Raw genomic sequence first — 60,948 nt, forward strand, 5'->3', positions numbered from 1 at the left:
ATTATTATTAATATTATAAAATGCATTTTATTTTTTCTATCACTATCTGCACAGTATATTTTTAGAACTGGTTGACACAGTCTTTGTGATCCTGAATCCAATAATGGAAACACAAATCGAGACTTCTAAAAGGAGTTTGGCAATGTACCACACGAAAGACTCCTTCACAAACAGGGCAATGAGTATTAATTGGCTGCCACGTTTCGTCCACAAAATATACAGTCAACTTCACTTTACAGTATATTCTGTAAAACGCTTTGAGACATCTCAAAGACATGATAAGGCGCTATATCAAATGCAAATATTACCACTGTTATTATTATTCAGCCTTGAGAAAGAAGAATCCTTGACCCACTTAAAGCACTCTGAGATGCTGCCCCACATAAAGGATGCTATATAAATGCAAGTTATTGTTGTCATCCTATTATTGCTCCGGACATCTGGCTCCTAAAGGCAGAGTGAACAAAGAGGCTCCAATAAAAGGATGTAAAACTTTGATGAGGTCTAGAGAATTGTAATGAGGCTAACTTTCGGTAACAAGGTTTCTATCGGAGATAAGAAACCATCGTGAACTGGTTTGTGTGTGGGAAAGTAGAAACTGATGTAAGGTATTTCACAGAATTGTATAAATAAGACATCATTACAGAAGGAGAAGAAGGGATCAGAGTAAGAAGATGGAGACTCCAAGTAATAAGACCCTCTGAGTTGCTGGAGTGACTGCTCCCGGAGAGAAGGACAGATCTCCCAAAACCGGAAAGGCACTCAACAATTCTAAGCATTTTTTATGACTATTTGTTAACCATATTAATCAAGTAATAAAGTAAATAGTTGATTAACCTGAGTCGGTCTGGTACACACTCAATGGGTTAAATGTACTGCAATAATCCTGGGCTAAACTCAGGAAGTGTTTCTTTATGCAGAGGGTAGTCAGCCTATGCAACAATTTGCTAGGAAGGGTAGAGAAGGCCAGGCACTAGATTCATTTAAAAAGCAGCTTGATGCAGGGGAACAGTAGGGTGGGTATTCTGGAGGGATGAGATTGGATGGGCCGAAGGGCTATCTTCATTCAGACCAATCTTGTGATATTGTGATCTTCTGATTTCACATCACAAGGTTTGGGAAGAAGGTCCTTATTGTCTATGATTAGACAACCATCATAAACCGGTCAGACTATTGTGAAATATATTGATCAAAGGCTTCCCACTGAATTACCTTGATGCAGAGAAGCGTGTTTCAGAAAATAATGGTTACTGTGGTGCTGCTCAGAATACTAATTTAGAGATCATTTAGGACAGAAACAGTTTGCTTGTGGTATGTTAAATGCTGGCAACCAAAAAGTACTTCTCTACAAAGGGCAATTGACGTCTGGAAAAGGTTACCAGTAAAGTGACAAAAGCTAAGCTCATTTCAGAAAAAGCTTGGTGATGTAATGGGAAAATGGTAGGGTGGGTACTCTGAGATTACTCTCAGTAATCTGAGATCAAATAGAATGAAGGACATTGTCCTGCTGGGATCATCTGGTTTCACCAAGGATTTTCCTCCAATGATCAATTAGTAAATCTCTAAACCATAGTTCAACTTAATTGATTCTATGTGAATCCTTGCATTTGATATAGTGTCTTATCGTGTTGTTGAGACACCTCAAAGTGCTTCATAGGATTTTACTGAAAAGTGTGATGAACATGTATTTGTGGGCATCCACAGCAGCCAGTTTGTGCACATCAATATCCCACAAACAGCCATCAAGCGAGTGACCAATTTTATTTGCTTATATCCCTTTCCTGCTAACATCCTACTGTATCTGGTTATGGTCATATTTCCAGAGTTGGCTCCTGGGTTACTTCCTTTCATCTCTTGGTGCAGCACTTGGCCACATCGCAAAAAATGGTCATTCATGGTTGTTTGTAGGACATTGTTATGAGCAATTGTGCTGCCACATTTGCCTACAAGTATACAGTCACTTCATTTTGCAGTAAATCCTGTGAAGTGCTTTGCGACGTCCTTCCAACGTGATAAGATGCTATACCAAATGCAAGGATTATTATTGTCTACAGTCTCTGTAGGGAAAAGCTGGGTAGTCCGGCAAGTAGAGTGTTAGCATAGGTAAGCCTGGACATCATGAAAGCATGAATGAGGTTCTTGGTGACCTGGGGGGAGAGGTAGTGATGCAGGTGAGCAATGTTATGGAGGTAAATTTTGCTTCCAAATCCGTAGCCTCTGGCATAATCTTAAAATGAACCAACAGATTCAGAAAGTCTGTTAAATAAGACCAGCTTGAACAGTTTCTATTTCGCTGTCTTTCACCTATACAATATATTATTTTTAAAAGTCTTTTTATTGCTAAAGGTGTTAGAATTATCATGTACCTTGATGAGAAAATATGTCCTTAAGGCATATTTTGCTCCCATGATCAAGGACCCATTAGTATCTTTGGGTCTGTGTCTTCTTCACCAAAAAGCATGGAGACAGTCCCGCAACCCAGTGATCTCTACCAGTGGGTTCCCCAATAAGATACCATCTCAATTTTGAACCTGTTCATAGTGAGCCATAGATGGATTTGAAATCACAGTTTTGATGACATGTTTAGCTCCTTTGGTGGCACAGGCAATGTTGCCAATGCTTCCAAAATACAGTCTCACAGAAATTTTTGGGGTCAGTTGGGTATTTGATACATGGTGAAACCCATACAGTGATTCAAAGGTTTTTAAAGTCTCAACTTCCTTTCCTTGATGTATTGTTCCTATGACCTTGAAATACCCCAACATCTTCTGGGTGATCAAGATGTCGCAATTGGAAATTATACCTATCCCCATTAGCAGCATTTAAAATGCAAACAATATCCCACAAACAGCCATGGAGTGAGAGACCAATTTTATTTGGGGGATTCTTGGCCAGGACACTCAGAGAAAATCACTTCTCTTTTCAATAAGTATCACGAGATATTTAGTGTCCACCTAGTCAGGTAGACGGGACCTTGGTTTAATGTCTCATCCAAAGGACGGCACCTCCAACAATGCAGGACACTTGCAGCACTGCATTGAAGTGTCAGCCTACACTATGTGGATTCCAGATGTGTTGCTTGACCTCACAACCTTTTGACTCAAAAGCGAGAGTGCTACCATCTGTGTTATCCTCAGTGATGGCTTGAAAATATTATCACACATCCATGGAGATAAAAGTACCTGAAGTGACCTCCCTGTTCTATGTATTTTATTTCCCTTTCCCTGAACTAATAAAGAACTTCACAGGTCACTTTTATAATACACTGCATCCTAGACTGCATCCCTGAAATGGACAAAAGCCCTCAATCCCTGCAGTAATGCCATACCCATAGATCTAGCACCTGTGACATTTGTCATTTGTTTATTCTAATAACAGAGCAATAACCTTCCTCCTTGTATCATCTTTCTCTTTAGTCATGTCTTTGGTACATCGTGTTGTCAAACTATGGCAGAAGGTATGTGTTTTGACAAAGAAATGTGAACAGGGTTTTGCACTTTAACAAAAAGTCTCTTTTGTTATTGCCCAATTAAGTATTATTACCTTTAATTGTTTATTGCCATATGTGTATTTTACATGCTCTATACTAATGCTACATGAGGTTAAGTAATCAGGCAATATATAATGGTTTACTTGTCATCACTGTAATTGTGCTGTGTGTTGGGAGCATTTGTCGTGTCTCTATCTAAGTAATAAAGCCAGTAATTGCTCCACGTAACTCTCTTTAAAGTGTCCTTTTTGGGCAGAGTGTAACATGGGTGGAAGGAGTTTGGTAACTCAGGATGCAGCCTAAGGGGGTATAGCCTCAGAGTGAGAGCAGCAGGACATACCGCATGTCCGTTCTCTAATAAAAACATAGTTCTCAGGTTACATCAATAAAATCTGGGTTCCAGCCATGCAAACCCATCCCTTGTGTGATTGCTAAGCCCTGCTCTACTCCCTAACAACCTGGTCAGAAAGCCTTTTGCATGTCAGGTAATGATAGCTTGTGACTCTAACTTGGCTGGATGGTGCTATGAGCACTTTGCCGTATCAAATGGAATATTTGTATGATACTGAACTGTGTAAAAAATAAGTTTTGCTCTAACTGTTTGGTTGCTAAATTTCTCCACTAATGTTCCTCAATCTCGCTGTTAGTTATTCTTGTCTCTCTCTTTGGCTATATTTATAATTTATAGATCCTTTGTTCACAGGGTGCTGGTCCCCATTGTTTTAAATTTGATATGTTTAATTGCTACCATTTACACACCCATAACCCAAGGGCACTCTCCTTCTGTATTACCTCCTCTTTCATTAGTTACCCATTCTAAACGTGTTCTGTATATTGCACAATTGGGATACTGTTGCCAGAAATAATCAGACACTCCTTGAAATGACGTTGAAATGTCCATGCATATTCTGAAATATGTAATAATAATAATCCTTGTATTTGATGCAAAACCTCATCAAAACATCTCAAAGCACTAAACAGGATTTGCTGTAGTGTTTTGTAGGTGAAAGCAGCAGGCAACTTGTGCACAGTAAGGTTCTTACAAACAGCTATGAAGTGATTGATCAATTTTACCTGGGTGATTGTTGGCCAGGACACTGGGAGAAACGTCCTTCTCTTTATATGTGGGATCTTTAACATCCATCTGAACAGATTGGTTTAGTATCTCATCTGAGAGATGGCACCGCTGACAAGGAAATGTGTACACTGAATTCATATTAGTAACCGAAAAGATCCCTTCTGGGATAGCTCTCATAGATTTTGAATGACAAAACAATCTAAAAAAACATTTCTAAAAACAATTACATTGGGATTAAAATTGTAAGATTTGCAAGAGGATTTCTTGCCAATGGAACTTGCAAGCCAATGCCCAAACTTGCCCTAGCTGGACAAGCAGTGGGAGAACAGTGTTCTTGATAGCAATCAATGCAGTTTTAACTGGTTAAACTCCAGCAGTACCCCAACACAATTTCTGGGATCTCCAAGCCTTGTCAATCGCCAACATGTGCCTAATACTTTCTGGAAGCAGGTAAGCAGGACATGGGACATCCTTCAGAGAGAGTGAGCATTCCTTTCTAGACATAGCAAAATTTTCATGCATAATTTCGTGCAAACTTTCATAAGTGCCATACATTTTTGGAATGCTCAGTTCAGTTTTAGATATTCTAAGATGAGGTCCATGATGAATCTATGCACACGACAAACCCAGCTGATGAAAACAAATGACATGAAAGTATTGTATCTCTTTCAACTTCTTGTTTGACAAGTACTGTCAAGTGCCTCGTATTCAAACTTCGTAAATCCACACTTTTTATGCAAATGTACTAAAAGTCATTTGTTGTGCAATAAAAATAATCCTATAATCCTATGAAATGCCTTCATGTCACAAGACTATCTTAAAGCAGTATTTGCTGTAAAGTGTAGTGACTGTATATTTTGTAGATGAATGCAGCAGACAATTTGTGCACAGCAATAGCCACAAACAAACATGAAATGAATGAGCAGTTTTATTCAGGGAATTGTTAACCAGGACAGCAAGAAAAACTCCCTCCTCATTTCGAATAGTGCCGTGGGATTTTTAACAGCTCATGAACAGGCAGGTGAGACTTTGGTTCAACATCCCATCTAAAGACACCATCCCCAACTATGCAGATCCCCCCTTGCGTATTTCCAGTTCATGTTGGGCTGATTGAACTCCCCATTCAGTGGTACGTTCTTTTCTCATATGCTTCTAATATTTTTATGAAGTGGCAAGTTCTTTCTTTCTACCTTGGCCTAGCCATCTGTAACACACCACAAATGTTAGTCTGGATCTTTCCTTGTTGAGTACATCTAACTAGAGAATTTTGTACACGATTGATCTTGAGATACTTACTCAACTGCTTAATCTTCCTAGTGTCCTTTATACATGTAGAAACCCTTTCACCTTTCTGATCCCTCTTCATTTTACTGAATAACTTGTACCATTGTACAATATAATAAAATGCCAACTGTGAGGCAATGCTGGACTTCCTTGAATCCAAGGTCGAGGGAATCCACTCAGCTGCCTTTGCCACTGCAACGACTAATCCCTTCCCATCTCCTCCTCCCACCTCAGCCCCTACACACCTCTCCCTCCACACCTTTGAAACCATTTCCCCCTCCTCAGTCAACACCACCGTAACCCATATGAAACTCACCACCTGCTCCCTGGTCCCCATCCCAATCCCCCTCCTTATATCCCAGCTCCACCTTCTTGCCCCTCTACTCACTGACATCGTTAACCTCTCCCTATCCTCTGGTACTGTTCCCACCCCTTTAAAAACCGCTGTCATCATTCCTATCCTTAAAAAACCCTCTCTGGACCCTTCTCTACTCCCAAACTACCGCCCCATCTCCAACCTCCCTTTCCTCTCCAAGGTCCTGAAATGAGTTGTTGCTTCTCAGCTTCGCTCCTTCTTCTCCCGCCATTCCCTTCTCGAGCCCCCTCCAATCGGGCTTCCATGCCACCCACATCACAGAAACACTGTATGTGCAATACATTTCTGGTTCCCAACACATTGCGTGGGACCTCACAAGACCTTTCAATCTAAAATATTGACCAGTGGCCACACCATTTAATTGGGGTCTGATTTTAAGGCCCCAAGCTACCATGTTGGAATCTAGGGGGTGGGTGGGGGGGGGGGCAGTCTGTATATAAGTGCAAGTGTGTGAGAACGAGTGAGAGAGTGAGTGAGATAATGCAAGGTAAGGTTGGGCTGTTAAGATTAAGCGCAGCTATGAATCCCCCATTCGGGGAGAGGAGTCAGGACAGAGTGGAGGAGAAGCCTAGGCCTAGCGAGCAGCATAAAAGGAGCGGCTGAGATAAGCTGTCTGAACTGTCGGAGCGATGAAAAAAAGAAAAAGTGACTTTGGTGTGACGTCATTTTCAACAGCAAAACCAGGGAGACATCGACAAACAAGGAACTGTCAGAAATTACAACACTGATGACAAATAAAAACAAAAAAAATATTGAAAACACTGTGTGAGAAGATGATGTGGCAAGTGAAATGCGAGTACTGTGACATGTGGGAGTTAATGGAGGACTCTCTGAGCCCGGGCAACTTCATCTGCAGCAAGTGTCTGCAACTGAGGAAGGTCCAGCTGAGAGTAGCTGAGCTCTGAGGCTCGGGAGATGCTTGCTTCTGGTTAGTGGTCAGGGACAGGATAGTTTTATCAGTCCTGCAGATAATGTGGAGTCTTGTAGCTCAGTGTTTAGAGCACTCGCTTTGCAAGTGAGAGACCTGAGTTCAATTCCAGGCAGGGCGAAACCTTGGGCAAGTTTCCTTACTCCACACGTCTAATAATAATCCCTCCAAAAACCAAAAACAATAATTAAATTGGTCATTTTCAATCTACGACTGTTTGTGGGACATTGTTGTGCGCAATTGGTTGCCGCGTTCGCCCACAAATATACAGTCAATCACTTTACAGTGTGTTCTGTGAAGTGCTTTGGGACGTCCTCCCGACGTGAAAAGCGCTATATCAAATGCAAGGATTATTATTATTATTAATGGGATCCCTCAGAGAGGGGTGATGGAGCCTTGGGCCTCAAACTTGTACAACGGATGTGAGGATTTGATGGAGCAGACACATCAAGAGGTGGTCACCCTACAGCCACCGAGGATCCAGACGGAAAATGACTGGGTGACTGTCTGGCACAGTAGGAAGAGGGGACGGGCAGGGCAGAATGCCCCCAATAGTGTAGCACTCTCAAACCGGTACTCTGTACTGAATATTGTGAATGTTGATATCTCCAGGGAGGATAGTAAAAACCGATTGGTTGAACAGGGGGACATAAGTAACAGGAGCAATGCAGTTGTCATAGGGGATACAACAGTGAGAGGGATAAAAGGAACGGCTGAGGTAAGCTATCCAAACTGTAACAGAAGACGGGAGTCAAGGAAGGTATGTTGCCTCCCTGGTGCAACAGTCTTAGACATCAGGGAACAGGTGGATAAAATTCTTCAGGGGGAAGGGGAACATCCAGAAGGGCTGATCCAGGTTGGAATCCATGATATAGGTAAAAAAAAAGGGCTAAGACGCTACAGAGTGAATATCAAAAGCTGGGGAACAAACTTAAGAAGAGAATATTCAAGGTGGTGATCTCTGGATTACTCCCTGTGCCTCAGGCAAATAAGTACCATAATGGCAGGATCAAGCATATAAATGCTTGGCTGGAGAAATGTTCCAGAAAAGAGGGTTTCAGATTTCTGGATCATTGGAACCAGTTCTGGGGCAGGTGGGACCTGTATTATATGGATGGGTTACACCTAAACAGGGCTGGGGTGAATGTCCTTGCAGACAGGCCAACTAATGCTATTGGGGAGGGTTTAAACTAGTTTTGAGGGAGAAAGAGAATGCAAAAAATGAAGAGCTAGAAAATGGAGAAATAAAACAGTGGGGGGTGGAGTGCAGAACAGGTCAAGTCGGTCTTGAAGTGCTTATGCCTAAATGCACGGAGTTTAGCAAACAAAATTGGTGAACTGCAGGCTCAAGTGGTTATAGGGGGATACAATGTAGTAGCAGTAACAGAGACTTGGCTCAAACAGGGACAGGAATGGGAGCTGAATATTCCTGACTATAATGTATTCAGGAGGGATAGGGAAGGAAAAAAAGGAGGGGGTGTGGCAATGTTAATCAAGGATACGGTTATAGCCATGGAAAGGGTCGAGGTGCTGGAGAGCCCCAAAACGGAATCTATCTGGTTAGAGTTAAGGAACAAAAAAGGAGCTGTTATGCTGGTAGGGGTATACTCTAGACCACCAAATAGTGGGAAGGAAATAGATGAGCAGATTTACAAGCAGATCTCAGACACGTGCAAGGCCAATAGAGTCGTGATAATGGGAGACTTTAATTATCCCAACATAGACTGGCAAAACAACAGCGCAAAGGGCAAGGAGGGGGTAAGGGCAACTAAAGAGCAGTGGGAAGTCTTCAAGGATGAGATAGCTTGGGGACAGAACAAATACATTCCCACAAAAGGGAAAAGTAGGGCATTCAAACCTCCCTGGAGGACGAAGGTAATTGTATCTAGAGTGAAGCAGAAAAAGGAGGCGTACGATAAATGTCAAACCCAAGATACAGAAGACAACCAAATAGAATATAGGAAGTGCAGAAGAGAACTGAAAAAGGAAATAAGAGGGGCAAAAAGATTATACGAAAAAAAGTTAGTGGGTAACATTAAAGTGCATTCTAAAATATTTTAGAAACATATCAAGAAAAAAAGTTTAGTCAAAGGTAGAGTGGGGCCAATTAAGGACCAAAGCGGAAAACTTATTGTGGAGGCAGAGGGCATGGCTGATGTACTGAATGAATAGTTTGCATCTGTCTTCACAAAAGAAGTGGATGCCCCAATTGCCGCAGTATCGGAGGAGAGGGTAGAGGAAATGGATAGGGTAAGTATAAACAGAGAGGAAGTACTGAAAAGGTTGACTGGGCTGAAGGTTGATAAGTCACCCGGTCCAGAAGGGATGCAGCCAAGGGTACTATGGGAGGCAAGGGTACAAATAGCGGAGGCTTTGGCTACAATTTTTCAATCTTCATTGGACATAGGGGTGGTGCCAGAGAACTGGAGAGTGGCCAATGTTACTACCCTGTACAAAAAGGGACAGAAGGATAAACCTGGGAACTACAGGCCAGTCAACCTAACATCAGTAGTGGGGAAACTCCTGGAGACTATAATCCGGGACAGAACATCTTCACTTAGAAGAATATGGGTTAATTAGGGACAGCCAAGGTGGATTTGTTAAAGGCAAATCTTGTCTAATTAATCTAATAGAATATAGAATCTAAAATATTAATAAATCACATTTAATCCCACTGCCCCACTTTTCCCCCAATAATTTGTCTATAACCAGACAAAAGATCCAAATATGTCATGTCCTTTCAGGTTTCATGTTGTAAAACAACAAAAACAAAATTTACATTTGTATAGCACCTTTCACGTCGGGAGGATGTCCCAAGGCTCTGGACAATCAGTATTTTGGACCTGAGCTGGGGGTCGGGATTGGGGAGGGTGGAGGGCAGGGATGAAGGAGGGTGACCGAAGGCATGGTCAAAGAGGAGGGACTTGAGATGGGTCTTGAAGGAGGCAAGGGAGGGGCAAGGCAGAGGAACTGCGGGATGGAGTTCCAGAGGGTGGGGGCAGAGTGGCTGAAGGCCCGCCCGCCAATGGTGGGGTGAGCGAGCCGGGGGACACGAAGCAGGCTGGAGCCTGCTGAGTGGAGGGAGCAGAGACAGGTTGGTAGGGAGTTAGGGGGTCAGAGAGGTAGGGGGAAGCAAAGCCATTGAGGGCTTTGAACAGGTTAAAACAAAAATGCTCTAACCTGTTCTCTTGAACTATTGTATTGGGTAACTGAATATATTGGGTTTGAATTTTAATTCCAGGGACAAGGCCAGGATATAATTTAAATTCTTATATAATTCTGTAAGATCCTAAGAGATACAACCTTTTTCAATACCTCATTTAATCACTGCTCAGGACTCATTCCTTGAACAATGGGTATCAGCCCCTTTCTTTGTTCTGATTGTTTCTGGGGTTGGCAATCAGAACATTATCTAGTACTTTGGGTGTCAACTGACCAGAGCACAACATAATTTAGGTATAACCTTTGAGGAACTGAAACCGACTGATTTGACAATATAGCCCAGAATCCTTTTTGCCTTGTTTATTGCTGCATCACACTGTTTTAACATGACGAACAATGAATCAACTAAGATTGCTGGATTTCTTTCAACTTTCCTCTTTGGCAAGTTCTATCCCATCCCAAGGAATAGTATTTTCAAGAGCTTTGAGATGTCTTCCTGAAGTGAAAGACACTGCATAAATGTAAATTCCATTGTATTGCAAGTTTGTTTCTTATTCTTACTTCCTATATGTAGTAACTTGCATTTATCTGTATTAAACTTAATTTCCCAGCTATCGGCCTATGTGCATATTCCTCAAGCTGTCTGTGCCTCTTCTGATTCCACAGTTTCCTCCAAACTTGGTGTCATCTGCAAATTTAACTGCTGTGAATCCAGAACATTAACGTATGACAGGAGCAGAAAGGGTCCCTGTATGGAGCCCTGAGGCACCCTTTTTAATCCCTCCCCATCTTTTGACCTAGCTCTTCTGGATTGCCCACTGCTTCCTTTCATCATCCAACTTTGAAGTCTAGTCAATGTCAATCCTTTGATATAATAATTATAAAAATAATTTTTATATTTACTATAGGACCTCACCATGTTGAGACTTTTCAAATGCTTCACATGATTTTACTGTGAATTGTAGTGACTGTGTGTTTGTAAGTAATCCCCAGTGATTTCAGTTTGTGAAGCAGTCTTTATGTGGTACTTTGTCAAAACGCCTACTGGATGTCTAGTTACATTACAAGGTCATATGGCTTCCTACAACCAACTTGGAATGTCACTTCCTCAAAGTATTTGATTATCCTTTATTTCCACCATTTCTAGCTGTCTAATAGCAGTTGCGTCACCAGTTGTGGAAAGATCACCATCAACTATCCAATAGTTTTAGAAAAACTCATGGAATTCACCCTGTCTCGTTGAGTGAATTCATTTCCCAGCGCTTGAGCACTTTGGACTCAATTTCTTTTCATACTTTGATTTTACACTGGGAATGTGACGGAACTTGCTTGAATTGAGTGTGTTACTTAATACACCATTAACCAAGAAAATCTTTTGGCTTCGCTGCCAATTTTGTCACAGGCATTAGTTGGAAAATTTGATTGCCACATATTAAGAATGGAATTTTATTTCTTTTTTTTAATTATTCTAATTTGGAGGTTCTTAGGAATACGGTAGTCAGTAAAATTTGCATACAACTCTTAGAATAATGATTGGTATTGAATTGTCAAAATGCGTCTTTTCCCCGGGCCAGTTATCTGATGGGTGTAACTTTGTAAATTGCAAGGCTGCACCTACAAAGACAAAGCCGGCATTCAATATATATATATGAATACACTTGTTGCAAAGATATTCCACTAACTTTTGAAAAGTAACCAGAGGTATGGATCAAGAGAGCATTGAATTCAAAAGACTGCGACGGAACAGGTAGACCATTTTATTTTAATTGAGAGTTTCTGTATTATATTAGTTTATTTAAATAAATTTATAGAGAAAGATTGATATCTGTAAATAATATCCCCGAATCTGTTATTCGTTTGAGCCTATCCTGCCTTTTTATGAAAAATTTGTAGATTAATTTTGGAGTACTGTAGTATTAAAGGTGAACTTGAATAAAAGACTGGCTGATTAAATCTACAGTTCAGTCACTTAAAAAATTGATAGAGGAGTACAAACTATTTGTCCTTTCATTAAAAATATAATTCTGGAAACGTAAAAATAGTTTGAATTTTAGTATTCAGCATTACATATTATACTTCTTTATTTAACTCCTTAACTCCTTTAGTAATAATGCATCTCCATAATTTTGTAGCAAGTTAAATAAAAGATGGATTATAGATGTTGAACTTCTTTAATGGTTACCTTGAACAGAATGAGAAGAATAAGCACTAGTGCTTCTGTTAGCAGGGTATTAAAGACATAAATATGGTTATGGAGCTGAGTGTTTATAATAATAATAATTTTTGCACTTCTTATAGTGCAAAACATCTCAAAGTGAAAATTTTCTGTAATGTGTAGTAACTGTATTTGTAGGCATGTTACAGATTGACTATAATAATATAATAATAATAATCCTTGCATTTGATATAGTGCTTTTCACGTCTTCTCGATGTCTCAAAGTGCTTCACAGAATAGACTATAAAGTCAATTGACCGTATATTTGTGGGCAAAACGCGGAAGCCAATTGCGCACAGCAGTGTCCCACAAACAGTCGTGGATTGAAAATGACCAATTTATTATTGTTTTGTTTTGGAGAGATTATTAAACAGGGTTGGGGAAGGAGTGAGCCTGGTGGCTGGAAAGGCCTTTTCTCATTCTACCTGTCTTACTTTTATGATAGAGTTAGCTTGATTTATTTATAAATTTATAAATGTTATGCAGTTTGTTAAACTGGATATATTACTAAATAATATTATATAATATATATCAGTATAACATTTATGATTAATAATGTTCAGCTTATTGCTACAGTTCAGCTGATCTGTATCTCAATGTATGTAATCTGTTAAAATAAAAATACAGTGTTAGAACATTTTGTAACCTAAGCGATTTGTTGGTTTTTTTAAATGTTCTTGATCTGTTCTGTCCTTACCTTTACAATCTCCTCCAGCGCAATTCTGCTGTCTGTGGTGTCTGGCTTTCTAACTCTGATTGAATTTAATTTGTCTTATTCCCTCCTTTCCATCATCAGTGACTGAGCCTTCAGCTGTTCGGGGTAAGAAATCTGGGTCTATTTATTCTTTTCATCTAGCATTTCTGATTGTTCATAATTTGGCAAATTTTTAAATGCAGTCTTAATTTTGAAGCTGTTTTTCTGTAAGTTATTTTAAGTTATTGAGCAATTTGCCAAATTCTGGTCACTGAAATGTTACAAATATTGTATAATGTAAACCCAGATGAAATTTCTCCACCTATGTCCCACTCTCTGAAATGCTCCCTTTGCCTTAAACCTTCTCTCCCTATCTCTCTATTTGACTGTTTTCCATCTTACTTGGTGATTCCTCATCATCCTTGCAAAGTATTTAGGAGGTCCATTCTACAAACAATGTGAGTTGCTGTGTACAAATGCAAGTTGTTGTTAAACTTTAAACTCAAAAAAGGAAAATATCATTTTCATTGTCAGCCTGGTTCACTCGGTAACATTCTCATCTTTAAGTCAGAAGGTTCAAAAAACGAGACTTTGAACTACAGTTTAGGCTGACACTCCAATGCAATATTGTTGTAGGCACTGTCCTTCAGATGAGACATTAAACCAAGGTTCTGTCTGCCTGATTAAGATGATGTTAAAGATCCCATGACACTATTTGGAAAGAAAAGAGTTTCTTCTGTCCTGGCCAATAATTCCCCAAACTTTTAAAAAACAATGGTCTTTCATTTCATGGCTATTTGTGGGACATTGCTGCTTGCATATTGGCTACTGTATTTGCCTACAAAATACACTGTCATTATGCTTTACAACATATCCTGTGAATGGCTTTCCAGAGGTGAAAGGCACAATTTCTAATGCAAGGGTTATCATTATTGTAAATAATGTTAAACAGAACATGAATAATCCTTCACATTTTTGTGAAAAGTTATGCAAAACCGTATATTTTGATTCAGTTTCAGGAAAACGTGGGATGCTTTTCTATTAAAAACAATAGATGATGAAGAAGAAACCACAAAAAAGTTTGTGGTGTTCCTGCAATACCTCATCTGTTTTCTCTTTGGAATTTTCCTGTTTGGGTTTGCGTTTCTCAGCAAGGTCAGTAACATTTTTAAGAAATAAAGTCAATGGTTTATATATACTAGACATGTATAAGAAATGTAGTGGCTTGAAGAGTATGAGGATAAGGCAGATCAGTGGAATTGAACAAACACCTTGCTCTGGGAGCTGGTGCAAAGTCGATGAGCCTCATTTTATATGAATAATATAAATGTTTTAAAAATCAGGAAAGAGAGGATAGTTAATGTAACAATTCTTCCCCAAGTACCTATTTATACAAACCTAAGGCACAGATTTTTTCATTAGTACCTCCAAAATCAGTGAGCACATTTGAATTGATTGTGCCTTAGAACTGCAATCAAATCTCTTGCCCCCTCTCGTCCCAATCTGTCTAAAATCTCCCTGTGCTTTAGAATTCAAATAACTATAATAAATGGCATGTAGATAATTTCCAAGGCAAGTTATCCAACACCTTGAATCAAAATGGCCTTTCAGCCTATTTGCTCTGATCCTTCCAGAGTACTCACCCTCTTTGCATTATTTTTATACAGTATATGTCATTTACAGTACATACTGTGAAGTGCTTCAATATGTTTCTTTTGACATAAAAGGTATATATAAACAAATTAAGGATTATTGTTGTTATTATTACATCTTCAAACTATTAATCTTCAAAATCTACAATTAGAAACGTATCAGAAGAGTTTAACTCAGACAAATGGCAAATCCAATTATTCCTGCCCTTAGACAATAACTCAAGACCCACCTATCCCCCACTTCTTGTTACGAAGGGAAGATTATCACTGTTTTGTCTGTTTCCACAGTACCCCAGTGCTCTTCTGGGAAGAATATGTCCCTGAAGGCTTCCCTTTTGCACACTCGCACTGTCAAGGAAAGGATGGCTGGTCAAACCTGTGTTCACGTATTTTAGTGAAATAGCATACAATACAATAAAAAATTACATTTGTAAAGCTCCTTTCATGTTGGGAGGATGTCCCAAGGTGCTGAACAGTCAGGGATTTGGACCCGAGCTGGGAGTCAGGATCGGGGAGGGTGGAGGGTAAGGGAGAGTAGCTGGAGGCTTGGTCAAAGAGGAGAGTTTTGGGACCCGCCTTGAAGGAGGCAAGGGAGGGAACGAGGTGAAGGGAATGTGGGATGGTGTTCCATAGGGTGGGGGCAGAAAGGTAGAAGGCCCAACCACTGGTGGTGAAGCGGGAAGAGAAGGGGACATGGAGCAGGCCAAAGCCTGCTGAGCGGAGGGAGCGGACAGGTTGATATGGGGTCAGCAGTTCGCAGAGTCAGGGAGATCAAGGCTGTGGAGAACCTTGAAGGCGAGGACAGGGATTCTGAACTCTATCATCTGGGGAATACGGAGCCAGTGGAGCTGGGCGAGGGTGGGAGGTGATGGAGTCGTGGAGCCTGGTGCGGGAGAGGACACGAGCTGCAGTGTTCTGAATGATCTACAGCTTGGGGAGGGAAGTGTTGGGAAAGTTGACAAGCAGGGAGTTGGTGTAGTCGAGCCTAGATGTGATGAATACGTGGATGAGAGTTTCGGTGGCCTGTGAGGTGAGGCAGTGACGGAGCCAGATGATGTTGCAGAGGTGGGGGAAGGCAGATTGGGTTGTGGCACGGATGTAGGGTAGAAAGGACAATTGAGCATCAAACAAGACTCTAAGGTTCCGGACTGGGTTGGTGAGGTGGAGTGTGCATTCCTGGATGGTGATGCTGTCGGTGCCTAAGGTGTGGAGGTGCTGACGGGCGCCAATCAGGAGAGCTTTGATCTTGTTGAAGTTCAGCTGTAGAAAGTTAACTCTCATCCAGGACTTGATATTTGATAGTGTGTACTTGAGTGTCTCAAGTGGTACTTGAGTGGAGAGTGGAGGCAGGGAGATACAATCCGGTATCATCCGCACACATGTGGAAGTTGACCCCATGTCTGCGGATGATGTCACCAAGAGGGAGCATGTAGATATTGAAGAGGAGGGGAGCAAGGACAGAGCCTGAGGAATGCTGCACGAGACTGTGTGGAGGTTGAGGAGAAACCATTTGTGGAGATGAAGTGGAGACGGTGTGCAAGGTAGGATCTGAACCACTGAAGGACAGAACAATGAAGTGAGAGGAGAGGGGGTGGAGAAGGATGGAGTGGTCAATGGTATTGAAGGCAGCAGAGAAGATGAGGAGGCAGAGGGAGCCTTGGTCACACATGGACAAAATGTCATTTATCACTTTGACCAAAGCTATTTCTGTGTTGTGGGCAGCATGGGAATCCGATTGGAGAGCTTCGTGAAGGGAATGATGAGAGAGGAAGGAGGGAAGCTGAAAAGCAATGACTCATTCTAGGACCTTGAGAAAGGATAGGGAGGTTGGAGATGGGGCGGTAATTTGAGAGCAGGGATGGGTCCAGGGCAGGTTTTTTAAGAAAAGGAGTGATGATGCTATCTCAGTGCTCTCAAGAAGATCTGTAGTTCTGAAATTTTCCCAGTCTTAGCCTATAAGATTATTCTATCTTTGTGGATAGAATTGTGAATTCTGTTTTCATTTCAGTCTTAATTTATGAGACATTAAAGATTGACGTTAAAGATCCCAGGGCATTATTTGAATAGAGAAGGGTGTTCCTCCCGGTGTCCTAATCAATAATACGCCAGATAAAATAGTCTTACAGGCTAAGATGAGGTGGAATTTCAGGCCTAATATTTATGGCAGAATTTGTACAGAGTGACTTTGGACAGTAATTGGATTATGCCACACCTGCATTAAAGTAGAATGAGTTAGATGGGATTTTTTTTTCAAGCTGGCATAAGGTACGCACTGGCAGGAATCACAGTTTATAACTCAGAGATCAAATGTGCGACTCTTTCTAAGATTACCGTGGCTAATAATATTGTAATGTTATACTGTACTGATAGAAGTCACCCTTCTGTTACTTGCTGCAATATCAAAGTGTGTTATGAGTGTTTTTGAAGAGTGTACAATGTTCTGTTTTCCAGACCAGTCTTCTTCTTTTGATCAGTACATCAAGTGAACATTCACAACAGCATTTTGCAAATAAACCTTTCAATTACCTCATCTTAGCATGTACAATATTGGTGCCTAATGTATTGGCTTTTGCAAAAGCTCTGTGGAAAACATCCTTTGGGTCATCACACATGCCCCCTCTGAGTATTCTTTTAACGGTAAGCACATCACGTACAATTCAAGTTATTTATTTTCAACATGGTTATTTCCTTCACAGTTTTTTTTCATTTTAAAAAATGAAACCTTGGTGATAAATTGGTGGGGACTGGCTGGAGAAAAGTGAGGAATGAATATTACTTTTCAGGATGGAAATTGGAGTGGGTTAGAGTGAGATGGGAATTTATCCGGTTAAAGGTAATTCACTGCTGATGGGTAGACTTTACCAACCTTGTCTAAGATAGAATGATCTTACAGGCTAAAAGTGGGTAAATCTCAGAACTACAGATCTTCATGAGAGCATTGAGACAGCATGTCGCAAATGGGAAATAAGCTTACACTGTTCCATGGTCACTATTACTAACTAGTGGAGGATAGCTCAAGGTTTTCATCACTGGCAAGAGATGTCTAGAGGTAAGAGGATCATGAGACAAAAGGGATAGAAGAAGCAAACCCAGGATAATAGGTTCAGTTATGCCAAAGGTGGCTAGAGGAGTCAAGTTCAGGGTTGTGAAGACCAAGTTTCATATACACTAGGAAATATTTGTTTACATAGGGAATAATCAACAGATAACAGGAGGAGGTCAGGACACTGGTTGAAATCAGGATACTGCACTCATTCAGGAAGAAGTTTGGAACTGTTTTAACATCTATCAGTTGGACTCAAGACCCTGAGCCTGCCTGGGAGTGGGGATTTCTGCCCTCCTCAGGGTTTCTTTCCAGTTCCAGCATGAGAAATGACTGTTAACAAAAATAAGAACTTAGAGCCTAAAACCTACAAAAAAAACTTGCTTCAGGTCACTGGGACTTGAGGTGAACAAACCATTTAACTGGAAAAGGTTGTTTCACCAATATTTAAATAAGACATGGAGCAATTTTCTACAAATTTGACCTTGTTTTTTTGATCTATTCTTTGCTTCCTACTTCTGAAGTTATTTGAGCTTTTTCAACACAATATGGTACCTTTAGGGAGAGGGGAATGGAAGGGCATGGGAGGAAGTAAGGGTCATGCTGGGACGCTACCTTGCATGAGTGTGGAGTCCTGTAGCTAGGTGGTTAAAGCACTCGCTTTGCAAGTGAGAGACCTGAGTTCAATTCCAGGCACAGGGCGAAACCTTGGGCAAGTTTCCTTACTCCACACGCCTAATAATAATCCCTCCAAAAACTAAAAACAATAATAAATTGGTCATTTTCAATCTACAACTGTTTGTGGGACATTGCTGTGCGCAATTGGCTGCCGCGTTCGCCCACAAATATACAGTCAATTCACTTTATAGTGTGTTCTGTGAAGCGCTTTGGGACGTCCTCCCGACATGAAAAGCGCTATATGAAATGCAAGGATTATTATTATTATTATGAGGGGCGCTATAAAAATGCAGGTTGTTGTTGTTTTTGTTTTGAGTGGATGGAAACTCATGTGGGGTATAAAAAACGGTATGGATTCATTGGGCCGAATGGTCTGTTTCTGTGCTGTACAATCCATTAAATCTAACTAAACTGTTCCTTCCTCTTTTTTTCAGGTTTGTGTGATTGAGGGAATTGTGGCATTAGGAACGTCCCTGCTGATTCTTGTCTCCATGCCTCACTTTGACATACTAACCAATCTGCACATTTTAAGTGGTGTTTGCTTTCTGCCGTCCATTCTGCAAATAGTTTTTCAGCTGAAACCATTTAAACCTTCTATATTCTTTCCAATAGCAGCTTTTGGCTTTGTATTCCTAGGTTTCGTGCTCTTTGTGACAGCACACTGGCAACAGGAGATTTCAGGGAAAACAGATGAGATTCAAGTGTATGTGGGTCTCACAATAGTTTTCTTAATGCTAGTATCTTTGAACTGGTGGGAAAATTTCACCTCCTACTGTAAAAGTGAATTTGTGGAAAATGTAAAAGAAAAGTTGAGGCATTCCCAGAGCATCACAAATCTGTGCACTAACTTTATTAGAATACTAGTGACTGGTTTGGTAGTGGGAGTGATGATCCCAGTCAAGAAATACAATTGGAATCATCTTACGGCTGTTTCACCATTTCAATCCAAAATTATCTTGAGCTTGTTCGCGATGCAGGGGATTTCTTCGGCACTTTGTCACTGGTTTGGGGTCATTGTGTGCAAAATGCATGCAATCAGGCGCGGTTTCATCATCCCTTCCTTGTTAACAACACCTATAGTATTTTTCTCCTTCTTGATTGTATTGGACAGCACTTACAGGGAATCCGGTCTGGGAGGAAGTTTTAACCTGACATCACTGTGCAATGCTTTAACATTTGATAAAAACAGTAATCCTACACAAATTCTACTATTGGAAGTCTCTCACAGCCTTTGTAGGACAGGTGTAATTTTAGATCAGGGCAACAGTGGCTTAGCACTAATTGGATTTTCAGGATTGAGCTTTTGGCTAGGGCTCCTTTTTTCAACATTCTATGTATGGGAACGTAGCCTTCAAAGGATTGAAAGAACAACTCAGCTCTTTGTTCGTCGGTTATATGAAGCGGCCTTCATGGAACAATCAATGCTGCTCAACACGCGGGTCGAGAAGAAAAAGTATCACAGTCACAGCAATTTTAAACGGTACTGTACTGTATTATGAGAGTTCTAGTTTGTGATATCTCTTAATGGAATTCCCTTTAAGATTGTTTTGTCTTAACACTTGTTAAGATTGTATAAAAATTCCGATGTTAAAGGCGCTTTACAAATGTAATTTTGTATTGTATTATTTTCTAACAGCCTGTGACATTTATTTTCCAAAAGCAGATCGCAACATGTTATGATATACTTATGTGCAACAATGTGGCATGAAACAGTGGAGGAAATGAGAAAGATCCTTACTTCAATGTTCAGGTAAATCAAATAGTATAAGATTATCTCTGCAAAAAGGGCAAACGGGAGTTGCTATTCATACCTGTAAATTATATGCTTGTACATTCCACAGTACTGCTGTTAACAACAGCAAAAATACATTTGTATAGCGCCTTTCACGTCAGGAGGATGTTAACACAGGATTAATAAACAGAGTTCAATTTAATTACTTGCTTAGTCAACATTCTTAAACTTTACGCTCCCTCCATTTGGCAGGCACTAGCCTAATGAACATCCTTCTTTCAGCCGCCAGCCTCCTCTCTGGAACTAATTCCCTGAGACACTTTGCCTCGCTCCCTTCCCTTTCCTCCCTCAAGATCTGTCTGAATTAAAATTTAAATGAAGACCTTCCTCTTTGACCGGACATTGGTCATCTTCTCATCCCTCATCACCTTGGCTTTCTCCCCTCCTAAATCTAACCGACAGTTCTGCCCCAAACCCACAACTGTCTGGTGTCTTGGGACGTCCTTCTGATGTGAAAGGTGTGATATAAATGCATTTGGTTGTTGTTGTTGTTACTGCCGTTGAAAAGTTGTCATTGTCTTACGCCATGTGGGGAATTCCCTGTTTATTGATAAATTTACCAACTGTGGTAGTGTGTGCTTAGAATGAGTTCCTATTGTAAGTGCACAAAGCCAAGGATAATAAATTTACAGATAACCAAGAATAATCCGCAGATTATCATTTTTTCCATTTCTTTAAATTATACTTGGGATGCCAGTGAATCCATGAAGGCTAGTGCAGAGGAGCAGAGAGACATTGTCAGGGCAAATGAAATGCTGGGTTCAGAGCTAGAGGCCTTGAATTTAAATGCAGGAATGCATTTTTCAGGAGGGGGAAAAGAAAGACAGAAGTTGTTCGTACCACTGCTGGGAATATATATATATATATATATGGGAGTTCCTATTCACACCTATAATATATATAATTGATGAGGGAGGAAGGCGGAAAGAGGGTTCATGGAAATGTCCATCAAAATCTCTGTGCCATTTCCATCAATGAAAAAGATATATACAGTATTAATGAACAAAATACGATACAAAGCAGAAGGGGGAATATTATTTCTTAACATGATTCCTTAATTGCAACTCTGAATTGCAAAAATGGGTTTTCTTTCCAGTTCCACATTCCAATTCTTTATTCTGTTAAAATGCACCACAAATTAGATTAGTATTGACTAGTACTGAATCAACACTGACTTGCCAACACCGGGCATCTAAATAATTGGAGCTAATTTGCTGTACTTCTTACATGGATTCCTGAATAAGGAAACTGCATCCTAATAAATGCATCCTTTTGAAAGCACATCGTGTCGAGCAGCTGCAGGAATTATGTTCTGACCCAATCTCTTTGTCGGCATGACTCAACAGAATTTCCAATAGGGATTCTTTTAAATCAAAAAATCCTATTAAGAAATGAAGCAAGTTCACACAAACACAGAACCTATGGTTACATTCATGAAGAGAATATAATAATTGATGTAACGTCATCATCATCATATACTCTTATTAGGAAAACATTGTTTAGCTGATGTTGTTTCTTGCAGGCTGGACAAGTACAAGCCAAGCTTGTTAAAATCACACAAAGATAACTTTGATTTCGAAGCACACATTTATTTTGATGACGCTTTCCAGATGGGCTTCAAACCACAGGAAAATAAACAGGAAAGGATTGTGAATGATTACGTGAAGAACCTTGTTTGCACAATCGATGAAGTTTTCAGGTACTTGAACATTATTCCATTAAGTGGACATTCTGAATACACTGCAATGTGATGTCCATATTAGGATGAAGTGTATCTCAGGAGCAAACTTGATAGGCCTCTGTGCCTTTTCTCACTCTTTCCCATCTTTCTCATCTATGTAGCTCTGTGAACCCATGACACTTTTTGAAAGGAAATTTCTCCCAATGTCCTGGACAGTAATCTTCTGGATTTATTTGTCATTCAGCTCAAGGTTGTTTGTGAGACCTCACTTGTGCAAAAGTGACTGCAAGATTTGCCTACAAAAAAGTCATAACATTTGACAATAAATACTTGTGAAGTGTGTTTCAAAATGATGAGATGTTCTAAAAATATCAAAATCTCTCTTTTTTGTTAAAAGAAATTAGTTAAAAGGAATGAAATTCATATTATAAGCTGCAAATGATCGTTCACTTGCTGGATTTTTTGTAGTTAAGTAATATCTATTCTAGAGCTTGTCAACATATTCACTGCATTTCATCAGGGTAGTGGAATAGTCTTAGGACATACGGCATTAATCATGAGAGGGGTCAGTTGTGGGAAGGAATCACTGATGCTGAAAATGTGAGGAAGCTGAACTGATATATTCAGTTGAAAAGTTAAGATTGTGCCATCATCATGAGCTAATGTACAGAAGCTAATCAATCTTTCACACTGTTGAGGAAAAGGACACAACTACAATTAACATTTATATAATGCATTTAACTTTGGGAGGACATTGCAAAATGCTCGAGACTGTTGGTTGGGCACCTGAGCTGGGGATGGAAGGTGAAGGGGGTGAGAAGGGTAAAGATGACCAAAAACACGGTCAAAGAGGTATGTTTAGAGAAGGACCCTGAACGTCCTTGAAGGATCTTGCAGCCTAGGATAAATGGTAGCTTCTGGAGTTACCTCATGGAATTAAACATTTTGCTCTGCAGGATATTTTCTGGTGAAAGCCAAACATCTGTGGATCAGACATTAGAAGATGATGAGGATGATATCAAACAAACTATAATGGAAACACCTTATGGTGGAAGAATCTCTTACACACTTCCAAGTGGAAATATGTTGCATGTTCATCTGAAGGATAAGGACAAAATCAGACACAAGAAGAGATGGTCTCAGGTATGTTTGAATGATTAATGTAACATTGAAATGATAAAATGCCACTTGAATTTAAAAAATATAGGTATGAAGCAGAAATCCTGCCTAATAGGTAAAGATAAGGAATGAAAAATACAATCAAATCTGTTCAAGCAACCACCTCCATTTAGCAACCACCCTCTGTTAACAACCACCCTGGAACATCCCAAATAGCCTGGTTCGCACACCAACAAACGTTTACTCAGAGGCCACCCTTATATAAAAGCCACTTCGGCCAGTCCCTTGAGTGGTTGTTCAATATAAGTTTGATTGTATAATAATAATAATATTCCTTGCATTTGGTATAGCCCCTTACCATGTCTGAAAGACGTCTCGAGGCATTTAGCAACACCAGCTTGGCACCTGAGCTGGGGCGGGAACTAAACTAAATTTAGGAAAGGGAGGAGGATAGTCTCGGACATGTCATCAACTTCTTTGCATTTTAGTAAGGGGAATAGAGTACCCCAGAAAACAGTAAGAAGTACTATTTAATCATATTCTTCAATAAGACATTACTAATATAAAAATAAACATAACAGCAGCACTATATCAAAGTGTACCATACTGCATTCCTATTTTAATCTGGTTAAATAATCTAAAACCACAGGGATGTGTCCATAATTTTAAATCCTTTACATTCTCAGCACTCATCAATTCCTTCATATTACATAATCCCATGCTATAAAACTTTTGCAGGATAGTTTTTAACAGTTTCGAATTACGAGGTGTGACTATCATGTCAAACAACTAGATGCAGCTAATAAGTCTTTTCCTTAACGGTGTGTTGTTATGAAGAAAAAGCACTCTAGTAGTAAAGATATAGGAGATAACATTTTTCAATGCAGTATTGTTGAATTGTGTAAGTGATTCAACCAATATTATCCTAACTAATCACCTATCAATAAAGATCACAGCCATTATTTTACATGTCCAGCTGTTGATTACCATGTGCACTGAAAGATAGACTATCAGGCATACTCAGCCATAGGATTTAGAGAGATTTAGATACCGTGCCTTACAATACAATGCAATTTACATTTGAAGAGCACCTTTCGCGTCTAATTCTGAGATGATCCAAGTTTGGCAATGTTGATTCAAATTCTAATATCCAAACTTTCGCTATTTTGTTAAGGGACTTGTAAAGTGCACGGCAGTTTAACTCTTCAATATCCTTACGGATGCTATCAATTTCTATGTCTCGTGTTGGAAGGTGGGTCAGTGGGTTGTACCTGTGGCTGGAGCTACAGCCATGAAGGTAGATTTTATTATTCCTGGACTTCTAATGCAAATGTGATCAATTCATGTTGTTAGGGAGGCCTAAAACTTAGTGCTATGTAGGCATCTATCATCTTCGATAATTTATATGGCCTCAGTGACTTATCAGTGTTTGTAGGGCAAGGATGATGACAGCATCTAATGCTAAACCCATATTTCTAAGTGCTGAGCATCTTTTTAATAGGAATTCACCCATGTTTACAAGTAATCCCTGAATATTCCCATGCTGGTTATTGGGGATATAAAGTAGAATCATAGAAATTTACTGCAAAGTAAATGGCCATTCGGGCCAAGGTGCCAGTGCACTCTTTAAAAGAGCTTTCTGTTTGGTCCCATCTTCCTGCCCCTTTCACATGAGGTGGACATGAAATTCTAAGTTTTAAATATAGGTGCATTGAAAACAAAAGCAAGACGATAGTGTCATACAAGATGCTAGTGAATATCAAAATATCTATAATCTCTGAACTGGAAGCCTGAACCACCCCAAATAACGATGTGTATTTCACATTAAAGGTAAGGGTGTCAAATTCATGCACTGTGAATAATATAAATTCTATGAGTTTCATAACAATAATAAAAAATGCTACATATTAATGGGGAAAAATTCTGCTAAGTGTCAGATTGGCACATTGCCTTTGTAATGTCGGCCTTTTATGGGATTTCCTGTTGCAGTTGCACATGACCAAGGGCCCAACGGAGTTTTTCCCCATAAGTTTCTGAACGCATTGGAAATCCTGTTGCTACATCACATAATGTTCTTTTTCCAGATCATGTACCTGTACTACCTGCTAGGGTGGAAGTTAAATCGGAAATATTTAACCTTATCAGGCAAATTTGAAGAGGAAACAAATATTACAAATTCTTTAGAGGTAAGGAATAATAATAATCGTTGCATCTCATATAGCGTCTTTTCGTGTCATTGAGGCGTCTCAAAACGCTTCATAGGTTATACTGTAAAGTGGATTGACTGTGTATTTTATGGACAAAAATGCTTTAATTTCTACATCTACCTGTCCACTCAAGAATGTAAACATTTCTTTGTAATCCTATTTAAAAGACTGAAAAGCAAAACACTTATATCCTGGCTCTCGATGGCGACACTGACTTCCAGCCCTCATCTGTGATCTTGCTTGTTGACAGACTTAGAAGATATCCACATGTAGGGGCTGCATGTGGTAGAATACATCCTACAGGCACTGGTAAGTAATTCATTTCACAATTTTTTACTGCCGCTTTATTAGCTATAATTAGATATCTGCACTTCATAATTAAGCATTTAAACAGAAAAGCAAATGTACAGGGCAAAATGAATTTGGGGTTTGAATTATTAATAATACTTCACGTGCCTCTGTTTACATAGCAGTAAATAGGAACTTGGTTGCTAGTTGTTTGGGGTTAATAATCCCTTCAAAAATAATAAATAAATAATAATTTGGTCACTCAATCCACAACTGGCTGCTCAATTAATGACACTGCTGTGCACAATTGGCTGTCGTGTTTCATCCACAAAATATGTGGACAATTCATTTTACAGTATATTCTGTGAAGCACTTTGAGACGTCTCAAAAATGTGATAAGGCATTATATCAAATGCAAGGATTATTACTTGAATTTCATGTAGCGCCTTTCACGTCAGGAGGAAATCTCAAAGTGCTTCACAAGATTAATTGTAGAGTATAGTGAATGGGGCTGAAGGCAAACAAAGAAATATAAGCGTTAAGGCAGGTTTTGAAGACCAGAAGGGAGGGAAACTCTGGGATGGAGTTCCAGAGAACAGATTGCCTGAAAGTTTGCTGAAAGTTTTCTAATTTACAAAATGATAAACAGTTTGGTTATAGTTGTTACACAACAATACAGGACATACGGTTTTACTCCATTTTAGGCCCCATGGTCTGGTACCAGAAGTTTGAGTATGCCATTGGTCACTGGTTACAGAAGACAGCTGAACATGTGCTGGGCTGTGTGCTCTGCAGTCCAGGATGCTTCAGTCTATTCAGGGCAGCAGCGTTAATGGATGATAACGTGGTCAAAAGGTACACCACCAAATCTACTGAAGCATTCAACTATATACAGTATGATCAAGGTAAAGTAAATACATATTTACCATCATTTATTACCATTTTGCTTGCATGGTAAGAACAAGGTTGAATGAATGCTATTTATTACAATAATAATAATATTCCTTGCATTATGGTGCCTTATCACATCATCATAGAGCTTCAAAGGTATACTTAAAGTGGTGTGACTGTGTATACTTGTGGGTGGTTATGATTATTTGGTTTATTTGAAAAATATGGAACAAATATCAACTATTGTATTCCCTTTTTGACCATAAATAATAAATATCCAGAAACAATATCTTTCAAGGGTCATCTCCTTGTGAACAAATGAAACTCCACTGGGAAAAAATAAATTTATAAACCAAAGTCTGGGAAACTGAGAAGAAACTGTGAAAGTTTCCATTAGTGGAACAGGTGGAGTCCTGTAGCTCAGTGGTTAGAGCACTTGCCTTGCAAGCGAGACACTTGGGTTCAATTCCAGGCAGGGCGAAACCTTGGGCAAGTTTCCTTACTCCACACGCCTAATAATAATCACTCCAAAACAAAAAACAATAATAAGTTGGTCATTTTCAATCCACGACTGTTTGTGGGACACTGCTGTGCGCAATTGGCTGCCGCGTTTCGCCCACAAATATACGTTCAATTCACTTTACTGTCTATTCTATGAAGCGCTTTGAGACGTCGAGAAGATATGAAAAGCGCTATATCAAATGCAAGGATTATTATTAGTAGTAGTATTATTATTACTGTCATTGGTCTCACAAAGTGATAACGATTGCACAGGCACAAATGTACAATCAAATGGAATCAAAAGTTAATTATAATAATAATACTTACATTTGGTATTGCGCTTTTCATGTTGTGAGGACGTCCCAAAGTGCTTCACAGGAAAGTGCAATTTGTGGGCAAATGCAGTAGCCAATTTGCACAGCTATGCTCACAAACAGCCAAAATGTATTGAATTTACCAAACAGCCTATATGTATTGAATTTGATACCTTTGTATACAAACTAAAAGCTTGCTGTATCAAGTGGCTCTTTCAACAGCATAATACTCCTTGTATTTGATAGTACATATAACATCAAAACATCTCAAAGAACTTCAGAGTTTTTCTGTAAAATGTAATGTTTGCATATTTTGTAAGCAAACATGGTAGCCAATTTGCAAACAGCAATGTCCCACAAACAGCCTTGAAATGAATAATCAAGTTTATCTAGAGGATTGTTGGCCAGGGCACCCGGAGAAACTCCCTTCTCTTTCCAAATAGTTCATGGGATCTTTGATGTCCACCTCAATAGACAGATGGGACCTTAGTTTTAGTTTTACGTCTCATCTGAAGGACAGCACTTCTTACAATACAGTGCTTCCCCAGCACTACTCTGAAGTGTCAGCTTAGACTATGAGCTCAAGGTCTTTACTTTGGGTTTTATCTGACAACCCTCTGTTCAAAGGTGAGAATACAACTAACTAGCCAGACTAGCATCTATGATGAATATACTTTTCAACATATTTAATTATTTATCAAAATTGAGTTAGGTATTTACTTCACATTATGAAATGTAACATTGCTTAAGACTGATACGTTTCAATCAATTCCAACAGGGGAAGACCGTTGGCTGTGTACTTTATTATTACAGCAAGGCTGGCGTGTAGAATATAACGCAGCCTCAGATGCGTACACAAATGCACCACAAGAATTCAAGGAGTTTTACAACCAGAGACGCCGTTGGGGTCCATCAACTTTGGCAAACACAATCGAACTTCTGAATAGCGGAGCGCAGACATCCAGGAAGAATTCTTCCATTTCCAAACTCTACATCCTGTACCTAATAATTTCAACAGCAGCTTCCATTTTGGGCCCTGCGACTGTCATTCTAATGATAGCAGGTAATTGTTTGTAGTGTATATCTATACCATATTATAGCAAGTAATTGTTTGTGATGTGTTTGCACACCATATTGTAGAGGAAAGGGCATCCTCATTGTTCAGTAAATTTACCAACGATTAGAAAAATGCCTTTAATTGTTCCTTTCAATTCTGAGTGAATTAACATTTGTCTTATGTGGATATCATATTTTACAGGATCATTTTCTTTCATGTTCAACTGGAATGCAATTGTATGTCTAGTCCTTGGAGTCGCTCCTCCAGCTATATTCTTGGTGCTGTGTTACAATTTGAAGACAGATACCCAGATCAATATTGCTGCAGTGCTGAGCATATTTTATGCTTTTCTAATGATAGGAACATTATTGTCCATCATAGGTGAGTATTTGAATTCCATACACAGACTTTATAAAGGAACAGCATTTCTTGAATTTGATGTAACACCTTTCATGTCAGAAAGACATCTTAAAGTAAGTAATGGGAGTTACTGTAAAATATTACAAGTCTTTAGTTCTTTGAGCTGAGCCTGATCAGGTTTTTTTTTAACTCGCTTCTTAATTGTTGCTTTGGATCACAATAGTGTCACAGAGATAGAACAATTGAAGCAAGGTTGAAGGGAGGACTGTGGCATCCTTTCCTCGGCAGTTCTGACCTGCACCCTGGGAGTCTGGTGCAGACACATTTACTCGGGTCAGCTGTACAGTATGTTTATGACAACAACAAATTCCATTTGTGTAGCACCTCTCACGTCAGGAAGGCATCTCAAGGCGAGTTTGGGAATGTTTACCCTAGTTTAGGGTATATTGCAATGATCCAATTTGATAATAACTGGAAATAATAGTTCACCCACATAACTTCTTTGCATTGTTTGCTTTTTGAAAAGCGTCTACAACTTTCTATTCATTGCCAGTTGATCCCTCACTTCACCCAATGTGTCCAACACTTTATTAGAGGGTGTAGCTATATAAGTATTCAGTTTCTATTATTGTGGGTGTGACTGAGTTGAGAATTATTAATATCATGGTGACTTGTTAATTAAATAGAACAAATGGCCCGTCAGTTTGAGGAGAATGGACAGATAGCATTTAGGCAACAGAATCATCTCTTATATATAATAATGATTTCTGAAAACTATTGTGAGGGTAAAGTGTTTATACTGTCTGGATTGTTTTTTGCTGCTTTTCTTTTAAGATATAATAGAAACTACCCCATTGGTGATCAATTTCAGATGATCAGTTGGCCACGACACATGTTTTCTTTGCACTAGCAAAGTGTTGGTTTCAGATTAATCATGTCTGAAGAACTTCTTCTTCAACGCTTATGGTCACATCCCCCAACTCGGTGTCAGACTCCGTCAAGCACTCCAAAACGCTACCCTTCGTGAAGAGTGTTATATGAATGCACGTTGTTGTTGTAATGTGAGGCATTTTATATTGGGGAAAAGAATAGAGGATGGAATTATAACCTGAAAGCTAAATACTCAATGGACTGGAGGTGCACAGGAGTCATCTATGAATAATTCTGATGCAGTTTTGAAGTATAAATAAGGTGACATTTAAAGATGCAAAACAAAATTACAAGTTGAAATTAGTGGCGTTTTATAAACATCACAATGATGGATAAAAATCACATTAAAAGAATTATAAACATTATTAATTTCTTATTGTTTCCCTCTTTATCTGTTTTTAAATCCTGACTAAAACATTGCCCCTTTGACCGTGCTTTGGTCACGTCCCCCTCTACACCCCCCCCCCCACTTCTTTAGTCGGCAGTCATCCCCATCACTGGATAGTGCTCTGGGATGTAATCCTACCTGAAGGACTCTCTTTCTATATAAATGCAAGTTTTTTTTAACTGATGCCATACTCAAACACACCCTGTCCACTTGCTTTCTTTGACTTCCTTGGGTTTTGTACTATATCTGCAGCATCACTACTCCAACAACTTCCATTTACACAGCACTCCTCACTCGGGGTAACATCCCAGCGCTCAAAGATCTCCGTTATTCATTACCATTTAGATTGTACAGTCCAAAATGATAAACTTCAGATCCAGTAAAATTGCTAATGTGATGTCTGCTTTGTTTAGGTGACATGGTCAAAGCGAATACGTTCATTTCACCGACAGGCTTGTTTGTCATCTCCATAGCTCTCCTTTACACTATAACAGCTATGCTGCATCCCCAGGAGTTCTCTATTGTCTTCTATGGGCTACTGTACATTGTTTGCATCCCCAGTGGATACTTGTTGTTAACTATTTATTCGATGGTCAACATGAACAACATTTCGTGGGGCACTCGCGAGGCACCGACTTATGAAGAAAAGAAAGAGAAAGTTAACCGATATGAAAAGAACTGGAAATGTCTCTGTTGGGACATTGAATTCCAGGTCAAGGAGGATAGAAAGGAACTACCTCAACCCTCCAACTCAGAAGATAGGTAAATATTTTTCTCATACTTATTAAAAGTTCTTTAGCATCCCCATTTTAATGAAACTGGTTTCCATTATGTATCTTGCAATAGTTCATAGGATGGGTAGGCATGCATCCAGTTAGACAATAATGAAATAGTGAAGGAATACTGTAGAAATTTTGATTTCAATTAACATTTAAAAATATTATGGGAATTGAGATGATGCAGCTGTTTAGAACAACAGCAACAACTTGTATTTATGAACACCCTTCACGTAAAGTAACGTCTCAGAGTGCTTAAAACAATTTCAATTGCACATCTGAGTTTTGATTCATAAAAGTCTCTCTATTTCTAATTGTCTGTGAGGTTCTACTTGAAATAAATGTGATAGTCACAGGACAGTTGCTGGTTTGTCTGTATCTACTGCACAGAACTACAGTGCCTATATTTTTTTCAGGAATTGCAACTGCATTAACAGTCTTACACAAGATGACAAAAATAGCTGTTTTGAGAAATTAATACACAAACCACATTAGCCTCATTTGAGTTAAGGCTTTCTCTTTATATTTACTTTTTAAGCCTTTTCTGAATGGTGTTTATTGGGTTTAAAGAAACAATATCATTGAATTTTAGCATTTAAATTGGATCACTTGAGATTGTTTTAGACAGTTTGACATTTTTGACATTTTAAGTCAAAATATGTCACCTAGTCTTACCCTGTAAAAATCATTTTGTCTTAAAATGTAGGTGGCAGTGTCCTGTAGTTCTAAATAAGAAATGATTTCCAAATTATGACTGATTCATAATTCTGTGCGACCTTAAATTTTAAGCTAAAATGTACTTGCAGGCTAAATCTCAGTGTAATTTCAGGTCTTTTTATGTATAGGGTCCTTGCATTGTTTTCTTATGTTGATATTTCTTTATGCTGTTTTATTTGTTCAAATTCTTTTAAGTTTCTAAGAAATCACTTTGAAAAGCTTAGTATCAATTTGATTTTTTTTCTAGTCAAATCAATGATGAAGTAAACGAGCTGCCTACATTGGAAGACAGTGAGTATTAAGTATTAATAGCATTATAATAATAATGATAATCCTTGCATTTGATGTCGCTCTTTTCACGTCTTCTAGACGTCTCAAAGCGCTTCACAGAATAGACTGTAAAATGAATTGACTGTATATTTGTGGGTGAAACTCAGCAGCCAATTGTGCACAGTCGTGGTTTGAAGTGACCAATTTATTATTGTTTTATTTTCTTGAGGGATTATTATCAGGCGTGTGGAGTAAGGAAACTTGCCCAAGGTTTCACCCTGCCGGGAATGAAACCCAGGTCTCTCGCTTGCAAAGCGAGTACTCTAACCACTGAGCTACAGGACTCCACTGAAATGACAAAGTATACACTCAACTGAGACTTAGGGGTTTGGCGACCATGGATGGCGATTTGTTTTCAAGTCAATTTTTACCTGACAAAAAAATTGGAAATGTGTCCTGCAAAAGGCTTTCAAGATTATGGATTTACCGTGGGTTTTTATGTGTTTTGTTTATTTGTACTTCACAGCGAATTTCTCCAATTTCAAGTCGCTATTATTTGTAGTGACTTGCAATTTGTAACCATCACATTTTAAATCTCTAACTGTCCTTCATACCCCACATCCATGCCATGACTTGCCAAAATGCAAGGATTATTTATTATTATGACCCGCTCTGCCTTTCCCCAACTCCGCAACATTGCTCAGCTCCCCCACTGTCTCACACTGCAGGTCGTCAAGACCCTCCTACACGCATTTATAACATCCAGGCTCAACTACTCAAACTCCGTGCTTGACAGGGCCTCCCCAACTCCTCCCTCCCCCATAGGCTGCAGATCATCTAGAGCTCTGCAGCCTGTGTCCTCTCCCACACCAGGCTCCATGACCCTATCACCCCCACCCTCACCCAACTTCACTGGCTTCCCATCACAGAGGATACAGTTCAAGATCCTGGTCCTCACTTTCAAAGTCCTCCATGGCCTTGTTCCCCCCTACCTTTGCAACCGCCTAACCTCCTACCAACCTGCCCGCGCTCTCCACTCAGCGGGCTCCGGCCTGCTTCATGTCCCCCGCTTCGCCCGGCCCACCATTGGCAGGTGGGGCTTTAACCACTCAGCCCACGCCCTCTGGAATTCCATCCTTCAGTCCCTCCGCCTCACCCCCTGCCTTGCCTCCTTCAAGACCCGTCTAAAGAAACTCCTCTTCGACCATGCCATTGGTCACCTTCCTTCCCCCCTACCCCCCTACCCACCCCGATCCCAAACCCCAGGTCTGAATCACTGATTGTCCAGAACCTTGGGATGTCCTCCCAATGTGAGGGGCGCTATACAAAGATAATTTTGTTGTTGTGTTGTCATGTAAGAAAGCAAGACATGTGAGAAGGCCGCTTAACCCATCAAGTTCACCTCTGCTCAGATCTTGCAACACTCACCCTATCGTGCACATATCCCAAACCACAACTCCTCCTAGGGGAAAGTTCTTCACAGCTACTCCTAAATCATTGCAAAACTCCACAATATTTATAAATCCCAAACCTCCACTATTGAAATCTGACTTCCCTCTTTCTCTCCCTCTTCTTGCCAGTGATGATTCCCCCTCCATTATTCTATCCACTTTACCCCACCCCAATTCAGCCCCCTTGCAGCACTAATATTTATCTTAATCTGCACTTTCCTTACAGTGCTTGACACTCCACTGAATCAACTCTGACGCTTGCTCCTCATGAGTTTGCCCACTGTGTCACAAGACAGTGAGGCAGCAATAAAGAAGGAAGATAGCATGTCGGACGACATTTGTCAAATCAGTTCAGCTCAAATCTCCAGAAATCATGTTCACAGCATAGTTTCAATTTAATAAAGGGTAGACACCAGGTTTTGATCACATAGAGGATAATGAACATAATCCCATTCCGTGAGGCCAGAACAGTGGATTCTTTTAAGAAACAGCTTGAAACTGATAGGACAGCTATTCTAAAAGGATGAGATCAAATAAAACACAAGGCCTTTTTCATTCATAGCCCTTCTGTGATATATTCAATTAGCTTTTCAGGTTTTCAATGGATTAAAGGGTGAAACGGAAGGTTTGTGGTCACTCAAAACCTGCACATACGTTTCTCAGAGAGGTGATTTTTTTGCTTTGTTCTTGATGCAGATTGGGTGAAGAATTTGCAAGAGCAGTCATGTTACATAGAGCTCATCGAAGAAAAACTTGATGAAGTAAGTTGATGTCCTTTTTTTTAACTTCTGTAGTATTATTCATCATAATTTCTCAAGGAGCATATTACGTGCAGCGTTAATATGTTCATAGTCATTAGTACTGTGCTGACCATGAGAGACAAAGAAATCAATTTGAATTGATTGACTATACAAGGAACCAAGCTGTTTTGCATTTTATGCACTGAGCATTTGATCCAATTGCAGTACTTGGTTATGAGTACCACTTATATCCTGCAAAGCAATCTGGTTTTACTGTACTCATTAAGAACTCAATGCTCCTTTTCACTGCCATTAATAATGTACTTCTCTATTCCATACTTTGTACCCTGACCTGTGATATAAAACAAACTATGAATCTCAGGTATACCGATGGAATATAAACCTTATTTTTTGACTTTCGTGTGCTTCTGTTTATTATTTGTAGGTGGAGAAACCTTTCTGGGTGGATCTAATCAAGTTGTACCTGGAACCATTGAATGAGGACAAAGCCAAACAGGCAGAGATTAAGAAAGATTTGAAAACTGTCAGAAATAAGGTAAACCTAGCAATCAATTAGTCCTGTAGTACTCAATTGGAGTCCTGTAGCTCAGTGGTTAGAGCACTCGCTTTGCAAGTGAGAGACCTGAGTTCAATTCCAGGCAGGGCGAAACCTTGGGCAAGTTTCCTTACTCCACATGCCTAATAATAGTCCCTCCAAAAAAAAAAAAAAAAAAAAAAAAAAAATTGGTCATTTTCAATCTACGATTTGTAATTCTTCAATCTACGACTGTTTGTGGGCCATTGCTGTGCGCAATTGGCTGCCGCGTTCGCCCACAATATACAGTCAATTCACTTTACAGTCTATTCTGTGAAGCGCTTTGGGACGTCCTCCCGACGTGAAAAGCGCTATATCAAATGCAAGGATTTTACAGTCTATTCTGTGAAGCGCTTTGGACGTCCTCCCGACGTGAAAAGCGCTATATCAAATGCAAGGATACAGTCTATTCTGTGAAGCGCTTTGGGACGTCCTCCCGACGTGAAAAGCGCTATATCAAATGCAAGGATTATTATATTATTATTATTATTATTTTTTTTTTTTTTTTTTTTTTTTTTTTTTTTTTTTTTTTTAATCGCTGCATTTGATAATTCCTGTGTGCAAGATTGCTTGCACAAAATACGCAACCATTCATGTTATAGTAAATCCTGTGAAGTACTTTGAGACTTTGCCAACATGAAAAAGCGATCTAGCAAATGCATGAATTATTATTCAGTAGGAACATTATTTCCATTATTGTAGTCACATTTTTTGTGATCATAAGTCTACTACAATACAGCATTCTAAAGTAATGTTTCTTTCTTTACAGGCCACCTTTTTGTTCTTTATAATTAATATTTTTTGGATAGTTGCAACAGTTTTCCTGCAAGCTATTGGCACTGCGATACAAATCACGATCCCCAAGATCCTTCCAAATGGAAGCCTTTCAATCACCGATAAGCTGCAAGTAGAGCCAATAGGGTTTATGTTTCTAATCACCTTTGCTGGTCTGCTGTCGATTCAGTTCCTTGCCATGCTGTACCACAGGTAGAAATTATCAAACTTTATACTCTTTTAAGAATGTTTCACCTTTTAAAAGGTTAAGCAGTAATAATAATATATATATTTTTCACTTTTTTCCCCAGAATTATCACGCTTACCCATTTTGTAGCGTATAAAGGAACGCAAGTAAAACCTGCAAAAGCTGTGGGAAAGTACGAGAAATTGGTAAGGAACAGCACACTTCACAGCTAGCTATGCAGTTTGCAAAAAGCCAAAACATACATTCTTATTCTTCCTCTTCAACCGTGCCTTCACCTCCCCTCTCAACTCTCTACCCCCTCCTCGCTCCCTCCCTTCCCTCCCCTCACCCTGACCATTTCCCCCTTGCTCGGGTCCCGATCCAACTGTCCAGCGCCGTGGGACGTCCTCCTGACGTGAAAGGTGTTCTATAAATGCAATCTTGTTGTTGTTGTTGTTTTAAGAGTACCATTACTAAACCATGCTACTTAGAAACATAATGTACCTTTGCATTTATACCTTGGGCAACTTCCGTTCCTAAGGCTATAGGCGTGAAGTAATTATTTAATAATTCTACTTCATTTAGGAACTAAACACTTATTTATCTATTTATAGGATCATAACAATTACAACATAGATAAAGCCCATTCAAGCCATTGTGCATATGCTAGTACAAACTCTTCTACTGGAGTTAACTACTGTAACCCCTATTCTTTGCTTTTGCAACATACATTGCTCACAGCAATGTCCCACAAACACCCATAATGACTAATTTTATTGGCATACTGGCATTGGGAGAGATAATATAGTTTGGGGGCTAATTTGTAGTGTGTATTCAAGGAGATTTGTTTTGAAGACTAAAGAACATAAAACTGATGCAATTAAATTATCTCTTGTTTAGAATAAGGACAATGAGGTTTGATCATAGATGAAATGATAAAGAAGTCAAAATCGAGGAAATGATCATCTGCGTGGTTTCACCTCTACTGCTACCATATCTTCTATGTGAAAAACTGACATTGAGGGTCACTAAATACTCAGGAAAATACCAGGGAAGTACAGCCATTTCTCTACAAACTTTGATTATCTTTGGGATGAGGTCGAGGGTTTTGCTTAATAGAAGCAACTGTTTCTGTGTGAGAAACTATTAGTCTCCTTCCCTTGCCTCCATCTCAAGATCCTCCTCTTCGACCATGCCTCCTACCCTTACCCTCCTTCCACCTCTCCTGGTCCCAACAACCAGCTGCAGATTAATTGGCTGCAGATTCCTGACTGTCTAGCTCCTTGGGACATACGTAATTTGTTGTTGTTTTTCCTTCAAAGTTAATTTAAACAGCTAAGACGAGTAGAAAAAAATTTCAGTATGTGATCATTGCAATACTCCACAACTATTATTATTAACTATTGTTATTTTGTTAATGAAGTTCTATTTTCTTACCCATGCACTTAACTTGATTGATTTAGAGTATATATTGATAATCCCAGGATCAATGGAACAATGGATCAATGGATCAATCTCCCCTCTTAAGTTTCAAAGTTCCACCTGGTTTGAGCCTGTAAGACCATTTTGTCTTAAAATTTAACATCATGGAGAATTCTCGAAAAAAATCATCGTAACTTTTTTGTAGTTATTAAAAAAGAATGTCTCAAGAATACATTTTAAAATGTTCCACAATTTTGTGCAAGCATAACATTTTAAGACGAAATATACCCAACAGGCTAAGACTTGGTAGAATTTGGGATCTTTAGTGTACAAGTTTACAAATGGGGACATATTGCTTCAAAATGCTTTTATCAGATTGTGTCAAACATTAAGCATGTAATGAATGAAAGTGTAATTGATGTACCTCCTCATCGATGTATCCATAGTTGCCAACAAGAATGAAAGGAAGGCAAACAGTAAGTCTATATGTGTACTGTGCTGTATGTGTCCCATGCTGTTTGTGTGGTATTTTTGGTACATGCTCCTGCTGTTCAGCTGGGAAAATTGTAATGGGGACAGGAGAGAGCCACTAGTGTACAGTTAATTGTCTTGCTGGTGATAATTGCCTGTATAGTAGAAAGATCTGGGCAAAGCCAAGTCTTATGAGAATACAAAATCTACCAAAACTAAGAGCCAAAATTCCCTGGCAGGCATATGAAGTGACTATCTGAAATGATCACATTCCCCTCTCTATACCACATAACACCTGTACAAATAACCAGTTGAAATAACAAATGTGAAAGGAAATAAAGATGTTATAATCATACACTATAAAAGCTTATCACAAGCTAAGCATAGGTGATTTATATGTGCAATTCTCACAATTCACAACTGACCATGAATTTGTTTATTTCAATGTTTTCGCACAAGTGGTCAGTTGTTCCAGTTTTTGTTTACAGCTTTGTTTTAATGCAAAATATTCAGTGCAAGATAAAAGTAATTGTATAGTTGAGTGAAAATAATGAATGTATTGCATGATAAAATTAATTATTAAATATATTTGTGGAAAACTGACTTGCCCCTTGTTTTCATTTAAAATGCTTTCTTTTGGTGTTTCTTTATTGAGTTTAATTTGCAGTATTCTTAACAGATTTCTTAACACACAATCATAATTATCGATTTTTTCCCCCCCAATTGATTTGCAAATGCAATTCTTAGCACAGTTGATGTTTTATAAATTGAATAATTCAAATTTTATCTTCCAGTAGTATTGTAATATGGTGATATAGCACTTTATCATGGCCATTGAGATGTCTCAAATTGCTTCACAGGAATTATTGTAAAGTGTGGTGACTTGTGTAGGTGAACCTGGAAACCAATAATAATAATTCTTGCATTTGGTATAGCACCTTTCACATTGGGAGGATGTTTGAAAGTGCTTCACAGGATTTACTGTGAAATGAATTGACTATTTGTAGGCACACATGGCATCCCAATTATGCACAGCAGCCACGAAATGTTTGACCACTTTTTTCTTAGTTTGGGGGGTTTGATGGGCAGGATACCCAGAGAAACTTGCTTCTCTTTTTGAACAGTGCCACAGGGTATTTAATGTCCACCTGAACAACAAAATTACATTTGTATAGTGCCTTTCACGTCGGGAGGATGTCCCAAGGCGCTGGATAGACAGAGTTACAGATCCGAGCAGGGGGTCGAGGTGGGGGAGGGTGGAGGGCAGAGGGGGAAGCAGGGAGATCGAAAGCACAGTCGAAGAGGAGGTCTTGAAGGTGGCAAGGGAGGGAGCGAGGCGGAGGGACTGCAGGATGGAGTTCAAGAGGGTGGGGACAGAGTGGCGGAAAGCCCGCCCACCAATAGTGGGGCAAGTGAGGAGGGGGACGTGAAGGATGCTGGAGCTGCTGAGTAGAGGGAGTGAACAGGATGGTAGGGTTTAGGAAGTCACAGAGTTAGGGGGAGCAAGACCATGGAGGGCTTTGAAGGTGAGGACCAGGATCTTTAACTGTATCTTCTGTGTAATGGGAAGCCAGTGGAGTCGGGCAAGGATGGAGGTGATAGGGTTGCTGAGCCTAGTGTTGGAGACGGCTGGAGAGCTCTGGATGATTTGCAGTCTGTGGAGGGAGGAGTTGGGGAGGCCGACAAGCAATGAGTTTTCATAGTCGAGCCTCGATGTAATGAAAGCATGTAAGAGAGTTTCGGCGGCCTGCGGTATGAGACAGTGTCGGAGGTGGAGATGGGGGAAGGCAGAGCTGGTCATAGCGCAGATGTGGGGTAGAAAGGTTAGTCAAACAAAACCACAAGGTTCTGGACTGGCTTAGCAAGATGGAGTGTGCAACCATGGATGGTGATGCTGTCAGCGTCTGAGGTGTGGAGGCGCTGACGGGAGCCAATCAGGAGAGCCTCAATCTTGTTGGAGTTCAACTGAAGAAAGTTAGCTCTCATCCAGGACTTGATGTCTGACAGACATTCTGTCAGGACAGCAGTGGCCCTGGAGTCAAGGGTGGAGGAGAAGTAGTAGAGCTGTGTGTCATCCGCACACATGTGGAAGTTGACCCCGTGTCTGTGGATGGTGTCACGAAGAGGGAGCATATGGATATCAAAGAGAAGGGGAACAAGGACAGAGCCCTGAGGAACGCTGCACAAGGGTGCTAGAGGAGAAGCCATTTGAGGAGATGAAAGTCAGTGTGAGAGGCACAATCTGAACCAGTCAAGGACAATGCTGTGGAGGTTGAGGTGAGAGGAGAGGCAGTGGATGAGAATAAAGTGGTCAACGGTGTTGAAAGCAGCAGAGAGGTCAAGGAGGACGAGGCAGCAGAGGGATCCCTGGTCGCAGATGGACAAAATGTCATTTGTCACTTTGACCAGGGTGGTTTCTGTGCTGTGGGTGGCATGGAAGCCCGATTGGAGGGTTTAGAAGGGAGTGGTGGAAGAGGAAGGAATGAAGCTGAGAAACAACAACTCGTTCCAGGACCTTGGAGAGGAAAGGGAGTTTGGAGATGGGGCAGTAATTAGGGAGTAGAGAAGGATCCAGGGAGGATTTTTTAAGGATAGGAGTAATGACAGCTGTTTTTAAAGGGGTGGGAACATTACCAGAGGATAGGGAGAGGTTTATGATGTCAGTGAATAGAGGGGCAAGGAGGTGGAGCTGGGAGATAAGGAGAGTGGTAGGGATGGGGTCAAGGGAGCAGGTGGTGGGTTTCATACAGGATATGGTGGTGATGAGAGAGGAGAAGGAGACAGGTTCAAAGGTGTGGAGCTTAAGTAATCTTTTAGAGTTTTTTGAAGATGTATCTAGCAGGTTAGATAGGGGGGAACCAGTAGATGTAGTACATTTAGATTTTAAAAAGGCATTTGGCAAAGTGCCACACAAAAGGCTATTGCACAAGGTTAAAGCCCATGGGATTAATGGGAACATATTAGCATGGATTGAACAGTGGCTAATGGGTAGAAAACAGAGAGTAGGGATAAACAGGTCATTCTCGAATTGGCAGGATGTGACTAGTGGAGTGCCACAAGGATCAGTGCTTGGGCCTCAGCTATTTACAATTTACATCAATGATCCAGACTAGGACATTGAATGCAACGTATCTAACTTCGCGAATGACACTAAACTAGGTGGGAGAGTAAGCTATGAGGATGATGCAAAAAGATTGCAACGGGATAGAGATAGGCTTGGGGAGTGGTCGAGTAGGTGGCAGATGGAATTTAATGTGGGGAAGTGTGAAGTTATTTACCTAGGTAGAAAAAAATAGAAAAACAGATTATTTTCTAGAGGGGGAGAGATTAGATAGTGTTAGTGTGCAGAGGGATTTGGGTGTCCTTGTACACCCGTCTCAAAAAGTTAGTTTGCAGGTGCAGCAAGCAACTAAGAAGGTGAATGGCATGTTAGCGTTCATTGCAAAAGGTTTAGAGTACAAGAGTAGGGAAGTCTTGCTGCCTTGGTGAGACCGCACCTAGAGTATTGTGTGCACTTTTGGTCTCCTTATTTAAAAAAGGACATACTTGCCCAAGAGGGGGTGCAGCGTAGATTCACTAGGTTAGTTCCTGGGATGAGGGGACTGACCTATGAGGATAGGCTGAATAAACTAGGGCTATATTCTCTAGAGTACAGAAGAATTAGGGGAGATCTTATTGAAACATATAAGATTCTTAAAGGCCTGGATCAAGTAGACACTGAGGGTCCGTTTCCCCTGGTAGGAGAATCTATAACCAGGGGTCACAGTCTTAAAATTAAGGGTCAGCCTTTTAGAACAGAGTTGAGGAAACATTTCTTCACTCAGAAGGTAGTGCATTTATGGAATTCACTACCCCAGAAGGCTGTAGATGCTCAGTCCTTGAACATCTTCAAGGCTGAGACTGATAGATGTTTTAAAAACAGAGGGATTAGGGGATATGGGGATAGGGCAGGTAATTAGAGTTAGGTCTGAAGATCAGCCATGATCTTATCGAATGGCAGGGCAGACTCGAGGGGCCGAATGGCCTACTCCTGCTCCTAATTCTTATGTTCGTATGTTCTTATGAGTGGTGGGTAGGGGCCGGGGTGGGAGGAGGAAATGGGGAGCGAATAGCAGATGCAGTGGCAGAGGCAGCTGAGCAGGTTCCCTCGACTTTGGATTCGAGGAAGGCCAGCATCGCCTTGCAGTTGGCATTTGAGGTGAGGATGGGTGAGGCATGAGAAGGTGGGCGGAGGAGTTGGTTCATGATGGAGAAGAGGAGCCTGGGGTGTCCTTAGCCTCCAAGATTGTCTTGGAGTAGAATGACGATTTAGCGGAGCCAAGGGCGGAGTGGTAGGATAATCTTATTATAATGGTTATTATACTGATTAAAATATTAACAAAAAATAGACTTGAACACTTGTGTCAGCCTGGCTCAGCTTGTAGTTCCCTTACTTCAGTGTCTGAAGGGGGTAAGTTCAAGCCCAATGTCGGGACGTTGATCTCGCAGTCTAGACTGAAACTCCAATTAAGTGCTGGGGGTGTGCTGCATTGTTGGAGGTTCTCTCCTTCAGATGAGATGTTAAATCAGGTCCCGTCTGTCTGTTCAGGTGGACATCAAAGATCCCAAGGCACGATTCCAAAAAGAGGTGTTCTCTGGGCGTCCTGGCCATGAATTCTCCAGATAAAATTGGTCATTCACTTTGTGGCTGTTTTGTGGGACATTGCTTTTGCAATCTGGCTGCTGCATTCACCTATAAATTAATAGTCTCTCTCTATATATATATTTCATCCCAAGGCAAAAAGACACGTGTTGAGGGCTGGGTCAGGTTCAATATTCATTGCTCTTGGCACTAGTTTAACCAAGCTTTGTGTTTTGATGTGGATACTTCTAAGAATTCACAGAAGAAACACAAAGTGCTTTACTCGCTAATAATAATAATCCTTGCATTTGATATAGTGCCTTATCACGTCTTTGAAACATCTTAAATCGCTTCACCGAATAGACTGTAAAGTGAATTGACTGTATACTTTTTGGGCGAAATACGGAAGCCAATTGCACACAGCAGTGTCTCGCAAACAGTCGTGGATTGAGTGACCAATTTTTTAAAAAGGAATTATTACGCTCGAAAAAGCAATCGATTAAAGACCAAGTTCCTACTTACTGCTAGGTAAACAGAGACATGTGGACGTGTGGAAACTTGCCCAACGTTTTGCCCTGCCGGGAATCAAAGCCAGGTCTCTCACTTGGGAGGCGAGTGCTCTTACCACTGAGCTACAGGACTCCACAAAAGTAATTCAAAAGTACTTGAAGCACACATCTTCAGACTCTGCAGCCTCTGTTCACAGTTCCCCTTTGAGCCCATTGTATGATGTTGATATCCCAGAGCACAAGCCAGTGACGATGAGCCTCGTCTCAGGCAGAGCTATTTTAGTTTTGGTGGATTGCTATCATGCTCTTAATTTTTTTTACATAAACCATTTTTTTNAAAACAACACACTTCAACTGTGTTATGTGCTTTGTTCAAAAGAACATTGACATGCATATTTCTAGGGCCTTATAATAATAATCCTTGCGTTTGATATAGCACCTTATCACATCTTCAAGAAGTCTCAAAGAACTTTACAGAATATACTGCAAAGAGAATTGACTGTATATTTTGTGGGCAAAACACAGCCAATTGCCACAGCAGGGTCCCACAAACAGTCGTAGATTGATTGACCAATTTATTATGTTTTTTTTGTTTTGTTATTACCCCTGGACAACCAATCTGCCAATCAACTAACAACAGGGCTCCTAATTACTGTTAGGTAAGCAGAGGCGTGTGGAGTAAGGAAACTTGCCCAACATTTCGCCCTGTCTTGAATCGAACCCAGGTATCTTGTTTGCGAGGTGAGTGCTCTAACCACTGAGCTACTCCATGATTGTCAAAGACAATTTAGTACTGTCACATGTAGTGACTGTGTTTGTAGGCAATCAGCAGTCTTCTTAGAACAAAAAGTGCTACATTTTAGAAGAAAGCAAAACACTATTACACAGCGTGAATGAAGAAATTGGTCATATTCTTTAACAATAATAATCCTTGCATTCTAGTACTTTTCACATCAGGACGGACCTTTATAGGACAGCTTGTGACGTGCTAGCCACCTTGAAGCTCTTGAGGTTCAAGACCAATGCCGTGTACCAGATTTACTCAGCACCAGCTGCTCATGAAGGCAGATGCCCACCAGATAGCTGATGAGGAAAATCTGAAGCTTGTGGCAACAGCTGCTGGAAGGCGTCACCTGAAGTCTGACTTTGTGTACACACGTTCCAGTGTCTGGAATCCACCTTATGGGCTTCCAGAGAGGCAAGTAATTGTTGCTTAAACTCTGCACCTCCAATTGGTGGAACCGTCGCTCAATGGGAAGGGTGGGAATGCTCTCAACTCAATTACTCATAAGGAAGCTCGCAGGGAGTTACTGTGAGAGACCTGGGTTCGATTGCCTGCAAGGCAAAATATTGGGCAGTTTCTTTACTCCACACACTTATATTTACCTAGCAGTAAGTAGGAACCTGGTTGTTAGTCGATTGACGGATCGCTTTTCTGGGGATAATAATTGCTTCAAAACAAAATGATAATATGCTAAACCTGCCCTGACAGACACTGACTCTGGACAGCTACACTGAACTAGTGCTGTCAGACACGGACTCTCAGCAATTGCACAGAACAAACCCTGGCAGACAACGTTTGTGAAGCACACTGAAAAAGTCCAGACAGACACTGACTCTCGGCAAATGTACTAAACCAGCCTTGGCACACACTGATCTCAGCAACTACATTGAATCAACACTAGGAACACTGACTCCCTGTAACTGCAATGAACTAGCCCTGGCAGACGCTGACTCTGGGAAGCTACACTAAACCAGGCCCGACAGAGACTAATTGTACAGCCAAGCTGAACTAGCCCCTTTGCACACACTGACACAGCACAGGCTGACACTGACTCATGGCAACAACACTAAACCAACACTGATTGTGCAGCTACACAGAACAAGTCCTGGCAGTCACTGACTCTTGGCAGCTACATTAGGTGGAATCCTGTTGTGTATTGGTTACCTCCCAGCTCTCTGCCTTCCCTCACTCCACCACCCCTCCCCCATGCTCGGGCCTGGACACCTGATTGTTCAGTGCCTTGGGTCATCCTCCCGACGTGAAAGGCGCTCTATAAATGTAATTTTGTTGTTGTTGTTGGTTGGAGGACTCGCCTCGCAAGAGAAAAGACTTGAGTTTGATTCTCGGGCAGGGCGAAACGTTCGGCAAGTTTTCTTACTCCAGACACCTCTGTTTACCTAGCAGCAAGAAGGAACCTGGTTGTTAGTCGATTGGTAGATAACTTTTCCCAGAGTAATAATCCTTTTAAAAAAATAAGAATAATTTGGTCACTCAATGCATGACTGTTTGTGGGACACTGCTGTGCACAATTGGCTGCCACCTTTCGCCCACAAGATACAATCAATTATCTTTACAGCATATTCTTTGAAGCGCTTTGAGATGTCTTGAAGACTTGATAAGACGCTATATCAAATGCAAGGATTATTATTACTACTAAAGCAGCTATCGGAGGTGTGACTCTTGGCAATTACACTAAAACAACAATTAAATGATCTTTTATCCTGTCGTTTCTCTTAAATTTTAACATGAACTTTCTGCAGGATTATAGCTCTTTGTGCCCCCTCCCTACCATTCACCCCGCTATTAGTAGCTGACCTATCAGCAAACATAACCCCCTACTCTCTGTGACTCCATCCCAGAGTGCCTCCAAATGTCCAACTCCATCCCAGAGTCCCTCCAACTCCCTCCCTCCTTCGCCACACCTCAAAGCAACATTTTCTGTCATCTTTCCTGCAACTGAATGCCCAGTCTGCTCTCACTATTCAGCAAACACTATCCTGCCTCAGGTCCTCCCCCAACCTACCCATCTCACCATTGGCAGACGAGCTTTCTGGCATTTTGTCCGTGCTACAAATTACATTTGTAAAGCGCTTTTCACATCGGGAGGACGTCCCAAGGCGCTGAACAGTCAAGGATTAGGACCCGAGGGGTTTGGTGGGGGGCTGGGATCAGGGGTGGTGGAGAGAGAGAGAGACGGGGACATGGCCCATTAGTTTAAATTGGTTGTCAATGAACAATTCAATGAACAAATCATTGCTGAAGTTCAGGCATCTGACACTTTTTCAAATCCCGACCCTTCAATGAGCAGGAACTGTGGAATGGCTGGCTAGAGTTGGTCTTCATTCTGTAAAGACACACACTTTTCTTTGACAACAGTCAGTCTCTCAATCATCAGATTGAGCACAGTTTGTGACTTCTGGAATTTATTTATCAGAAGCAGTAAGTGGAATTCACCAACATCTCTCTCTCTCACTCTCTCCTTATGCTGCTGGGATAAAACAATGACTTTGATGTGCTACAACAACAACAACAACAGCTTGGATTTATATAGCGCCCTCCAAGCCGGATGGCGTCTCAGAGCGCTTCACAGTAACGGATCCTGGGGCCGAGCCAGGAGGAGGGGGAGGAAGGTGACCAAAGGCGCAGTCGAAAAAAAAGGTCTTTAGCCGAGACTTGAAAATAGGAAGAGAGGGGACGAGGTGAAGGGAGTGAAGAAGGCAGATTCCAGAGCCTCGGGGCATAGTGTCTGAAGGCATGGCCGCAATGGGTGGAGCGGAGGACTCGGGGGTCAAGGAGGAGTCCAGACCTGGTGGAACAACCGCAACGGGCACTGTTTTGAGGAGAGAGGAAGTCAGAGAGGTAGGGGGGTGCAGAGGAGTGCAGGGACCTGAATACAAGGGTGAGGATCTTGAAGTCGATCCTCTCTGGGACAGACAGCCAATGCAATCTGGCAAGGACTGGGGTAATCGGGGAGCAGAGTTTGGTGTGGGTAAGAACGTGGGCGGTAGTGTTTTGTATGACCTGGATTTTATGGATGGTAGTGGAGGGGAGACTGGCGAGGAGGGCATTTGAATAGTCCAGCCGAGAGGTGACAACGGCATGTACCAGGATTTCAGCTGCTTTTGGAGTGAGGTATTGGCGGAGATGGGCGATGAGTCAGAGGTGGAAGGAAGCGGTGCTGGTGAGGGACCGGATGTGGGGGAGGAAGGATAATTGTGGGTCGAACCTGACGCCTGGTTGCGTATGGGGTCGGAGAGTTTTAGGGGGAGGTCGGGTAGGTGGAGGAGGTGAGAACCATGAGATTTTAGACATTGACAAGAGCCAGAGTATGGCTTCCGTCTTGTCAAAATTCAACTGAAGGAAATTTGCGCACATCCAGCTCCTGAGGACTGACAGCCAGGCTAACAGAACATCAGGGGACTGAGGGTCGCAAAGTGAGGTGGAAAAATAGAATTGGGTGTCATCTGCGTACATGTGGACGTGGACCCCATATCCGCGGATGTCATCTCCAAAAGAGAGAGCATGTAGATCAGAAAGAGGAGAGGGCCAAGGATGGATCCTTGGGGTACCCCGCAGGTAACCGGGTGAGAGCAAGAGGATAAGCCATTTGTGCAGATGTACTGCTGGCGGTTTGTGAGGTAGGACTCGAACCAGACGAGTGCAGTCCCACTGAGGTGGATGATGGAGGAAAGGCGGTGGAGGAGGATGGGGTGATCGACTGTGTCGAAAGCGGCGGAGAAGTCCAGGAAGACAAGGAGGCAGAGGGAGCCCTGGTCACAGATAGAGAGGATGTCATTTGTGACTTTCACAAGCGCAGTCTCTGTACTGTGGGCAGGGCGGAAATCGGACTGGAGGGGTTCGAAGAGGAAGTGGGAGGAGAGATGTGCATGGAGTTGATTTGCAACAAAGCATTCTAGGACTTTTGCGAGGAAGGCAGGTTTGAAATAGGGCGGTAGTGGCTGGAGTTTGAGGGATCTACGGAAGGTTTTTTGAGGAGGGGGGTGATGACAGCAGTTTTGAGGGGGGCAGGGACTGATGCAGTGGAGAGGTTGATGACATCAGCCAGTAGTGGGCAGAGGAGGGGCAGCTGAGTGACCAGCAAGTTGGTGGGGAGGGGGTCGAGGCAGCAGGTGGTTGCTTTCATTGAGGTGATGGTGGGTGTGAAGGAGAGGGAGAGATGGGGTGGAAGGAATGTAGGATGGGGGTTGTGGTAGGAACTGATGATGGGGAGGGTGAGGGGGAAGGAGAAGTGGTGGTAGTGGGTGACAAGAGGCAGGTGGATGAGGCTGTTATGTATTTTAGATGAAAAGAAGTCCATGACCTCGCAATTGGCATTTGATATGAAGATTGAGGAGGCATGAGGGGGACACAGAGGAGGTAGTGGGTGGTGAAAAAAAGGATTTTAGGATTATTTTTAGCCTTCAAGATGATGTTGGAGTAGAAGGCCATTTTTACGCGTGTCAAAGAACAACAGTAGCTGTGGAGATTCTCGAGCCACAGTTGGCGGTGAACTGTCAGGCCAGTTTTCCTCCATCTGCGCTCGAGCAGCCAAGTTTGGGTTTTTAGGCAGCCGAGATGGTTGTTGTACCTGGGAGATCGGGTGGGTTTGGAGATGGTCCTGGATTTCAGGGGGACGAGGGAGTTGAAGGTGGAGGAGAGGAGCAATTGGACGGCTGCTTCAGGATCTCCTTGGGTGGAACGCCAGAGGGATAGGATATTTGATGATATGAGGGCCTTTGTGAGGCTCTCAGGGGGTAGTCTTTTCCATGGGTGGTAGAGGATGGTTGAGGGCTTGATGGAGGAGAAAGGGATGTGAGAGGAGAAGGAGATGAGGAAGTGGTCCGAGATGGCCTTGTCCACTATGCTAAGGTCGGAAATGTCAAAGTTGTGGGTGATAACGAGGTCGAGGGCATGGCTACGGTTGTGGGTCTGTGAATTTATGTGAAGGGTGAGCTTCAGGAAGGAGAGGAGGGCAGTGAAATCAGAAGAAGTGGTGCAAAAGGGGAGTTTAGGTGGAGGTTGAAATCGCCCATTATGAGCAGGCATTCGGAGCAGAGGGACAGGGAAGAGAGGAGCGTAGAGATGTCTGGGTGGAAGGAGCCAGGAGGCTTAGGGGGATGGTAGACCAGGACGATTTTCAGTGAGAGAGAGGGATGGAAGAGGATGAGGTGCTCGAAGGAGGGGAAGCAGCTAGAGGAGTAGGGGGTAAGACCAAGGGAGACTTTGTAGATGAAGGCCACCCCGCCGCCACATTGGTTTGGACGGGGGCTGTGGTGGAAGGTGTAGCCTGGAGGGGAGGCTTCCACTAGGGGGACGGGGTCATTGGGTAAGCCAGGTTTTGGTGAGCCCAAGAATGTTAAGGTGCTCGTCCAGGAGGAGGTCATGGATTGTGAGGGCTTTGTTTGAGAGGGAACAGACATTTTGGATGGAAATGCGGGTGGGTTTGCTGGAGGGAGGAGAGAGAGAGAAGAGAGTGATGCGGAGAGGATTTTGGGTGTACAAGACAGACGGTTGTGGAGAGTGGTGTGAGTGGATAGTTGGGGAGGGTATTTATGAGGGAGGAGAAAGTTGTGTTTGCCTTAAGGAGGCGGTTTGAGTGGAGGGAGTGAATGATGGGACACTGGGGTTGCTGCTCTGGGACAGCCAGTGCCTGGAGCCACGATGGGCCCAGCAGAGGATGCCTGGGCTGGAGCAGAGGGAAGTGGTGAAAGGGTCGAGGAGAGAGAGAAGGCGGAAGGGCGGTGGGAGAGAAGGACAGAGTGGGAGTAGCGGATAGAGGGGGGTGGGAGGAGAGACATTTAGAGTGGAGGGGGAGGCTCGGGTCAGGGCGGCAGCCAAAACATGCACGCAGAGACCAGGAGCGAGCGATCAGCGGGATGGCAACAGCCCACGGGCTGTGTGGTCATGGCTGGGATGGCAGTGACAGGGGCTGCCATGCCACTGTGCTGAACTGAGTCCTATTGTGTCGAAAGGTCTGCAGTTAACTAAAGCTACCATACATCCTAACCTACTTGTAAATATTGTACTGTAGTTGGTCTAATTTGACTGCTCTATCAAAGCTTAAGACTGATGAGCGCCAACCATTTCACTTTCCTGTATTATGTCTGTAATTAATCTAGATTTAATACAAAAAATGTTGTACTGTTTAATTTTTCACTGTATCTTTCCTGTAGTCGTACAAATGCTTCTGTTATTAGTGTTGGAAATAAGCAGGGTCTTTATCGCAGGGCGAAGATGGCTCCAAGGTGACAGGCCTGGTAATCGAGCGTTGGAATTGACTAAATGTTCTGTGGTGTATTCTGGTTCCCGAGCCAAGTGTGTCAACAGAGCTCCAAAGCACCGCTGATGACAGACCAGCCAGCGTGGCTTGTTGGCAAGACGTGGAGGGTCATTTATAGTCATAAAATTACATTTATAGAGCGCCTCTCATGTCGGGAGGTTGTCCCAAGGCGCTGGTCTCAATGGCAAGAGCCATGGTTTCTGCTGGTTACACTCCAGAAACAACAACAACATGCACCCCCCTAACCCCCCCCCCCCCGTCTAAAAACAAGAAAGAACCCCGCCATCTTATGCTGTGAAGTGCTTTGAGACCATCACCCCAAATGGAAAGCTCGATCGCTGTGTGCAATTGTTGCTGCCTCGTTTCCCTACAAATACACAGTGACTCCACTTCACAATAAATCCTGTGAAGTACTTTGTGACGTCCCTCCAACATGATAAGGGGCTATATCAAAATGCAAGGATTATTAATATATCAAACACAAAGATTATTATTATTGTTGGAATCAGCCCTTCTTGCTACGAACATTTTCCTAAACACCTTCTTTATATAACCTGCTTTAAGTTCACAAGACTACATCACCTCCAAATACTTCTTCAGTTACATGCTGTGAGGACACAGTACAGGTTTTAGCTGTGTGACTCAACAGAAAGACAAATACAACACGTAATAGCTTTTTCAAAACACCGCTTCCTTGCACAAGATGCTGTACACAAAGAAAAAGCAGGCTTTCCATTTCAGTTGGACACAGCAGATGTTCGTACAGCAGGAGTGGAGGAGAAAGTCTGATAACATTGTTTTATCTGAAGGAAAATATTGGAACACCTGTTGGATAAGCGACCATATAGTGCATGTGTGCGTGGAATGTTTCTGATAAGCAACCAGCAGTGAAAGGGAGATGTTGTAAAATGTAAAACTAATGATTTATTGAAAATAACTGAAACTTAAAATGCATAATAAACTAAAAGCAATAATTAACAGTAATACGCTTCTCCTGATGCCTCCGTGGGTAAATGCACCAGAATGTGTTGCCATCGAGGTGTATAATTCAATTTGTGGTTTTTCTGTTGAGTTTCCTCAGCTCATTTGCAGTTACTCAGCACCTGGAACTAGGGACTGTGTTCAGTGTGTCTATGTATGTGGGGAAGGGAGGAGCAAATCAGCCCCATTTCCAATTATTGATCGCAATCCAGTGACTACCTTTAGAAAATACTGTTGTCTAGATTATGAGCAAGAAATACAGTTGTCTCCCCACTTACCCCCTCCCGACACACATGATTGCACACACACACACACATACATACCTTTCAGCTCAGATACTGTAGGTCTTCCAGCACTCAATGTCCACAGCACATCTTTCAAAGAGGGATAGACAAGCAAACAAATGAGTTTCAATATATGGTATTTTCAGCAGAAAGCAACATGACTTTAACAATCTTATCAGCACTCCGAGACACTACCCTGCCTGAAGAGCACTTTATAATTGCAAGTTGTTGTTGTTGTCCTTTATCAAGTGTTTATACTTCAAGTGTACTTCTATAGTACATGCATTTGAAAGGGAAAGCAAATGTTAGTGAGTGTTTTTTTTAATTCTTTCACATTTCTAATCAATAGTGTCAAAACAACAATAAAAAGGATCAACCTACTTCCACTACAACAACAATTTGCTTCACGCTGGACGGTGTCTCGGAGCACTACACGCAGTGGTGCAAAGCATTATTGCAAAAATTTGAAAATATTATAAATATTATCAACAAAACTGTTTTGAACATGTGATAAAATTTGGAGTGGTCAACAATTTTAATACTGGTGTAAATTTTTAACACAATTTGCTGTGTTTGGTATTACCTAACATTCTCAGCTTCATATTAAATTTACAGTAATATACCGAATGTCCACAAGGAGGCAGATGTCACCTCAACCCCTCCACTCTCCACACTTCAATTTGCGAACTTGCTCGGCCAATGTGTTTGGAGATAGGGATGCAGCCTTGCTGAAATGAGAAAGCGATTAGATTGATAGTCGAAGCCAAGAAGGAGTTGGAACATGATGACTTCAGTTTTACGAGTTCACCTGATAGTCATTTATAGCAAATTATGAAAATAATATCAACAGAAAATACACTTTATATATTAATATATTGATGCTGCTTAGTCTGTTTATAACAATGAATATAACAACATTTCATACTCTGTATACAAAACAAATGTAGAATATTTTAAAAAAACATGTGTGCTACACATATCACATATAATATAATAATATAATACATCCTGCACATACTGTGTGTATACAATGTGCAATGTAATACATCCTGCACATATTTTCACAGCAAACTGTGTATATAATACACAATGTAGCACATTTGTACATCAGAATAATAATCTTTACATTTGATATAATGCATTGGGACGTCCGCCCGACGTGAAAGGCGCTATAGAAATGTGATCTTGTTGTCGTTGCATTGACACAGGATTTACTTTAGAGTGTAGTGACTGTGTATTCTACTTCATCTCCACAAATGGTTTCCCCTCTAGACCCCCTCCTCTTCAATATCTATATGCTTCCTCTTGGTGACAATATCCGTACATGAGGTCAACTTCCACATATGCGGATGACACCCAACTGTACCTCTCTGCCTCCACCCTTGACTCCAGGACCAGTGCTGTCCTGACAGAATGTTTGTCAGACATCAAGTCCTGGATGAGAGCTAACTTTCTACAGCTGAATGTCAACAAGACCAAGGCCCTCCTGTTTGGCTCCTGTTAGCGTCTCCACACCTCAGGCGCTGACAGCATCACCATCCATGGTTGCACACTCCACCTCACCAAGCCAGACTGGAACCTTGGCATCTTGTTTGACCCTCAACTAATCCTTTCTACCCCACATCCGTGCCATGACCCGCTCTACCTTCCCCCACTTCCACAACATCACCCGGCTCCGCCACTGTCTCACACCGCAGGCCTCCAAAACCCTCATACACGTATTCATAACATCCAGGCTTAACTATGCAAACTCCCTGGTTGTCGGCCTCCCCAACTCCTCCCTCCATAGGCTGCAGATCATCCAGAACTCTGCAACCCGTGTCCTCTCCGGCACTAGGCTCCGTGACCCTATGACCCCCATCCTCGCCCAATTCCACTGGCTTACATCACACAGAGGATACAGTTTAAGATCCTGGTCCTCACCTTCAAAGCCCTTCATGGTCTTGCTCCCCCCTACCTTTGTGACCTCGTAACCTCCTACCAACCTGCCCGCTCCCTTCACCTGCTTCACATCCTCTGCCTCGCCTGCCCCACCATTGGGGATAAGCCTTAGCCACTCTGCCCCACCCTCTGGAAGTCCATCCCGCAGTTCCTCGGCCTCACCCCCTCCCTTGTCTCCTTCAACAGTGCCTTCGATCACCCTCCTTCACCCCCTGTTCTCCACCCTCCCCGATCCTGACTCCCAGCTCGGGACGAAACAATGATTGTCCACCCCCTTGGGACGTCCTCCCAACGTAAAAGATATACAAATGTAATTTTGTTGTTGTTAAATGGGGCAGCCAATTTGCACACAGCACTATCCTACAAACTTCAATGAAGTGAATGATAATGGAGTTCAATTGGATGCCGCGTTCTGCCCACAAAATACATAGTCATTCCACTTTACAATGTACTCTGCAAAGCACTTTGAGATGTCTCAAAGATGTGGTAAGGTTCTATATCAAATGCAAGGATTATTATTATATTATTATTATAATCATCATCATCCTTATATTTGGTACAGCACCTTTCACATTGTGAAGATGTCCCCAAATGCTTCACAGAAGTGTGTGTTTTAACATAACATAGCATAACATGTAGGAGCAGGAGTAGGCCATTCGGCCCTTTGAGCCTGCCCCGCCATTCAATCATGGCTGATCTTCTAATCTAACTCCAGCTAATAACCTGACCCTGCCTTATCCCCATATCCCTTAATCCCTTTTGTGGGTGAACATTTTTTTTGTAAATGTTTTATCTAAGGGTTTGTTGGCCAGTACACCGGGAGTAACTCCCCTTTCTTTTGAATAGCGCAAAAAACTCCTTAGTCGTGAAGTCCTGTAGCTCAGTGGTTAGAGCACGAGCCTTGCAAGTGAGAGACCTGGGTTTGATTCCCAGCAAGGTGAAACCTTGGTAAATTTCCTAACTTCACTTGCCTGATAATAATCCCTCAAGAAAAAAATAATAATGTGATCACTCAATCCACGACTGTTTGTAGGACACTATTGTGTGCAATTGGCTGCCACGTTTCACACACAAATATACGGTCAATTCACTTCAGAGGATATTCTGTGAAGCACTTTGAAACGTCTAGAAGATGTGAAAAGCGCTATATCAAATGCAAGGATTATTATTGTTCTATCTTTTTCTGTTTTTTTCTGTACTCATCTCCTGCTTTCTCACAAGGTGGCAGCACCTGCACACTTTCACAGGGCTTGTGAGAACAAACCAAACTCCTGCAGAACAGCATCACCTAAAAGGATCAGAAATCTAGGAAATGCCACCAAACAGGCAACGAAAAGAAAAAAAAATTGGAGGTCATTGATTTTCAATTTGTTTTCAATGCCTTAAGAATCACTGTTTATAATTTCTATTTTTTTGCAATTTCTTTCACTCTCCTGTTTTAGATTTTATATTATATAATTGACTATATTTGCCCTGTTGCAAATTGGATTGAAAATTTAATCCTCCTGAAATATGTTTGTAATATGAGTTTCATGGCCCAAAGACTTTAATCCCTAAGCAATTCCTACTGTACTCTCGTGTACTTCCTTCACCTCTTTTGCTCACTAAAATGAGTGACAAATTTTATCTGGGGGATTGTTAACTGGAGAAACTTCCTTCTTTTTTCAAATAGTGCCAAATAGTGGAATCTTTAACATCCACCTGAACAGGCAGACTGGACCTCCAACACTACAGCTTTCCCACAACACTACATCAGCATCAGCTTAGACTCTTAGTCCGAAAACCTTACCTGGGGCTTTGAACCTGCAACCGTCTGAATTAGAGGCGAGATTGCTGCCAACTTCATCCTTCGGATGAGACATTAAGCCACGGCTTTGTCTGTCTGTTCATGTGGATTTAAAAGATCCTGTGGCATTGTTCAAAAAGAGAAGGGAGTTTCTCCCGGTGTCTTGGCCAACAATCCCCCAAATAAAAATGGTTATTCATTTCATGGCTGTTTGTGTGCTGTGCACAAATTGGCTGCTGCTTTTGCCTACAAAACACACAGTCACTCCACAGTAAATCCTATGAAGCGCTTTGAGACATCCTCTTGACTTGAAAGGCGTATACCAAGTGTAAGGATTATCGTTATTATTAACTAAACACCTAATTGGAATATAGGAACCTTAGATGAGTTTTCCAGCCCAGAGATGCTGATGTCAACCGAATCCACTAACTCCTTCGTTGTCTGAGATCAGGCCACGATTTCAGTCTGCAACCTTATGGTCTCTATAACATGGCAAGAGATTTGGGGAGTGTTACATGCACCAACAGTGCGATGTTAAACACTAACACTCACTAATACATATCGCTCACCAGAATTTTTATCTATTTAGTCCGACTTAGTTCTTCAGCATCTATACGTGCTATGCCATCTAGGGAGCTTGTGCGAAGGCATTTGTAACAGTTGGTGCTATTTGCTCTTTTTGTTGGCAATGAGGTGCTTATGTAAAGGTTTCCAAACAAGCTGATGTTTGACTGCACTGTGGTGGTTGTGCACTTTGCCAGCATTTGTACAAGACTTTGTTGCTTGGCATTAGTGAAGCTGACAACTTTGCCTCTTACCAAAGATAACACTGGACGCTGACTCATTTACAACAATCCTTCTCTCTGTGTCAGTAAAATAGCAAATGATTCACCTCATACGCCAGTGTGTACACATTTGGTCTCAATATCCTTGAGCTAGGGAGGGTGGGTAGTGGAGGCGGGGAATAAATCCTCAGTGTTCCCTAATTCTAAGCAGTGACCTCTGTTGTAAGTGTACATGTGCGGACATGGTGTAAGAATGGGATCTGCATCATCTGTGACATTGTCCCCCCTTATCCCCTGCAACCGCCCACCTCTCCAATGATAGAATAATCAGTCAAAATTTACAGTTTAACCTCACGCATGAATAATAATAATAATAATAATAATCCTTGCATTTGATATAGCGCTTTTCACGTCTGGAGGACGTCCCAAAGCGCTTCACAGAACACACTGTAAAGTGAATTGACTGTATATTTGTGGGCAAACGCGCCAGCCAATTGCGCACAGCAATGTCCCACAAACAGTCGTAGATTGAAAATGACCAATTTATTATTGTTTTTGGTTTTGGAGGGATTATTATTAGGCATGTGGAGTAAGGAAACTTGCCCAAGGTTTCGCCCTGCCTGGAATTGAACTCAGGTCTCTCGCTTGCAAAGCGAGTGCTCTAACCACTGAACTACAGGACTCCACTAAGAAATAACCTTGTGGGTGAGATACTGGAGAACAACAGTGGCCCATACACTTGAACCCCAGCTTGAGGAGAGGAGAAATCAGTAGGACACAAAACTAAAGTCTGCTAATAACACTGATGTACTTTGAAACTATGTCAGCAGGGACAGTGATCTAAGCTAGTAATGGGACCTATCTCAATTTGGTTACAAAATATTCCACATTTTACTCACAAAATATACAGTCAATCCATTTTACAGTATATCTTATGGAGTCCTGTAGCTCAGTGGTTAGAGCACTCGTCTCGCAAGCGAGAGATCTGGGTCTGATTCCTGGCAAAACGTTGGGCAAGTTTCCTTACTCCACACACCTCTGTTTACCTAGCAGTAAGTAAAAAGGCCTGCTGTTAGTTGATTGGAGGATCACCTTTTCTGGGGTAATAATTCCTTCAAATAATTCCTGCTTGGATGTTTTATTTTTGGGCCTTTTTACAGCTGAAAAAAAAGACACGAAAAAGATCTGGAAGCAATATAGCAGTAAATCAGACAAGGTGCATGTTTGTGCCAAACTATGGCGCTCTGACGACCGAGACTGTCCACTTTATTTGGATGGTTAGAAATCCGTTCATTCGTCCTCTGCCCTCTCCACTGGCCTGAAACTGAAAGTGGAAAAAGCCCTCCTGAATCCACACGTCTCTCTCATTAATCCCCTCCAGATGTAAGTGATCATTTGCCATTCACACACTGAAGCTCTAGACTACTGATACTTCCTGGTACTGAATCAGCCAGGAGTTGTTGAAAGAGTAATTCAGCCCTTTGCCAAGGATGTTATTTGTTCACCTGAAATACACAACCTCCACCAACCGGAGAAGCTGACTGACGACATGAAGGGAAAGCAGGCAGCTGCACTATAACAAGGCCAGGAAGCTTCCTTGTGTCCCCCGCAGGGTGTCCATGCATTACAAGCAACAGATCATTTCCTAGGTGAGGAAGCTTGAATGTGGCCGAGAGGGTTACTAATCTCGTTGAATATCTATGGAGTTGTGTCACTGTACAGGGACTCTCCAGGTGGCAGCAGAAACTAGAGAGTGGCTTGGATTGGGATCACACACAGAGATCACGCTTCCATTGCCGTTGTACTTGTGACCGGCAACTGAGTTCATCCTGGCTTCAGTGAAGACTCTGAATCCATTGCTGATGGAACAGGTGTCACCAATTCCTGTGGACTCAGTTCCCCTTGTTTCATTTCCTACAAGAATGTCCAAAAACAAAGATTCGAATGCCCTTCCCCATTGTGCCGTTCTCAAGCTACACGTAGATAATTATCTGGAAAGGAGAAATACAAAAGATGCAGGGAAACGAAAGGAAAATAGCAATGAATGTAAAGTTCTTTCAGAGAGCCAACACTGACACAAGGAGTTGAATGGCTTACTTCTTTGCTGCCATAATTTCTATGGTAATTATATCATGTTGATCACTAAAATTATTTTTGCTACAGTTTTCTAATGTTAATTCACACTCAAAAGATATGGAGAAAAGATCGCTATTTATAGAAATCAGTGTGTGATAAACCCCAGATGTCTGTTTACCATTTCAGTTTAATATCTCATCTGAAGAACTCTTCGACCATGCAGCTCTCCACCATTTCACCATTGAAATATGTGTTCAAATCCCAACGTGACGTTTCGGTCTTGAGCTACCAACCTTCTGACTCAGAAATACCGTCTAACTGCTACCAACTGAATCAAGATGGTCAAACAACTCAGTTAAATACTGCCTTTAACTGAACCATCCCCTGATAACCCTGTAGGTAGATTAATAGTGGGGGAAGGCAGAATGGGTCTTAGCACGAATGTGTGGTAAAAAGAACAGCAACAACTTGAATTTATGTAGCGCCCCTCACGCAGGGTAGCGACTCAGAGCGCTTGGGGGAATAAACAATTAAATGTCTCAGACTCTCCTCATTTTTTAAGTTGTAAAGAAGAGGGAGGGGAGGGGAGAACAAAAAAATAAGGATTAACTTTGAAGCTTTTTTGTTTTGCCACATCCTGGTTCCTACTCCTTGCTGGTAGCATGTGACAGTGCTTAAACATGTCCTGCAAATACTCTCCATTAGCAAAACAGGTGTTGAAAGCAACTCATTAACATGAGAAAGTCTGCAAAAGAAAAATACTGTCATCAGAAATTCCAAATCTACAAACAGCTCAATGCAAATCTCGGGGGGAACACCCTGGCTGCTGAACGTTTGCCCCAATTGTTATTTGTTCATCACGGAAAAGTTATCTTTTGAGAAAAGCCTTCAATATCAATGGAATTTATTTGAACAAATTCTTACTTTGCACCTAAGTGTATTGGTGAATATTGATGTGATCTGAGGCAATGGAGATATCCTTACAGAATGTACCTTTGAATGCATTTTATTTGACCCATTTTATTTGGCCCATAGTTTTAACGTCTTTCAGATTCATCTGCTGGTAAACAGAACAGAATGGGTTGCGGCCCTTCATTCTCAGCCTCAGTTGTCACAGCTGTGACAGATGTTATTGTGTTGAAGCTCTTCGCTTTATGTTCATGTTTGCCCTCACCCCAGGCTGTGGATAGCAATTTTCAGCCCATAGTTTCCTTGAGCACAAAGGTCTTGCCCATGACTGCTGTCAGCTTATCAACAGTATGGGGAATCAAGCAAAATTAAATCTAATGATCTGAATGCCACCTCTCGAGCTGAAATTAAAGAAAAATAAACCTTGCAAATATGGATGAATCAAGAAAGAAAGAAGCATAAGTTTTGTATAATAATAACCCTTGCATTTCATTGAGCACTTGGTACATTGTTGAAACATCTCAAAGCACTTCACAGGGTTTTACTGTAATGTAAACGTATAGTAACTGTCTATTTTAGGTGAACGGAGCAGCCAATTTGCCCAGTGATGAAGTGAATGACCAATTTTATCTGTGGGGGGATTGTTGGCCAGAACACTAGGAGAAAATGCCTTCTCTTTTCAAATGGGGTCATGCGATTATTTCTGCCTATCTGAACAGCCTTTGTGTTGACTCACTTTCCTTTCTTCGTAGATGCTGCCTGGTCTGCTGAGTGTTCCCAGCAACTTCTGTTTTTGTCCTTGACTAACGTCTCACCTGGGATACTCTCCTCCACCAATGTACACACCAGCACTACACTGGAGTGTCAGTGTAGACTATGAACTCAAAGTCCTGACATGGGGCTTGAAACCACAAACTTCTGACTCAGAGGCAAAAGTCCTACCAAATGAGCCTGCCTGACACCTTTTTAGCACCTTATCACATCAAAATGTCTCAAAGAGCTTTGCAGGTAATTGCTGTTGAATGAAGTGACACTTCCAAAAATATTCTTTCTTATTCAGACGCTGATGGACTTGCTGTACATTTCCAGTACTTTTTACTTTATTTCAGAATTCAGATGTTTATGTTTTTTTCTTTTTAACTCCTGCTTAGTTGGACTCACCAATTACCTAATCTGACTGGACTGCTTAGAACACGCTTTTATGTCCAACAATACATACTTGAAAATACAATCACATTGTATTTTTATAGTCGTATTACAATCAGTAATTTTGTGTACTTTCAAATATGTATAAGTTATTGTTAGAACAGTTTTGAAAAAAAACTATCTCTTTGCCCACAACGTTGGCCACCTCCCACCAATCCCACTAAGACCCACCCAGCTCGGGATCCCAGTCCGCCTCTGTGAAGTATTTTGCAATATTTGGCCACGTGAAAGGTACTATATAAGTACAAATTATTTTAGTTGTCGTAATTTTATTTTCAAATGCGGGATCAGTTGTCTGAATTTTTCCATTATCCGATTGTGAGCTCTGACATGGATTGAACAGTGGCTAACGGGTAGAAAACAGTGAGTAGGGATAAACGGGTCATTCTCGAATTGGCAGGATGTGACGAGTGGAGTGCCACAAGGATCAGTGCTTGGGCCTCAGCTATTCATAATTTACATCAATGGTCCAGACGAGGACATAGAATGTAATGTACCTAAATTCGCGGATGACCCTAAACTAGGTGGGAGAGTAAGCTCTGAGGATGATGCAAAAAGATTGCAACGGGATGTAGATAGGCTAGGGGAGTGGGCGAGTAGGTGGCAGATGGAATTTAATGTGGGGAAGTGTGAAGTTATTTACCTAGGTAGAAAAANTAGAAAAACAGATTATTTTCTAGAGGGGGAGAGATTAGATAGTGTTAGTGTGCAGAGGGATTTGGGTGTCCTTGTACACCCGTCTCAAAAAGTTAGTTTGCAGGTGCAGCAAGCAACTAAGAAGGTGAATGGCATGTTAGCGTTCATTGCAAAAGGTTTAGAGTACAAGAGTAGGGAAGTCTTGCTGCCTTGGTGAGACCGCACCTAGAGTATTGTGTGCACTTTTGGTCTCCTTATTTAAAAAAGGACATACTTGCCCAAGAGGGGGTGCAGCGTAGATTCACTCGGTTAGTTCCTGGGATGAGGGGACTGACCTATGAGGATAGGCTGAATAAACTAGGGCTATATTCTCTAGAGTACAGAAGAATTAGGGGAGATCTTATTGAAACATATAAGATTCTTAAAGGCCTGGATCAAGTAGACACTGAGGGTCCGTTTCCCCTGGTAGGAGAATCTATAACCAGGGGTCACAGTCTTAAAATTAAGGGTCAGCCTTTTAGAACATCTTCAAGGCTGAGACTGATAGATTATTTAAAAACAGAGGGATTAGGGGATATGGGGATAGGGCAGGTAATTAGAGTTAGGTCTGAAGATCAGC

The 60,948-nt window shown here is 41.4% G+C and overlaps 1 protein-coding gene across 1 annotated transcript; it reads left to right on the top strand.

Moving 5' to 3' along the window:
• Window positions 1-4,992: 4,992 nt before the first annotated feature.
• LOC121848547 (chitin synthase chs-2-like) lies at window positions 4,993-36,559 on the top strand. Its single transcript, XM_042333135.1, has 19 exons — window positions 4,993-5,018; window positions 7,769-7,874; window positions 17,331-17,516; window positions 19,035-20,080; window positions 20,264-20,350; window positions 21,915-22,091; window positions 23,030-23,216; window positions 25,277-25,378; window positions 25,567-25,708; window positions 26,392-26,592; window positions 28,172-28,456; window positions 28,652-28,831; window positions 30,542-30,890; window positions 31,869-31,912; window positions 34,039-34,103; window positions 34,528-34,638; window positions 35,447-35,664; window positions 35,763-35,844; window positions 36,539-36,559. Exons 1-19 carry the CDS (start codon window positions 4,993-4,995, stop codon window positions 36,557-36,559), a joined length of 3,615 nt encoding a protein of 1,204 aa, XP_042189069.1.
• The last annotated feature ends 24,389 nt before the right edge of the window (window positions 36,560-60,948 follow it).

Source organism: Callorhinchus milii, unplaced genomic scaffold, assembly GCF_018977255.1.
Source record: "Callorhinchus milii isolate IMCB2004 unplaced genomic scaffold, IMCB_Cmil_1.0 Scaffold3, whole genome shotgun sequence".
Lineage (NCBI taxonomy): Eukaryota > Metazoa > Chordata > Chondrichthyes > Chimaeriformes > Callorhinchidae > Callorhinchus > Callorhinchus milii.

Excerpts from the sequence above, each read along its gene's own strand:
- LOC121848547 (XM_042333135.1), top strand. The coding sequence starts at position 4,993 with ATGTGCCTAATACTTTCTGGAAGCAG. Across the intron at positions 17,517-19,034 it reads CTCTGAGTATTCTTTTAACG|GTTTGTGTGATTGAGGGAAT; the intron begins GTAAGCACATCA and ends TCTTTTTTTCAG. Across the intron at positions 20,081-20,263 it reads AGTCACAGCAATTTTAAACG|ATCGCAACATGTTATGATAT; the intron begins GTACTGTACTGT and ends TTCCAAAAGCAG.